The 72089-nt window shown below is 37.4% G+C and overlaps 4 protein-coding genes across 4 annotated transcripts; 3 read left to right on the top strand and 1 right to left on the bottom strand.

The window, feature by feature from the left end:
* The first annotated feature begins 9060 nt into the window (after positions 1 to 9060).
* Positions 9061 to 9884, top strand: LOC114286497 (ubiquitin-ribosomal protein eS31 fusion protein). Its single transcript, XM_028229666.2, has one exon. It carries the CDS (start codon positions 9276 to 9278, stop codon positions 9744 to 9746), a length of 471 nt encoding a protein of 156 aa, XP_028085467.1. The 5' UTR covers positions 9061 to 9275; the 3' UTR covers positions 9747 to 9884.
* Positions 9885 to 26921: 17037 nt separating this feature from the next.
* On the top strand, positions 26922 to 30374 carry LOC114286498 (axial regulator YABBY 4). The gene is given in 8 exon segments (XM_028229668.2): positions 26922 to 27122; positions 27295 to 27435; positions 27835 to 27970; positions 28059 to 28107; positions 28211 to 28286; positions 28592 to 28687; positions 30056 to 30094; positions 30097 to 30374. Coding segments are annotated over 8 exon segments (654 nt in total). The 5' UTR covers positions 26922 to 27038; the 3' UTR covers positions 30130 to 30374.
* Positions 30375 to 30790: 416 nt separating this feature from the next.
* On the bottom strand, positions 30791 to 32344 carry LOC114286499 (uncharacterized). The gene is made up of 4 exons (XM_028229669.2): positions 32155 to 32344; positions 31801 to 31906; positions 31312 to 31389; positions 30791 to 31066 (listed from the first exon to the last, which is right to left on the bottom strand). Exons 1-4 carry the CDS (start codon positions 32224 to 32226, stop codon positions 31014 to 31016), a joined length of 309 nt encoding a protein of 102 aa, XP_028085470.2. The 5' UTR covers positions 32227 to 32344; the 3' UTR covers positions 30791 to 31013.
* A 6471-nt stretch (positions 32345 to 38815) lies between these two features.
* LOC114286504 (uncharacterized) lies at positions 38816 to 40121 on the top strand. Its single transcript, XM_028229674.1, has 2 exons — positions 38816 to 39897; positions 39998 to 40121. The coding sequence occupies exons 1-2, from the start codon at positions 38816 to 38818 to the stop codon at positions 40119 to 40121; spliced, it is 1206 nt and encodes a 401-aa protein (XP_028085475.1).
* The last annotated feature ends 31968 nt before the right edge of the window (positions 40122 to 72089 follow it).

Genomic DNA, 72089 nt, shown 5'->3' with positions numbered 1-72089 from the left:
ACTATAAACCACAAACCCTTCTGTACCTGACAGTGAGGCAAGGACCGGTGTTGTTGTAAGTCGTGTCTCCAATTTTTGGAAGACGGACTCCTTCTGTTCTGTCTACTCAAATGGAATACCTTTTTGAGTCAACTGGGTGAGCGGCACCGTAATCTTGGAGAAATCTTTAACAAATCTTCTGTAGTAACCTGCTAAATCCATAAAACTGCGTACTTTTATAACATTGGTAGGACCAAACTAATTCATAATAGCTTCTATCTTTTACGGATCGACGGATGCACCATCCTTATTAATTACATGCCCCAAAAACACAACTTCATTTAACCAAAATTCACATTTCTTCAATTTAGCATATAACTTCTTGTCCTTAAGTGTTTGAAGAACCAATCTCAAGTGTTTTTCATGTTCCTCCCTATTCTTCAAATGAATAAGAATGTCATCAATGAATACCACCACAAACTCATCCATGTTCGGTTCGAAAACCCGATTCATTAAATCCATAGAAGCTGCTGGTGCATTTGTAACCCCAAATGGCATGACTAAAAATTCATAATGGTCGTACTTGGTTCGGAAGGCGATCTTCTCAATATCCTCTGCTTTGACTTTCAACTGATGGTACTCGGATCTCAAGTCAATCTTTGAAAACACTTGTGCCCTCCGTAATTGGTCAAATAAATCATCAATCTGTTGTAAATGATACTTATTCTTCACCGTGACCTTATTAAGTTCTCGGTAATCAACACACAACTGAAGGGTCCTATCGTTCTTCTTCACAAACAAAATGGGTGTGCCCCATGACGATGTACTCGGTCGGATGAACCCTTTGTCAAGTAATTCTTGCAACTGTATTTTCAATTCCTTCATATCTTCCGGAGACATTCTGTACGGAGCCTTAAAAATCGATTGAGTACCCGACACAATATCAATGACAAATTCAATCTCACGATCTATCAAGTCCCTTGGAAATTCTTCGAGAAATATATCTGGACACTCACTAACAATCTGAATATTTCCAACACCCACCTTAATTGTCTTTGCATGCAAAATACTGCACAAATAACCCCTACAACCTATCTGAAGTAGTTTACAAGCTTTCATAGCTTATATCAAATAGGGTGGAGCGACCACCCCATGTTCCACAACAGTAAACTCATCTTGACCCGGTGGGCAGAAGACAACTTGCTTATATACACAATCGATGGTTGCATGATACATAGCTGAAACCGTTGCATCTGAATTGTAGACATCACCCAGAACAAGAGCAAAGACTCTCCCTCCCTTGCCTAACATTATCTCTAGAAGTAGTAGGCCTTGCAGGAGTCTTTGTTGCAGAAGTGGAACTGGCTAAACTAGCAAATGGCCTATTCCCTTTTTGTTACCCAAACATAGGACAATCTCTCATCATATGTCCCATCTTCCCACACTTAAAGCAAGCTCCTGATACTTGATGGCAAACCGCTTGATGTTTCTTCCCACATTCCAGGCAAGTTGGTGGTGAATCATGGTTAAACCCCGCAGTGTTGGAAGTTCCCAAACTTTGCTTCTTGTTTTGTGAGAACACCGACACTTTGTGCACATTAGAGCCTTGCCTTTTGCCCTTCCAATCTGAGTACTGGTTGCAGTTGGCCTGGTTACCTTTCGCTATGATGGCCCTATCCAATACATCTACATATTTCTGTACCTTCAACACATTAATCTTCTCAAGAATGGAGTCTCGGAGACCTCTCTCAAATTTCCTCGCCTTTTTGTAGTCCGTATTGACCATGTGCAGTGCGAAACGGGCTAGCTCGGTAAATTGCCCTTCATACTCCATTACAGTTTTGTTCCCTTGCTTCAAGTTTTCAAACTCTGAAACCTTCCCGTCTCGGATACTCTGTCGGAAGTACTTCTCATAAAAGATCTCCAAAAATTGAGCCCAATTCATTCCTTGATGTTCCTCTCGGATGAGCATCCACTAACGGCGTGCCTCATCTTCAAGTGTAAAAGCAGCAAGTAAAACTTTCTGGCTCTCCGTACATGGAAAGACTTCAAACAATTTCTCTATGCCAATCACCCATGCCTCTGTCTTCAATGGATCGATTCCCCATTTGAACAATGGTGGTTTCATCTTCTTAAGTTCCTTTATGAGGGCAATGGTTTGGTCATCAACTTGGTGGTCTTGCACTACAAGTGGTGGCACCGGAATTGGTGGCGGTGATGGTTGCTGTTGTTGTTGTCTAAAAGCCTCAACCATGTCCATAATCATTGCCTCCATCCTATCAAGTCATGCAGAGGTTGAATCCTCCCTATCTTCCGCTCTTGTTCTTACCATGATCTAGAGGAACATACATTATAACTTTCACAAATAGTATACACATAAGTCACATATACAAATGCACATTTTCATGTCATACTTGATTATGAATGCATTATGGAAGAAACTTAAACCTTTTCTAGACTTCTAATTGCTCACATAGACTCGTGTGTGAGATATTAATTCATGCTCTAAAACCACTCTGTCATGACCTGAACCCATCCCAAAAAGTTTGGATCATAATCGGCCAGTAATCTATAGATTACCAAAGGCCTCGAACAATCATACAGAATATTTGTACTAATGGGGCCATAAATGGAAGCATAAAATAATGAGAAGTCCATTGAGCTGTGCTAATCATGAGCAAAACTATAGAGTTAACCATGTAACACATTATACATGCCCAACAAAACTATAAGAACCATAGGAAATTTGTACATAGTGTTTACAAACCCAAGACCATAAAAGCAAAAAAACAAAATAAGATCAAGGTGTGATGTGAGTCAAGACAAAACTTCGTCTTGGAGGCATAACTCGATTGGGTCACAAAAATAGTTCCTGAAGCAAACAGTAGGGGTGTTCTCCATGCTGCTGATCATTTATATGTGCATATATAATATTGGGTGAGCGAAGCACAATGAGTAATAATACAGTAAAGCAGTGTAAGCAGATAATCATAAGGTTCTCATAATATCTATAATCATATAAACCAAGTGGCCTTAGGCCCAAGCATATAACAAGTGGCCTCGGGCCCAATCATATATCAAGTGGCCTTGAGCCCAATCATATAACAAGCGGTCTCGGGCCTGGGCCTAATCATAACAAGTGGCCTTGGGTCCAATTATATATCAAGCGACCTTGGGCCCAATCATATAGCACATGTCATATAATAATAATGAAGTTTCTTCATTTCCAATCAATTCGTAATGTTGGCACCATTTACCATTTATGGTTCAAGGTACGCAATAAAGAGCATAAATGTGCAATATTACTCCTCACAGTGTGTTTGATTTCGCGATACATAAACATTTCACACACACATTCGATAAATCATTTGTTTCAATTTGAACATTTATCTTTCATAATTCGCAGCCTTCTTTAATGAGTTTCTAATCATCATTTCACTTCTAAAAGGGTTTAAATAAGGTTAGGAATGTGTTCCGGAGGTCGGGGTACCAAAATGAGAAAACAAAGTTTCCTCCCCTGCCTGGCCGCACGTGCAGTCGGCCCAACCGCTCGAGCGGTCTGGCTCTGCTCGTGCAGAAGCTCGAGCCGCTCGAGTGCACAATGCAACCCAATTTTGGTTCAAGGCATGGGCCGCTTGTGCAAAGCTTGTGGCTGCACAAGCGGTCTAGGCTCACCCAGACAATCCGAAATTTGCTAAAAAATGAGAACATTCTCATCTCATTCCCAAGCCCAAATTCATGCAAAAACAACTCAAAAACATGGTATATAAGCATGCTACAAGTGTAATTCCACATTAAACATATCAATCTTGCATCAACAACAAATTCATGGACTCATTTCTTTCTCATATTTATACATTACATAAACAAGTTCAAAATACATAATCCATGAATAATCTTTCAACAAAACTTGTTTTTATGAATCATCTAGGGTTTGTTTCATGGATCAATCACAAGAATGAACTCAAATCAAACAATGATGAAGAGATTATGGTTCAATTTCATGCTTTTAGCTCAAGCCACCACACAACTCAAAACCCTAGCTCAAAATTTCTAATTTCTTTTTGATTTCATGACAAAGATGAGTTAGAGACAAATATTGTAAGTAAATTAACATACCTTAACTCAAATATTAGGTTTGCCCCTTGATTCTCTTCAAAAACCCTAGCTTTCTCGCTTATTCTCTCTCTAATTCATTTTTTAGATCTCCTCCAACAATGAAGAACAAAAAGAGGCCAAACATATACAACTCAACTCATAAATTTTAATTTATTCATTACGAATCGTAATTTTTCAAAACTTCACCGTAAGCTCTATAAATCATGTTAATCATAGATATGAAGTCGGTCTTTGTTTATCGTACCTCTAAGGCCTTCAATTTCAGTTCAAAATTTAAATTGCAACATATATTCCTACTTTCAACCGATATTTTTTCAAATTTACATATTTCTCATACTTAAACTTACAAATTCATATCAAATACATAATCACATGCATAATTAAGTATAGTACGGGTTGGGTTATCATATTAGTGAAATTTCATTTTATTTTTTTTGAATGAATATGTTCTTCATGAATGAATTTTTTTTTTTTGATTTGTCATTTGTGCAAAAATAAAAAATAAAAATTAAAACAATTAAAACATTTGAGATTGAGGCACCTTTTGGCAAAATACTTTAAAATAAAAAGCGAGTTTTTTTATTTTTATTTTTATTTTTATTTTTGTTTTTGTTTTTATTTTTTATATTTATGTATTTTAAAATTTTTAAATGGAAAATAGTGTGTGAAATTGCTCGAGTCAAACGCATGGTGGACAAACTTCGGATTGGGTTGAATTTGGGTTAAGCTTACACTATATATATAATAAGAGGATATGTGTCATCCCAAACTTGACTCAGTCCGAAATCTGGCCTAACCTAACCATCTTAAGAGAGGTTTTAAAAAAAAATTAAACACAAAGCCCACCAAATTAACCCAATAAATATGAAGTATTATTTTTTATATTCATTTGGAATGAATATTAAATTATTTTAAAAATTTTATTTATTATTTGAACTTGAAACATTAACAAAATTTAATGGTAAAATAAATATAATTTTTAACAAATATTTTAATTTAAAGTTTAAAAGAAAAAAATATTTTGTCTTTTATAATTTTTTTGATTTTTTTTTATAACTTAAATAATATAAAACTATAATTAATATTTTATAAATGAAACAGGTCGGGCTCGACTGAACTAGAAATATTTATCTCAAACTCAATCCAAATATTAAATGGGTATAAAATTTCAACTAAGACAAAATAATTTGAATAATGTTAGTGATCCTAAAAGTTTTATTAAATTTTTTACCAAATGTCTCATATAGGTGTAGACGCATAGCATGTGGGTCTCACACTCATATGAGACATTTGGTAAAATTTTAATAAAACTTTTGAAATCTCTAAGCATTTTCCAAACTCTAAAAATATAGCTTTGTTTAGGATGTTACTTTTGTTTTTGTTTTTTTTGGGACTAAAATAATTAATAAAGATAAAGAAATTAAAATTTATATAGTTAATAAGACAAAATGTTACAGTCTACCTATTAATCAATCACTTTTTCTCTCACAAATCATCTATTCAATTACAATTAAAATAGCTAAATTATTGCAAGCATAACTTTTTTTTTATCTCATAAAATAATTAAAAAATCAACTAAAATTATTCGCTGTGTTTGGTTTTAATTTTCTGAATTCAATATTTTGGAAATTAAATTTTTATTTTTCGTATTTTTTTTCCTTTTAGTGAATATTTTTAAATTTTTAAACAACTTTTTTACTTTTTTAGATACACCTTACTTAGATGTATCTAAAAAATAAAATATTTTGAGAAATCAATAAATATACAATAATACAAAAAATATATTGAATTCTCAAAATTTTTTTTATTTTTGTTTTTTGTATTTAGTGAATTATTTAAAGATTTTTTCACAAATATAATACTTTTACATGTATTTATATTAGATATTATCTGTACGGGGAGCAAATATTTCAGCGTGCCCGTATTCCTTTCTTCCGAGCTCCGTCGATGTCCGATCACCTGCGAGCAAGTAATGGTGAGCTACCCGGCGGTGTGTGGCCGAAAAAACCCTCCGACGGTCAAGTTAGCACACACCTTAGGATGGATAGAGAGAAGGGAGAGAGTGTTTGAGTGTAAGAAATCCTTACAGATGTGTTCGTGTCCTCGTATGGGGGGCGCAGACATGCTTATATACCTTCTGACCCCCATATCCACTCCCAGTCGTCTCCTGACACGTGGCTCTGCTATCCCATCTGTCAGCATAAACCATGCCATTCACCACCTAACCTCAACTGCCTGACTTCGCAGCTGGAGCTCGGCAGCCGAGCTGCTCTTCCTCGGCCATGTCATGCTTCATACTCATGCGCCTGGCCGGACAAACACGTGGATAACCGGGCTAGGCGGCATCTCGGCAAAGCCTAGCCCGGGCACCTCCTTTGGTTGGCCTTCCTGCCGGTCAATCAACTATCTCGGCTGACCGCGCCTTTCCGGGCGCCGGTCTCTCAGCCTGTCTGGCTTCGACCATCCTCCGACCGAGCATCCTAGTCTGACCGGTCACTTCCTGGCCGAGCAATTTCTGTACGGTCCGGGGTGGCACACACTCGGTCCAAACTCTGCCCGGCCCAAGTTTTGGCAGCCCTTCTCTGGGCGAACAGTGGATCATCTCGGCCCAATGCACTGCTGGGCTCTCAACCTGTTGGGTCGATATCTCGGCCCAACTCCAGATCATAAATCACCCTCTCATTATCTAAAAATTAAAAAATTTTATTTAAAATATTAAAAAAATTTAATAAAAATAAAAAAATAAATCCAAAAAAACCAAACCAAAAAAAATGATATTAAGTAGGTGTTTGGCATCTACTAAAAAATTTTTTTTTTTTGTTGCATATATATACTTATTTGGGTCACATCAATCAACATCTCCTCTCTACTTTTCTATCAACTTTCTCTACTTTGCTACACATATTTTTTTTATTTATAAAAAGTTAAAAAGTATATTTATTTAGAACATCCCAAACCACCCCTAAGAGCATCCACAATGGACACACTAAGTTATGTGTTAGTGTTAGGTGCCAACTTTTGGCTAGCTGAGGATATTGTTTGGTACTGCAGTGGATGGGTTAACGTGTGTGTTAGTGGTGTGTGTTAACTTGTTTGTTATCTGCAGCGATGGTTTTAGCTAGCCAAGGGGCGTGTTTTTGGTCTAACTGGTTGACCGGCCGGACGTCCGGCCGGTTGACCGGTCAACGACAATTTTTTTTTTTTTACTTGTTGGGATTTTTTTTTGGATTTAAAATTTAATTTTGGGTTTGAAATTTTTGATCAAACTAAATTATTTATTTACTTTATTTATTATGCGCGCGCGCGCGCGCGCACGCACACACACACACACACATATATATATATATATATATGTTTAACACACACCTTAACACACCCCTTAACACATTCATTGCACCACCACTCACTCTCTAAAATTAACAAACTCTTAACACATCTTAACAAACATTTTTGGGCCTCACTTCTATTACTTTTTGTCATATAACACACACCTTAATACAATTTTTTAGCCATCCCATTGTGGATGCCCTAAGAGCATCTCAAATGGATTGCTAAAACAGCTGCCAAAGCCATAATATAGTAGCTTAGGCAAAAATGGCTTCTCCAATGACATGCGATAACAGCTAGCAAATCATGTGCCAAATTTGACAACTACTTTGGCAGCTGCCAAATTTGCCAAATCACCCAAAAACCAACTGCTTTCTTCCTTCCCTCCTTTCCTTTCAGTTGAGACTTTTCCAGAATGTTTGAATATATATATATTTTTTTAAAAGCGAAATTCACCATTTTGTTTAAAACAAAATTCACCAATTACTTCAAGGTGTGTCTAAAAAAAAAAATCACAAAATTCACCTATTTGTGCCTTTCCCAGACAAATTTTGCCAATACAAAAATCACCAAATTCCAACAATACCAAATTAATCATCTTCAGCAATATCATCTTCAAATAATCAACATGAATATCAATAAACATTTTCAAATGAACAATCTCAACAAAAATACTAACAAGAATTTCTCAAATAATCTTAAATGAATTTTAGAAGAAAAATACCTGGATTTGAAAGCTGAATTTATACAAATCTCCAATATTCATCTTCTCCATTTAAAAGCCAAGTAGGGCTTCGAGGGATAGGGATAGGTGGATGATTTGGTGGTGGTTCTGAAGAGAGAAAGAGAGAGAACTTTGGATGAGAGAAAGAGAATCAGTGAGTGAGTGAGTGAGAGAAAGAAGGGAGTGGATGAGAGAAGATGAAAAGAAACATCAATTTCTCATCGATCCGAAGCTCATCAATCTGAAACCCTCTCTCTCTCTCTGATCTTCATTGATCTAAAGAGAATGATGAAGAAGCTAAGAAACAAGGGGGTTCTTGTGGAGACAGGAGGAGAGTGACGGCCAAAGTGAGAGAGAGAGTGAAGACAGTGAATGAATGTGAAGATAATGGGTTGGATGATTCTAGATAAATCATCTCAACCGTTGGTTTGTACGGTGGTGATCATTCTTGGATGTGAAAAGAGCCATTGTGTTTTGTTTGTTTATAAAAAAAAAAAAAAAAGTACAAACAAAATAACAACAGCTATATTGTTTATTTGTTTATATGTAGTTAATTGTTTTATTTTTTTTTTTTGTAGTGATATGTTTTTTGGTGAGTGAATTATATTTAAATTTTTTTTTCCAATTGTTCAATTTTTTTTTTCATTTTTTATATTTGTTTAGTCGAGAATAAAATAAATATATATATTTTTTAGAAACAGTTAAAAATAGGTCACAAAAGGTAAAAAATAAACTAAAAAAAAATACTAAAAAATCTATATCGAAACAATACTTACAAATTTAGGAGGAAAGTTAGTTGAGATTTGTCAAAATAATAAGTAACAATTGAAGAACTATTATTATAATTTGACAAAATAATACTATTCATTATCCAAATATAATAATAACAAAAATATTATAACAACAATTAGGGATTGTCTAAGTTTTCAAATCGATCCTAACTAGACAGACCATCGGACCGAGAGCCACCATAATCAAATGGCTCCTCATCTGCACCAACATCAACCCTCGTAGAGTCGCACAACCTCCACCCAAACCCTAACCCTAACCCTAGCCCAAACCCCCCATATAAATTCCTCTCTTTCTCTCCCCTGCATTTCGAAATCGGCGACCAACAACAACAACAATGCAGATCTTCGTGAAAACCCTAACAGGGAAGACCATAACCCTAGAGGTCGAGTCCTCCGACACCATAGACAATGTGAAGGCCAAGATCCAGGACAAGGAGGGCATTCCACCGGACCAACAACGACTCATCTTCGCCGGAAAACAGCTCGAAGACGGCCGAACCCTAGCCGACTACAACATCCAGAAGGAATCCACGCTTCACTTGGTTCTCCGATTGCGTGGAGGAGCGAAGAAGAGGAAGAAGAAGACATACACGAAGCCCAAGAAGATCAAGCACAAGAAGAAGAAGGTGAAGCTCGCTGTGCTTCAGTTCTACAAGGTGGATGATTCTGGGAAGGTTCAGAGGTTGAGGAAGGAGTGTCCGAATGCTGAGTGTGGTGCTGGGACTTTCATGGCGAATCATTTTGATCGTCACTATTGTGGCAAGTGTGGGTTGACTTATGTTTATCAGAAGGCTGGTGGGGATTAAGATTTGATCTCTCTCTCTCTCTCTCTCTCTAGTTATGATGTTTACATCTTTGTTTTGAATATTAAAGACAGAATTTTGATTGCTTTGGATGTTGAACATGGGATGAATTTTGCTTAAATGAACCCAATTTTAGAACTATGATGATATCTTTATATTAGCGTTTTTTGGCTTAATTGCTGGTTGATGTTAAAATTGTGAGCTTGGGAACTATTTATATGCGTTTCATCTTGGGAACTATGTTTCATCTGTATGAATATGATCTGTAAGTTGTGTGGGTTGGAATTCAATACATTTTTTGAATTATAGGGTTCTGTCAAGTTTTCCTGTTGCTGCTAGTCTAGATTCTAGAGGAGTTGGGAAGCCCAGTTTTGTTGTCTTTGAGTTGAATGAATGGGTCTTGGCCATTTCTTTAGGTGAAGTTTGTGGCTTTAGTATAGACATATTGTTGGATATTTTTTTTCCTATATGACAATGAAAAATTTGAGACATTGATAATAAGCATATTTGGTCGTGTTGGTTATTAGTAGCGACAACAATGATCTTTTGGTCTATATAGATTTGAATTATTTGTTGCATCTGTAAAATAAGAAGTGATCCAGTGGATGATGTTATTTATGTGAAAGAAATGCGGCAATATGTTCATAATATCCAGAATAGTAAAACAAAAAATGCTTGGGAGAGGAGACTTGTTTTCATTGATTGGCTAGTAGTAATCTAGCAGGAAGGTTATGTACAGCAGGATAGAGAGTGAGAGTGGGCGGGTAATGAATTTGATTGTTGATTTGTTCTGATTCAAGTTTCTGGAGGGTCAATTGATAGGTCCGCTGTTATTGTAAGTTAAGCATTGGTCTCTGGAGGTTGTGTTTCTCTCACTTTTTTCCTGTAAAACATGTAGCTTGGTTGAATGTGAAGCTATAACTAGTTTTGGAATGGTGTTGTACTTACCAAAAAAAACAAAAATATTAAATGGTGCTGCACAAGGATGTTGCAGATCTAGGAAACCCACTTGAACTCCGTCAAAATGATCAGGGTTTTCCATCAAGCCATCTGTTAAGAGAAAAGGCTTTTGCGTAGATTTGTTCCAAATCGCTGAAGTTAGTGCATGAACTAGGAAACCAAATGGAAGCTGGAAAAAGACTGACAGGAACTATAGTTGTCTGAGTTATTTGGGCTAATCAGTAAGACGTTTAGATTGATATGTTGACATTGGTCTTACTCTGTGATTGTTTTGAATTATCATTCTAACTGACACTGAATGCTTTGAGTAATTTAGTTACACTGTTAGAACTAGGAAGCATTGGATGCTGGAGGCTTTGGTGGCATTCCAGGTGCTTTAAGGGCGGAATGTGTACATGATGGAAAACCGTTATGTTATTTGATAAGTTCTTCTTCCATAACCAATGCTTTGACAAATGCACGGTCACCTTCCTTGTGGGTAGTTTTACTAGGCTGCATTGCAAACTGGGTAGTCACTTGAGCGCAGAGTTACCAGGAAACTATACTTAAGTGGGAAATTTGTTTTCCCAGAAACTCATTTTGGGAATGGAGATGAAAATCAAGAAAAACATGTCGGAATCATTTCCAAATTTTATTTTTAATCAATAAGTTTCTCTAAATATTTGGTGTTAGTATTTTGAATCATAATATATTTTTGTATACATGCTTTTCAGTTAATATAACCTAACATTTCTGATTCTCATAGTTATATTTTTTAATGCTGATTGGCATTTCCTTTTTCAATATTTCGGATTGTTTCTTCTTTCCTTGAGGGATGTGGGTGCATTCTTGTTTAAAAGATTCAATAAATAAATAAATGTTTAAAAGATTTATCAATTTTTGATAATTTTATCTTTGGAGTATAGAAATAATTTTTAAAAATTTAAAAGTATTTTTTTGACATTTTTTTTTCTGTCAAATTAGTTTATATTTTATCAAATTGACGATTTTATTCTTGAAATTAAATAATAGTATCTTCAATTGTCTTTATTTGAAACAAGATTTAAAATTTAGGATTAAATGTGTCACAATTGAAAAGTTAAGAATCAAAGTGACATGAGTCCCAAATTATAGGGACTATTAGTGTAATTCGTCCAAGATTTTACTTGTTGTGAATTATTATTAAGGGAAAATAATTGAGTGGTGCTCTAATCTAACCCTAGAAAGAATATCATTAATCCGTGTACTAATTAAAACATCTTTTTATTTGAGGTCTTAAATCACTTTACATTTGATGGAGAAATGTTAGGGATCATGAAAAAATTTTCATGAAAATGATCATGAAAAATTTGTGACCCTTAGATTATCTTGATTACTGTGTGGTGTTTTATTGTAAGTGTAATCCAAAGGTCACAAATCTTTCATGATCATTTTCATGAAAGACTTTTCATGATACCTAGCATTGCTATGAGAGCCTGGAGTTCGCTCAAGCCCCCAAATTATTGAAACTATACTTTTTTTTTTAAATAGGTGTATATGTATCATAGTACTTTTTGATATACATTATTTTTCGATTATAATTAAATCATAAATTTAGAAAAATATATGAAATATAATTCATTCACATTATTTTTTTTTTATTTTTATTTTTTTTCTAGATCCCTACCTAAATACATGCCACAAACATAATCTTAAAGAAAAATTACGTTTTGAAGAGATTATGGTCCATATATCCATTGAGTGATTTTTTAAAGAGACTATAATCTTGTTCCGCATCACTTATTTATAAATTAGATTTTATGATTATATTTTTTTAAAATTTTAACTTTAAAACAAAACTCAAAAAGAATTAAAATATGCCATAAATAAAATTTGAATTTTGATGTCCAAACCTAAACAAAAATTATGGATTAAATTTTGATAGGGGGAAGAAAGAAAGAGTATTGAATGAACGAAAAAATACATTAACAACAATGATTCATTCCCCCTTTTTCTCCCACCCCCTTTGACCCCCTCTCTCTCTCATTGGTTACATTTTCTTTTTCTTTTTCTTTTTTTTCCTGCTCCTCCAATCACCACCTGCCACGTGGCAAAGGGAGTGAGGGGGTGACCCCCAAAAGGGGGTCCCAAGCATTATTCATACATGAAAAACAAGATTCACTGTGAAGTTTGTTTAATTAATGTATTTTTTAACTTTTTATAAAAAAAATGTGTAAAAAAATAGATAAATGATATAATTCAAATAAGTGTACTTATTTAAATCATCACCCTTGAAAAAAAGTTGTATCCGAATTTTTATTGCTCAGACAATGACAAACTAGCCTCAAAGGCTAACAATCTAATTTATAATATGCATTGTTTGGCGAATGACTTATAAGCTTGCTTTTTTACTTAGGGTGAATTACGCTAATAGTCCTTATAGTTTGGGACTTGTATCATTTTGGTCTCTGCCTTTTCAATTGTGACACATTTGATCCCGAATTTTGAATCTTGTTCTAAATAAGGACAATTGAAGATACTATTTGATTTTGCAGGGCAAAACCATCAATTTAATAAATTATAACTAATTTGAAAAAAAAAAAAAATGTCAAAAAAATATTTTGGATTTTTTAAAAATTATTTCTACTCACGAAAGATAAAATTATGTAAAATTGATAAATCTTTTAGACATTTATTTATTTTACCAAATTAATTTTTATTATGTGCTTGGATGATAATCATGTAATGGGTGGTTGTTTTTGTTTTCATTAAATTAGTTTCTATTTTTTCAAAAGTCAAATATGGCAACAACTTTGATATCATTATTAAACCAATCTATTAAATAAAAAAAATACAAAACTAAAAATATTTCATATATTAAATGTATCGATTACACATTAAAAGTTTAACAACTACTCATTACATAATCATCATCTAAACATATAATAAAAATTAATTTGGTAAAATAAATAAATAAATAAATAAATGTCTAAAAGATTTATCAATTTTACATAATTTTTTCTTTGGAGTGTAGAAATAATTTTAAAAATATTTTTTTGACATTTATTTTTGTCAAATTAGTTTATATTTTATCAAATTGACAATTTTACCCCTGAAATTAAACAATGGTATCTTCAATTGTCCTTATTTGGAACAATATTCAAAATTCAGGGTCAAATGTGTTACAATTGAAAAGTCAGGGATCAAAGTGATATGAGTCCCAAACTATAGGGACTATTAGTGTAATTTGCCCTTTTACTTATTACTAAAAGATGGGCAAAAAAGTAGCTAAGCCAATGAACAGCTTATAAATCATGGGTTACTTATTCAGTAATTTCGAAGTATAGACACGGGGTATTCCATGAGATTGTGGTTGATGGAGAAAGTGGGTAGGTGGAGTATTGTATTGGATGATTGGGGAATATGAAGGGACATATTAAATGATAATTGTTTAAGGAGCACGAACACGTGATACGCTAAGAACATTCTATAATTTCCCTAAATGATGTTCCTAAATGAGCTCTAAGTCATAATCCACTCTCAAAACCAAGCTAAAATTACATAAAGTAAATGTTGGAAAATTTGGTTTTATAAGCTTATTTTGGACCAACTTTGAACCCAAAATAGAGTGGGTCCCAAATGTCTTTTGGAGTGGGTCCGAAGAGGTGGCGTGCTCCTTATCGCGTGGCAAGTCACACGGTGAAGACAGTTCGTCAAAACTATTTATGAGTGAATGTGAACTTGACGTCGTTTTCAGATTCGTGGAATGGACATTTAATGAAATAAAATGTGGGTTTCCTTGAAATGGTTATCCCATATTGAAAACTTAAGAGAAGTTATGTGTTTATATAAGTTCTAGGTGGCAACACTTGGGTTGGGCCCTAAGGGGTACCCCAAGTTTGTAGAAGATAGGAGTTATGGACAAATGGAACCTTAGCCCAAACCATCAAACACGCGCGCGCCGCCGCCGGGCGCGGATGTAGGTTTTGGGTCGAGTCGGTTCTAATATTAATTTTTTGGACAAAATTTATTTTGAATTTTTTCCAGAAATTCTTAATGAAATTAATTCAAATTTTGTGCCGAATTTGAATTTAATTTTTCTGTCCAATATTACCTCTTCTAGTCCAATTATTCCAAACAAGTAAAATAGTCCAAATAATTTTCAAATCTGTTGGAACCCGAATAGATTTAAAACTGCCAGACAGATTCAAATCTGTCCAGCAGTTACCAATAGATATGTTCAGCAGTTATCTGTTTCAAAACTGCCCAGACAGATTCAGCAGTTTCCAACAAATATAAACTGCCCAACAATTATCTGTTTGAACATGTTCTGTTTGATAAACATATTTGTTCATTCAAATACAACACCTGTTCGGACAGTTTATCTTGCCTACAAATACCAGCACAATTCCAGTAGTTGGTTATGGAAAATTCTTCATTTTTCCTTCTAGTTTTGCTCTCTTGCATGTTATAATCTTCATATCATTTTAGGAAAAAATTCAGAGAGTAAGAACACAGGTTTTTGTTCGCAGTACAAATTATTTGGAGTGCTACTACAATTTGTGAAGATCATTGTATCCTGGGAGATAGACGCCATTTTCCGTAAGCACCGTAGCGGGGTGAATCTGTCTTAAGGATAGCGTGTAATATACTCGACTTGATCTTTTTATTATTCATTCGGTCCGATAAAATAAATTCTGTAAGTTATTTATTTTATTTGTTTGATTTGGTTTCAATTTATTTATTTTACACAGAAGATTGTTCTAACAATCTTAAGACAAATTCGAATTATTCTGTTTACAGAATTTTTCGTTTGTTTCCTTTTCTCTTTCTTCTTCGTACAGAAATTATTTTATGTGGTATTACAAAATAATATTCTGGTTGGAAAGACAAATAGTAGTAATATACTGCTTGACAGATAGTAGTAATATATTGTCTATTTTCTTTGACAACTAATAATAATATATTATTTTGTATTTATGTTATTAACAATTCAGAATATTTATTTGTGAAGTTAGTCAGAAATTAATTTTTGGTTTTCAGAAATAATTTCTGGGTTTTCATTAATTAAAATTCTTTTTCAGTATTTTAATTTTTAAAGTGTTACAAAAATTTAATTTTTTGTGTGGAATTAATTTGTTTAAATAAAATTTTATTTTATTTTCAAATTAATTGAAAAATAAAAGTTACAATTCTTGTTTTTTTTTTAATTTTTTACAGAATTTAATTCTGTGGTTTTGGTTTTAATTTTCTGTGTGGTATAAAATTCTAATTCTAATTTCATTTTATAAGTTAGAATTCATGGCTACTGAAACTGGTCAAACTAATGCCCAAACAAGTACTAGTGTGGTCGCTGCAACTGCGCCAATCCCTCCTCATGTTGTGACTGTACCAGTCAATCATGGTGAAAAACCAGAGAAGTTCTTAGGAATTAATTTTTAAAAATGGCAGAAGAAAATGGTATCTAAAGGAGGGGAAACTAAGAAGTACAAATTTAATGATAAGTGTTACATTTGTGACAAAGAGGGACATTAAGCCAAAGATTTTCGTTACAAACATAAAGGCAAAGAAAGATCAAGTAAGAAGCCTGCTCAAGTCAATATAACTGAAATGGAAAAAATTTTCCAATGGTGTAGATGTCATAAATCTTGCTACAGTTGTTTCTGAGGCAAACCTTGTCGGAAATCCTAAAGAATGGTGGGCAGCCATTGGTGCTACTCGTCATATCTGTGTCGACAAAAAGATGTTCACATCTTATTCTTTAGTGGACAACAGTGAATAACTTTTTATGGGCAACTCCTCAACTTCCAAAGTTGAAAGACAATGAAAGATTATTTTGAAGATGACATCTGGAAATGAACGCACTCTCAACAATGTGCTGTATGTACCGGACATTCGCAAAAACCTTATTTCCGGATCTTTGTTGAGTAAATGGGTTTAGGCTAGTTTTTGAAAGTGAAAAGTTTGTACTTACTAAAAACGGGATGTATGTAGGAAAATGTTACATATCTGATGGCCTTTTCAAAATGAATGTAATGACTGTTGTACCCTCTGTTATTAATAAAAATACATATTCTTCTTACTTTCTTGAGTCTTTAAATTTATGGCATGGTAGACTTGGACATATTAATTATGGATCTTTGCGTAGATTAATTAATATGGAATATTTACCTAAATTTGACATTGATTTAAATCATAAATGTGAAATATGCGTTGAGGCAAAATTATCCAAAACTCATTTTCATTAAATTGAAAGAAGTATGAAACCACTTGAATTAATTTATAGTGACATTTGTGATTTTAAATCAATTCAAACTAGAGGCGGGAAAAAGTATTTTATCACTTTTATAGATGACTATACTAGATATAGTTATATTTATTTAATTCGAACCAAGGATGAAGCTTTGGAAGCTTTCATTCAATATAATAATGAAATTAAAAATCAATTTGGTAAGAAAATTAAAAAACTTAGAAGTGATAGAGGTGATGAATATGAATCACCTTTTGGTGAGTTTTGTAAAGAACACGGAATAATTCATCAAACCACCGCTCCTTACTCACCTTAGCAAAATGGATTTGTTGAAAGGAAAAATAAGACTTTGAAAGAAATGATGAATGTCATGTTAATAAGTTCTGGATTACTTCAGAACTTGTGGGGGGAAGCAATACTTTCTGCTAATTATATACTTAATAAAGTATCCCGAAAGAAAGTGAATCAAACACCTTATGAATTGTGACATGAGAGAGTATCATCCTACAAATATTTAAAAGTGTAGGGATATTTGGCTAAAGTGACTATTCCTAGTCTTAAAAAGATTAAAATAGGTTCTAAAACTGTTGATTGCATTTTCATTGGTTATGCCATGAATAGTAGTGCATATCGATTTTTGATTCATAAGTCAGAACATTCCAAAATGCATGTAAATACTATTATTGAATCTCGGAATGTGTATTTCTTTGAACATGTGTTTCCAAACAAGACTGGACAAGAGACTAGTACTAACAAAATATCTCATGATGCTATTACTAGTTAGGATTAAGAACATGATTAAGAACAAGAGCAAGAGATAAATCAAAATGAGGAAGAGGAACTTAGGCGTAGTAAACGTGCTAGAACCTCAAAATCTTTTGGTCCAGATTTTATAAATTTTTCATTAGAAAATGAACCTTTAGCTTTTAAAGAAGCTATGTCCAGTCTTGAGGCTCCTTTTTGGAAAGAAACTGTAAACAGTGAAGTTGAATCCATCTTGCAAAATCACACTTGGGAATTAGTGGACTTACCACCAGGTTGTAAACCTCTTGGGTACAAGTGGATTTTCAAAAGAAAAATAAAAGCGGATGGATCAATTGACAAATACAATGCAAGACTTGTGGTCAAAGGTTTTAGACAAAAAGAAGGTCTTGATTACTTTGACACATACTCGCCGGTTACTAGAATAATATCCATTAGAATGCTAATTGCCATTGCTTCTCTATACAATCTAGATATTCATTAAATGGATGTGAAAACTGCTTTCTTAAATGGTGAGTTAGATGAAGAAATTTACAAGGAACAACCAGAAGGATTTTCTGTTCCAGGAAAAGAAAAGAAAGTGTGTGAATTGGTTAAATCATTATATGGTTTAAAACAAGCGCCAAAGCAATAGCATGAGAAATTTGACAAGGCAATGATGTCAAATGGATTTAAAATTAATGAGTGTGACAAATGTGTTTCTATTAAAAACACAGACAAATGTTATGTTATAGTATGTCTTTATGTAGATGATATGCTCATCATAGGTAGTAATAACAACATGATTAAAACTACCAAGAAAATATTGAATAAATATTTTGACATAAAGGATATGGGCATTACTGATGTAATTCTTGGTATGAAAATTAGCAAAATATCAAAAGGTTATACATTGTCAATATCACATTACATTGAGAAAATACTTAACAAGTTTAGCAAAGATGATGATCAACTTGCTAGAATACCTGTGGATATTAATTTGTTTCTTTCTAAGAATGTACAGGAAAGTATTTCTCAATTAAAGTATGCCCAAATTATTGGAAGCTTAATGTACTTGATGAACTGCACTCGCTCAGATATAGTTTATACAATAAGTAAATTAAGTAGATATACGAGTAACCTAAGAGTAGAACATTGGAAAGCAATTATAAGGATTCTAAGATACCTCAGATTTACTCGTAACATTGGGCTTAATTATACTAGATATCCAGTAGTATTTGAAGGATACTGTAATGCAAATTGGATATCGGATATTAGAGACTCAAAATCCACCAGTGTGTATGTCTTTACTTTTGGTGGTGCGGCTGTATCTTGGAAATCTTCCAAACAGACTTGCATTGCTAGGTCTACTATGGAATCAGAATTCATAACTTTAGATAAAGCTGGGGAAAAAGCAGAATGGCTTCGCCACTTCTTTGAAGATATTCCAATGTGGCCAAAACCGATGCTTGCTATATGCATACATTGCGATAGTCAATCAGCAATTGGTAGAGCACAGAGTCATATGTATAACGGTAAGTCACGACACATTCGTTGTCAACATAACACCGTAAGACGACTACTCTCTAATGGAATTATTTCCATTGAATATATGAAGTCTAAAGACAACATAGCGGATCGACTAACCAAAGGGTTAGTAAGAGAGTTAGTTGAAAATTCATCGAGGGAAATGAGACTTAAGTCTATTAAATAAGAGTTACCACAACGATAACCCAACCTAATGGACTGGAGATCCCAAGATCTAGGTTCAGAGGGACAACTGAGTTATGTATGACTCATAATGATCACTGGGGAGTCAAACTCCTACCCATTTCTATGATGAAATAGTGATGTCTGCAGCGTTTTAGCTTAAGTAATACTTTTAATGATTCTTATATCTAGGTATACCTAGTGGAGTATAGCAGGATACTCTTCATAAGAATCACCTATATAAGTGTGAACTGGGCTGGTTCTATGAGATTTGTGAAGGACTATAATTCTCTAGAGTACTCATGAAAGACCAGGTTGTTCAGGGCCAAAATGAACACAATAGTGAGAATTAAGTTGTGTCTGATAATATACTGTGTGAGTTCTATTGTCTTGGTTTACACAAATGGCTGAATAGTTCAAAACATCATATTCACTGGTTAGCTAGTAAATCTGATAGTATCTCACAAGGGAATGTTCAAAGCCAAAGTTACCTATCATTTGCAGAATATTTTCAATTTCTGTACTCTTTGTAATTAGATTATGTTGCGTTTTTTCTCCGTCAAATTCCATTCATATGGGGGATTGTTGGAAATTTTGGTTTTACAAGCTTATATTGGGCAAACTTTGAGCCCAAAATAAAGTGGGCCCCAAACGTCTTTTGGGGTGGGTCCGAAGAGATGGCGTGTTCCTTGCCGCATGGCAAGTCACATGGTAAAGACAGTTCATCAAACCATTTATGAGTGAATGAGAACTTGACGTCGTTTTCGGGTTCGTGGAATGGACATTTAATGAAGTAAAATGTGGGTTTCCTTGAAATGGTTATCTCATATTAGAAACTTAAGAGAACTTATATGTGTATATATAAGTTTTAGGTGGTAACACTTGGATTGGGCCCCAAGGGGCACCCCAAGTTTATAGAAGTGAGGGATTATGGACAAATGAAACCTTAGCCCAAACCACCACACACGCGTGCGCCATCGCTGCCGGCCGATCAAGCCGAGCTGTGCCGGGCGCGGGTGTGGGTTGTGAACGGTTCTAATATTAATTTTTTGGACAAAATTTATTTTGAATTTTTTCCAGAAATTCTCAATGAAATTAATTCAAATTTTGTGCCGAATTTGAATTTAATTTTTCTATCAAATATTACCTCTTCTAGTCCAATTATTCCAAACAGTTTAAACAGTCCAAACAATTTTCAAATCTGTTGGAACTTGAACAGATTTAAAACTGCCAGACAGATTCAAATCTGTCCAGCAGTTACCAACAGATATGTTTGGCAATTATCTGTTTCAAAACTGCCCAAATAGATCCAGCTGTTTCCAACAGATAGAAACTGCCCAGCAGTTATCTGTTTGCACTTGTTCTATTTGAAAAACAGATCTGTTCATTTAAATACAGCACCTGTTCGGACAGTTTATCTTGCCTATAAACACCAGCATAATTCCAGCAACTGGTTATGGGAAGTTCTTCATTTTTTGTTCTAGTTTTACTCTCTCGCATGTTATAATCTTCATATCATTTTAGGAAAAAATTCAGAGAGTAAGAACACAGGTTTTTGTTCACAGTACAAATTGTTTGGAGTGCTACTACAATTTGTGAAGATTATTGTATCTTGGGAAATAGACGTCATTTTTCCATAAACACCGTAGCGGGGCGAATCTGTTTTAAGGACAGAGTGTCACACACTCGACTTGATCTTTTTCTTGTTCATTCGGTTCGGTAAAATAAATTCTGTAAGTTATTTATTTTATTTGTTTGATTTGGTTTCAATTTATTTATTTTACACAGAAGATTGTTCCAACAGTAAAAACTACTTAAAATAGTAGAGTTAAGTTCAAATTTGAAATTTTATATAATGAAATAAATTTTTTTTATAAAAAAGTTGTGATTCAAACGGATTTTTTTAAAGAAAATTGCTTCATAGCTCGAAAAATTGGAAGCTCGAGTGGTTCAAAATCCAAAACAACGTCATTTTGGCTTTTTTTTCCCCGCTCTCTTTTCTCTCTGAAACAAAAAGGCCAGAGAAGAAAGAGAGGGGGAACAGAAAGAAGAGGGAGGAAGAGAGAAGAAAAAGAAAAGAAGAGAGGGGGAACGTATCTATGTATACACACAGATCTATGTGTGTATACATACAGAGCGACTGTGATGGCGATGGGCTGTGTATACACACAAATCACCGTCAGAGACCACGACGAAGCAAGACGAGCTCCATCATCGGTTTCAAGAAAAAAAGAAAAAAGAAGGAGGTGCCAAAACGATGTCGTTTTGACACCTCGAGCTATTTGAGCCTTAGTGAATTCGAGCTACCTAGTGAGATTATAGTTTAAAACCCAAAAGGGTTTGTTTGGTTTAAGTTTTAAAAAATTATTTTTAGACGGATTTTCGTTTGTCTTTAACAATTTTTTAAAAAATATTTTAGTCATTTTTTTTTTGACTTTTTAGATACATCAAGATTAGATACATCTAAAAAATAAAAAAATTTAACTAAAATATGAAAAAATTTTGTACTAAAAATTCTAACAAAAATGCATACAGATTTTTGTTTGTTTTAAATGATATTTTAAAATATTTTAATTAATTTGTTTTAATTTTAGATATGTCTTGATTATGTGCATTTAAAAAGTATAAAAAATTAACTAAAATATAAAAAAATATTAAAAATAAGCGAAAACTCATTGTGGAACGCAAAAAGATTCTACATAAGGAATGCAAGACGAGATGATCCTTCCTTTACTCTGCAAAGAGAAACCAACTTGTTAGTGATCACTTCCGACTAGATATGGTTGGGAAAATCTTTCGACGATCAAGTCAGAAATATGATTGGCCATATGATATTTGTTTAGGAAATAAGATTTTCCTTTTGTCCTTTTTGTTGCCTCTCTTGTTTTCCCTTATTCTTGTTATTATCCTGGCCTTGACCGTTGGATTGACATTTTCATCTAAGGGCTCTGGTCACTGTCAGACTTTGGTCGGACAAGTGGCCAAGTTGCTTTGATCTTTTACTGTTGGATTATCTTGCTGTGTGCGTCTTAGATTATGCCAGGCATTTGGTAGCCAACTTGCCGATTGCTCTATCCATCCGATTAGGTTCATCGGATAGTTGTGTCATTTGCGTTGGTCAGGCTTACGCTCCTATCTCTGACAATTGTGATCCTTACAGTTGATTATGAATGAATCTAAGGGCATCCCTGTACTCTACAGATCTCCTTCTAGAGGGGTGATTTTACTCAGGTTTTGGTCACATGACACTGTCTCCTTTTTTGTTAGACCTATCAATGACTTGGGCCTTTCTTTTGATTTGAGTTGCTTAGCTGGATTTGGACTTTGGCCTTAGGCCGACATCTTTGGGTTTTGGATCAATGTTTTTACCCCTCCACACTTATCTAAAAACAAATTTTGAAAAATCAAACCAGACAGACACTTAAACATTTAAAAATCATGATTCAAAACAAATTTATTTAAATCTCAAATTTAAGAGTAAATTATACTTTGCTCCTTTTAAGTTTGGTTAGTTTCTCACTATGACCCTTAAAATTTATTTTTTCACATTTTGGCCCTCATGTGTCAAGTTTTTTTTTTTCATTTTACTCCGAAAACTAATTTCTACTCAAAATTAGATAGAAAATGCTACAATAAATGTCGCATGACATAAAAAATATATTATTATATTAGAGTTTAAGTTTTTGTTAAAGGTGCGAGTCATATATAATAAAATATTTTTATATTACATGACTATCACTGTGTCATTTGCTGTCCAATTTTTAGCAGAAATTAGTTCTTAGAGTAAAATGCGAAAAACTTGAAAGGACGAATTACACTAACGGTCCTTATAATTTGGAGGTTGTGTCACTTTGGTTCCTCACTTTTCAATTGTGACACATTTGACCATGAATTTTGAATCTTGCTCCAAATAAAGACAATTGAAGATACCATTGTTTAATTTCAAGGACAAAATCATCAATTTGATAAAATATAAACTAATTTAACAAAAATAAATGTTAAAGTTTTTTTTTGAATTTTTAAAAATTATTTCTACCCATAAAGATAAAATTATGTAAAATTGATATATCTTTTAGATATTTATTTATTTTTTTTGTTACCAAATTAATTTTTATTATATGTTTGGATAATGATTATGTAATGGGTGATTATTTTTATTTTCATTAAATTAGTTTCTATTTTTTCAAAATTCAAATATTGCGACAACTTTGATATCATTATTAAACTAAACCATTAAATCAAAAATCCAAAGCTAAAAACATTTCATATATTAAATATATCAATTACATATTAAAATCCTAACAACCACCCATTACATGATCATCATCCAAACACATATTAAAAATTAATTTGGTAAATAAATAAATGTCTAAAAGATTTATCAATGTTATATAATTTTATCTTTGGTAGATAGAAATAATTTTTAAAAATTGAAAGATATTTTTTTGATATTTATTTCTGTTAAATTAGTTTATATTTTATCAAATTGACGATTTTGCCCTTAAAATCAGGAAATAGTATCTTCAATTGTTCTGATTTGGAACAAGATTCAACATTCAAGGTCAAATGTGTCACAATTGAAAAGTTAGGAATCAAAATTATACGAGTCATAAACTATAGGGACTGTTAGCATAATTCGCCCAACTTAAAATATGAACAGTCAAATTGAAAAAAAAAAAAACTTTAATCACTAAAGTGAGAAAATAACTAAATATAAAAGGAGCAAAATATAATTTATCTCAAAATTAAAAGATTATAAATTTCTTAATATGGAAGCTTAAACATTAGAATTAACCTTCATTGTATGTCATGTCACCACAAATCAAAATCATCACTGCATTGTATGAGTGTTGTTGCCCTAAGACAGCTTTAGAAAGGGCAGTGATGGAGAGTTTTAGGTATAGAGCTCTAAATGGTGTTATATAGTATTGAAAAAAAAAAAAAAAAAATTTCAAAACATCACATCATAGATAGGTCCCACCCGTTAGAGCTCCAAAGCATCTCTAACTTAAAAAATCGAATAATGTTTGAGAATTTTAATATGGCTCTAATGATGTGGAGAGTGTAAGGTAGGGCCTACACTTCTCTTTCTACTCTCTTTTTTCCATCTCACTAAAGTTCTATTTAAAGCTCTATTATTAGAATTATGTATCATTACTGTTAGAAAATCAATAAAATGCTATTTTTCCATCATATGGTCAAATTGATTTATGAACTTACTATCAATCATCCCCTTCATCAAATTTATTTTGAATCTTAGCCCCGTTTAGGAATAGTTTGGGAATAGCATGTTTTAGTTAATTTTTGACTTTTTACAAAATGACATATAAAAAAATAAAAAGAATAATGTGATAAAGTGTTTTATCTTTTTTAACTATTTTAACAAAAAAAAAAAAAAAAAAATCACCTCAAACAGTCCTTATTTGGAATTTAAACCATACACCACAGTTTTTTGGCACTCATCTAAATAAAATTATAGACTATAATAAAGTGAGTCTATTACAAAAACAATAATATTACAAATTCATAATTTGTACTTAAAATTTTATCAAAATCAACATTGTATGACTGAGATTTATTTTATATATAGACTCCACAAAATACTAATTAAATCTTAATCACATTTGTTTTTGGAATAAATTTTTGGAAAAACTATATGCATGTGAGAGAATGGAAAAAAAATTACCAATACATGAGGGAGTGCAAGTTACACTCCCACAGTTTTTCATTTGCACTCCATCACAAACACATTTGCATCCCTATATATTGGTAATTTTTTTTCTCTTATTCCACTTACATGTAATTCTCCCTAAATTTCTTGACCCAAATTTTCGGCTAGTAGAGTTTCTCCACACAAAAAAGGGCAAAAAAATTAAGGGGGGGGAGGGGGGGTCACGTGCATGCACGTGGGTGAGTGAAGTTGGATACAGGTAAGTGGGTGTTTGGGGGGCATTTGGAGGGCTAAAAAGCATAGAAAGGGATGTCAAGTAAGAGCAAGGATCCTCTTCTTGAATTCTCTCCTTGACTCTCTTTTTATAGGGCCTTCGAATTCACTTTTAGGTTCAATTTTAATAATTCGAACCGTTCATATTTTAAGATTTATTCAGTATATCATACCTGTAAAAAGTCAAGTTAATCGGATATCAGAAAGTATGTGTTCAGAAAAATCGAACTACAAATTATATTTTAATAAATAGTTTTCCAAACAAATACTTTATGATATCCGATCAACTTGATTTTTTACAGATATGATATATTGAATAAATATTAAAATATGAACGGTTCAGATTATCAAAATTAGGCCTAAAAATAGACCCGAAAACCCTACAAGAAGGGAGTCAAGGAGAGGATTCAAAGAGAGGATCCCAATTCGTCAAGTAAACATGAATAAGAGAACACAGAAAGTAGAGTGGAGTTCTTTTCATTGTCAATTATACTTTCCTCTCTTTCAAGAAAGACAATTTCTAAGATGCCTTCCTTTCTCTCTCTTCACAGTCTTCTAGAAACTTCCCATGCCTTCAAACATAGTAAAAACTCATTGAACCTTCACTTTCATCTTCATGAATCAATCAGAGAGAGAGAGAGAGGCACAGAGAGACACAGAGGGGGATTTAATATGGAGAAAACAATACATGAAACAAACAAGCACTAGTCATTTTAGTCACTTAGAACTTTGAACCTGTGATGCCTCAAGAGTTGAAGATTGCAAGTGTTTCAATGAGAAAGTGAAATTCAATATAGTCAAAGTAACATGGGTGATAGTGTACCCGTGAATTGTTGTTTTCACCATGATAGGGTTGTATTTGTAATTTGGCTTTGAGTTTATAGCATCATGAATCCAAGCACATTGATTTCTGAATTACTCAAAAAAGAATTATTTGAAAAGTTATTAAAAAAATTTGAAATATGCGAATATATGTAAATCATATTTATTCTTAATGTAATTTATATCACACTAACACTTTATTTTTAAATAGTTTTTTAGACTATTTTGTCAAAAGATATTAATATATAAACAAAATGTTTATACAAATTGAGATAAATAACTTTTTAATACAAAATTTTCTATACACTATTTTGATTTACAATTTCAAAAAACGTTGTCAACACATTATTATGAGTGATTTTTTTAATAAAAATTTTGTATGTTAATTTTATTTTTTCAAACTCCCTAATTTTTTTTTCCCTTCCCCACAACAATTTATCAATAAAATTAGCCTATTTTTGAAAAAATAATAATAAAAAAAGCATTGCTATTCAAGACTAAATATTATATACTTATTTTCAAGTTTAATGATGTGACAATCAATTAGGATATCTGAGGCATCACTCTCACTCATATATTTCTTAATTATCAACCAATCATATCACTTACATATCATTAAATTTAAAAAATTAAATTTATAAAATAGATTCAAAAAGTTAACTTATATATTATTTCCTTAATAAAAAATAGATTCAAAAAATTAACTTATATATTATTTCCTTAATAAAAAATAAAATGCTGTAGCAATCATTAGTGACTCATTGTTTTATTTAGTGCCCACCTATCATCTAGGCTCTATGTATCTTCCCTAGCTTCCATACCCACTGTGTTTGTCTTCTTCTACTTCTTCTTCTTCTAACTCTCTCTCTCTCTCTCTCTCTCTCTCTCTCTCAGAGGGAGAAACAAAGCAATGTCTACAGCAGTGAACCATCTCTTTGACCTTCAAGAACAGATTTGCTATGTACAATGTGGTTATTGTACCACCATTTTACTGGTAATATATGCACAGTATTAGCATTGGAAGCTATATAGAGCATTAACCATTGATACCTCTCTTCATTAACACCTCTTTATGTTTTATGCATTCTATGATCTGTTTACTCTCATCTTTATCTTTTATCTTTTATCTTTTTTTGTTTGACATTATTTTTATTTTCAAAACTCAGGTAAGTGTTCCATGTAGCAGTCTGTCAATGGTGGTCACAGTCCGATGCGGCCACTGCACCAGCCTCCTCTCTGTGAACATGATGAAAGCCTCTTTTGTCCCTCTCCATCTTTTTGCTAATTCTCTCAACCAAGATGATGAGGTACTCAATCTTATCTCCGTCTTCTTCTTCTTCTACTTTTTTTTTTTTTTTTTTACACTTCTCACATAAAATTAACCCTAATAATGTTTTCAAAGTGTGGACATTTTTGGGATATGCCCTTTTGCAATGATGCATTTTCTCTTGCCTTTTTCTTTGATAAAAGCTTGTTAGTACCACCTTTCTACTCTTTGTTTTACATAAATGGATTTTGTTTTCTACTCTTTGATACTTTTTGTGTTCATCAATTTGCTTTTGATGTATCTCGTTGATTTATCAATAAAGTTTTTTCTTTTTGCGGATAAAAAAAAAAAGATCTAGTATTTTACCCATTAAAAAAAAGAAGAGAGGACATTTTTATGTCTACCGTAACCAAATTACTCTCTCTCTCTCTCTCTCCAGCCAAAAGAAGAAATTATCCCTCAAGAAGCAGAAACTCAAAAGGTTTTGGACAAGAGGAGCCCATCCCTCGTCATCTCATCGGATGATGACGAAGAAGAAGAAGATGCAGTTCTGGTGAATCATGTCGTCAATAAACGTACGCGAAGTGAAGTCATTGAATTTCTTGACGTTGAAAATTCAAAAAAATTTCGAACTTTGTTCTAATTTTGTTTGATTTTGAACAGCCCCAGAGAAGAGGCAAAGAGCTCCATCAGCTTACAACAACTTCATCAAGTAGGAAAATTCATCTTATAAAAAATTAATTGCGTGACATAAGAATAATACATATGGGGATTAAGTGTGAATTCTAGTTCTTACAAATTATTATACATAGCAGAGAAGAAATCAGAAGGCTCAAGGCCAAGTATCCCAACATGACTCACAAGGAAGCATTCAGTGCAGCTGCAAAAAATGTAAGTTTTCTAAATTCTAATGGACCAAAGATTAGGTCAGATCATGTCCCCAATCACTCTATCTTGTCTTAAAACACTTATAGTCGTTAAAACATTTGAGAATCTCAAGTGAGATCAGATTAAGTCACTCTGTTCTTTTATCTTAAAACACTTACAGTCGTTGAATCATCTATGCACAAAGATTATGAATATTTTTTTATTTATTTATTTTTGTATATAAAAAGTGACCTGGACATGAACTTGAAGAAATTGCTATATCAAGGGGAAACTAATTGAGTCTTTTGACATGTTATGAGCACTTTTAGTGGGCCCATTTCCCACCAATTCAGTACAAAAGAGATGGAGAAAGCTGTGGGCAGGGAGCTGAGAGAAAGATGCCAAGGACCTCAGATGTTGGAGAGGTAAATGATTCTTTAGGAAGCTTCTGATAGTTGGTGACTTTGATCAACAAAAGCCATTTGGCTTCTAAGCAAACTGTTTTAAACCAGATTTATGGACTGTTCTGTCATTTCGATTAGTGGCGTAATTAAGATGGTTAAATTGAGCAAACACATTGATTAAAGAGCTTCTCCAGAAATGAGATAAGGTTGAGTACATCTCATCTACAAATCCCACTTCAACATAATCATCGTGTGCTCTTTATATCGATTAGATAGACGTGAAGTGAGAGATGAGTAGGCTTGCTTATTCATCGATCAATCAACATTTAGTAGTTGTAGTCACATGGACTTGATTAAGAAATTGTACCTCCTTTCTTGGCCATAATCTGAATCTTAAACTTGTTTTTAGGTTTTTTATTATCACATGGCATTGATTATCTGACCTACAGCAGTGATTTATCAAATTTCTCAACTGCCTGATCTTAGTAGCAACTGTTTAACTGGTAACAAACAACAATATAATCACATCGATCAATGTCTCACTCACCAATCAAAAACTTGCCATCAAAAAATCACATTTAAAAAATGGGCTTGTTTGTTTTTTGTTTTCTTCCCTTTGTTTTTGTTTTTGGTATTTTCAAAAAAAAAAAAACAATGAAAAGTTCAAAAATACACATCGTTTTTATATCGTTTGATTTTTGTGCGAAGCTGGTTTTCAAGAATTTGAAAAAAAAAGTGCTTTCTATCTTTTTTTTTTTTTCTTTTCAAAAACAGTTCTCCCAACAAGGTTTTAAAACTTGACTGGCAAGTCGAATTTGACTTAAAAGGAACGAAACAAACCAAGCTAGAAAAGGGCTAACTTCTCTCCAGTTGATTTGTCTAATCCAACTTCTCTCTAGTTGATTTGGATGTCCTGTCCAAATTCTATGAAAGAAGTTATAGTCTATATCATGGTTTTAAATAACAGTATCAAGACAATAATCATATATATCTGCCGATTTTTAAAACCTTAGTCATCACAATAATGGACTCTCACTATCGGTCTCATAGGTTCTCTCACAAAAGTTAGATTAGACATCCAATCCAGCCGTAAATAAGCTAATCTATATGTTGAATTCACACTATACTAATTCAATTTTTATCACACAATCTCATTATTTGTAAAAAGTTGAAAATTTTTTCTAGGCTAATAGAATTACTGATTATAGATTTCACATATTGGATTATGAAGCCTGTCACTTTCATGGAGTTGAATGAGTAGATTGTCAAATTTATGATACACCATTTAGGGTTCTTGAACAATCAAGTTAAAAAACTCCATAATTTAACACCTAGTGTGTTTTGAGTAATTTATGCCACTAATAATGGGTGCATGGCTTTCTGGTTCAGGTCCATGTAGAAGGCAATGGTTTCCGTGAAAGAAAGGCTTCAAGGCATTCCATATGGACAAAGACACCCTTTGAGTAAAATAAAGAGAGCTCATCAATATTATGTTTCTCTTTTTAAGTTAGGTGTTTTTAGGGTTTCAATCATTTTTGCCTTTCTTAGGTAAAGATGCTCTTGAGAACGAGGTTTTCTAACTCAAGCTTTGTTGAAAAGTATGGTAGACAAAATGGGTGGTAAAAATATAATTGATGTAACTTGTCCAAACACAACACTTCTTCAGTTCTTGGTCCTATCAATTTCTAATAATTAAGCAAGTAATTTCAAGTTATATTTTTGGCATTGGGGATAGAACTAGGGTTAAGGTTAAGGGTATCATGATCGAGATTTAAATATCGACTGATACGTATTGAGATTTTAGACATTTAATATTAATATTTATTGATATATCAGTTGATATTGTTTAATATCAACTGGTATATAATTGTAGATCATGGCTATCTCAAAAACACAATTTGTGCTTTATGGGCATGCAATCTAAGGAGGATTTGTCATTTTGAAAACAATTGTTTTTTCTTTTCTTCAAAACTAATTATCTGTGTTTTTTGAAAAATAAAAATAGAAAATGAAAATACGACCAAACATGCCCTAAACATGCAAAGATGTAAACCTCATATGCATGTGAATGTAAGCGGAGAGACTGAGAGAGTGCTCAAATGATCATGCCTTTGACAATGGAGATAATAGAAAATAATATAAAAACTATACTCATTTTAGTCCCCATTTGATTGGGGTCTCCAATATAGATTCAGTTTCTAGATATAAGAACACTACCTGCAAGCTTTAGTATGAATTATAACCTCATGATATACTGTCTTAAAAGCCTAGCTAACAATACATGCACGCTACATTCTCATTCCTATTATATAAGTTCTCAGACTGGGTGGGATTTTATGATTCTCATTCACCTCCATAGTTTCCTTCTTGCAAACCTTTCTTTCTTGTGGATTTGTCTACCTGAGAATACAAATGCATACTCAAATGAGCAAACTATCTTTAAGGATACTTTTAAGACGGTCTTTGGATCTTGAATTAAAGGACATATTTATAAAGGAAAAGGAAAGGAAAAAAGTTCATTTTTCATCAACCTTTCTCTTCACTTCTCATTTTGCTCAACAAATCTAAGATTTAAACACAATCTTAGTTTTTTTTTTTTTTAATGGCTAGACAAGGAAAAGACCATGAAAAGTTCAAGGGCTTACTCATGAAAGGCCTTGGAGAAATGCCATGGAAATAAGCTTGAAAGAAGCCCTTGTTCTCTTTTAGTAGTTCTCTCCACACTGCAACAACCACCAACTTATCATTAAGTAAACCATTGAATCCACACACACCACACTCATGCACGCAGACATAAGTTAGGACTGTAAAATGAACCAAACTATTCAAACTCAAACAAATTGAACTTAAACATATTTTTGAAATTGTTAATTTTATGAGCTTAAGTCGATTAGATTCACTATAAACATCAATGCTATTCGAGTGCAGCTCAATTAAAATTGGTTTAAGATCTACTCAAAATGTAAATAAGTCAAAGTTTGAACATATTTAACTTAATTTGAAAAAGATACACAAGTGCATGAGTAAGAATCAAAATATGCCAAAATGCTATAGCTCATATGAAGATCAAACACAGTTCTAGCTGGTAGCTACATACTATTCATGAGAGAGAGAGAGAGAGAGAGAGAGTGGACCTGTAAGCGTAACAAGGGGTTGAACACTAGCATGCTCTGCAAGCGCCTTTATGCATTGATCTCGGTTCATATGAAGAAGCAAACACCTTTCTATAAGATGTTGAACCTGTAATTCACATGCCCAAGAACTAACATAAATTCAAAATCATTTGGAAACGGTTTCATAACCAATAACGACATCCAGACAAAGCAAAAAAAATTATGATTGATTCTATGTGATATTGGCTAATATATGATCGTATTACTGATATTGACACCGTTATTTAAAAGTATATGATTATCATTCAATTTCCTTTCTTTGTGTATGATGAGAGAGAGAGAGAGAGAGAGAGAGAGAGAGAGAGAGAGAGTTACCATGCGGATGTAGCTATGAGGGTGGCAATGCAAACAAGGAAAGGGATGATAGTTATGAATCGTATGAAACATCGTTTCTCAATAGAAATGGACAAAAACAGAAGGGAATGATAGAAGTTTAAAAAGAGAGAGAGAATAGAAGAGGGAAAAAGTGCAAGGGAGGGAAAGACAGATATTTGGAGGATATTTCGAGGACTATATAAAATGTGGGGAATAGAAAAGTAAATAGAGAGTGACTGTTATCCACAGATATCCAAGTGAAGGGCCAAAAAAGCACAAGTAATCCAAACTATAGATTCACCTCATCTTTTAGGAGATAAGAGAAAGTTGGGTTTTTGGTTTGAGATTGTGAAGATGAAGTTTTTGATGATGACTTGCATATACAAATCTTCGTGGCCAATCTTATAGCCACTTGAACAATCATCATTCAGATGCACCTATTTACTGCTCTTCTCTTCTGCCATGAATGATCAGTGGTCCACCATTCTTCGTACAGTGGTTATATATTGGGCCTCTCAAGTGTTGATGGATGATTAACAACCTTTAGATCATAGATAGATACCTTAGTTTTGGTTTCTGAGAATGGCCAATGTGCAACCATTAATGGTGTAACTATTGGTGAACTAATTAAGCAGCAAAAACAAAGGGTTGGTTTTGGCATCATGTTTGGTCCCATTTTTTTAAATTATTTTTTCAAAAAGTGATTTAAAAATTTTATTTTGAAAAAAGATTTTTGTTTGATTTTCAAAAAAAAAATATATTATTGCAAATTCAAATTTCCCTCCAATTTAAGGGGAGACAATTTTTTTAAAAAAAATTGTCACACCAAAAAATACTCCCATATTAGTTATATATATATATATATATATATATGTACATGCTATATATGTATAAAAACATAATTTTGATATGTATCTATTTATAGGTATATATCCTACCATTAAATGTGTAACTTTATTATAAAATTTTTACTCATTTCAACCATAGAAAATGTAATTTTTTTTACAAATTGACATAAAAAAAAAAAAAAAAAACTGTAACCAACTTACAAGTTTTGCAATAATCAAATACAAAAAATTTGGACATTTTCTTATGCCAATTTTTGACGATATTACACATTTGTGTTGATGTTACTATATTTTAAAGATAGAGTGAGTCTAATACGTAATAAATAACAAAACACATTGTAAAAGATTATTTTAAATTATTTTAAATAAATAAACACGTTGTAAAAGATGAAGTGAGTCATATAGACTGTACTGATGCTCTTCCTAGTCACGTGAGGAATAAACTCAAAAAAAGCAACTAGAAGCTAGATTTTGAAAACTTCATCCAGTTTTCAAAATGTCGAGGATACACCAGCTAGCTTAGTTGCTAGCTCAGCTAGCTTAGGTTGCAGTCGCAGCTTCAAGCTATAGCTCCAACCACAAGCTTTAACCACAGCTTTGCTGAAGTCATCAGGTTAGATATTTTGAATAGATATTTGTAGAATTAGTTAGGGGTTAGTTAAAGTGGTTGTTAGTTTGTTAGATCCATCCATTATATTGTATATAAGTATAAGTGATGTATGGACTGGTAATTGATTGAGAATGAAATAGATTTGATTACAAAACTTCTTTATGGTATCAGAGCATGCTAAGCTCTATCAAGCAACTGATCCATGACAACATCACTTTCTTCTTCTTTTCCTTCGAATCTGACTTTACTGATCTCTAATCTGTCATCCTTTGTTACAGTCAAGCTTGATGGAACAAATTTCATCATCTGGCAATCTCAGCTCTCGAATGTTCTTCGAGCCACCAATCTTCTTGGTTATGTTGATGGCTCAATCACATGTCCTTCATCTACAATCATTGATTCAATAAGGAGTTCAGTACCTAATCTCGAATTTCTTCAATGAACTACGATTGATGCACATTTGTTAAGTTGCATCACTGCAACTCTTACACCATCGATCTATGCATCTGTTCTTTAATTTCATCACTGTTCAGAGGTATGGACATCTCTGCAAAAGCGATTTACAACTTTATCTCGTTTGCATGTTCATCAATTAAAAAATAAACTAAATAGTGTTGCTAAGAAATCAGATACAATAGAAGAATATCTGCCCAAAATCAAGGTCATAGTTAGTCAATTAGCTTTGGCCAATGTTATCATTGATGATGAGGATCTGGTTCTCATTACTCTGAATGGTCTTCCTTCAGAGTATGATGCTTTTTCCACCACAATTTGTGCTCAACCAGAAGTTATTACTATGGATAATCTCTCATCCTTGCTATGTTTTGAGGCTCTTCATTTAGATTCGAAGAATAAAAAATCTATAGAATCAACTATAGCTTTTTCTACAATTAAGGGATCTGACAATTCACGAGCTCAGCCTTTTAATCAACCTCGTGGTCGATCTTATTCTAGAGGAGGAAGAGATAGTCGTACTCAGGGATCCTACAGAGGATATGGATACAGATGTTATGGAGGATCTTACAGAGGTTCTATCAAGAGTTTCTAATAAATTTTGTCAAATTTATGGAGGTTCTAGTCATTCTGCATTAGACTGCTGGCTTCGTATGGATCCACAATTCCACTCTTCATTTCAGTCTCAGTCTTCACAAACAAGTAACTTTAGTTCACAGTCACCATCAAGAGCTTTTGTTACTGCTTCTAATGCTTCTATGTCTCCATCCTCATCATCTGCCCCATGTCCATGGTTCTTAGACTTTGCAGCTACAGATCATATGACCAATGATCTTAGCCAACTCAGTTGTTATCAGCCCTATCAAGGATTAGATCAGATTACTACAGGAGATGGTAATTCTATTCCTATACAACATACTGGTAAAGGTCTTCTTCCCACTCCTCATCATCTCTTTAAGCTTAACAATGTGCTTTATACAGATTCTTTATCATCTAATTTGGTCTCTATTCGAAAATTGGCTTAAGATAACAATTGCATTATCAGTTTTGATGATACTCATTTTGTGATTCAGGACAAGGTTACAAAGAGAATTCTTCACAAAGGCTCTAATCTACATGACTTGTACCATTTCTTTTCCACTGCTGCCTCACTTACTCTCACTCCTCATTCTGCAGCAACACACACCAGTTTCACATCTCAAGTGCATTCTAGTTCTTCTTCTGCTGTTAGTACTATATGGCATAATAGGTTAGACCATCCTAGTAGTTTGAAATTCAAGCATCTTAGGTCTCATTTTCATCTTAAAAATCCTGCTTCTATTTAGGTTCATGAATGTGTTGATTATTGTGTTGCCAAGAGTCATAAATTACCTTTTTCATTGTCTAATTCCACTATCAATAAACCTCTTGCTTTAATACACAGTGATGTTTGGGGCCTCTTTTCTTCCACTTCTGGTTACAAATACTATGTTCTCTTTGTGGATGATTTTAGTAGATTTACATGGTTGTATCCATTAGCTTACAAAAGTGAAGTATATGATATGTTTCTTGAATTCAAAGCTTATGCAGAAAAATAATTTTCTACATCTCTTCAGATGTTTAGAACTGATGGTGGCATAGAGTTTTTTAATAATAAAATGAAGCAGTTCACTTTGTCTCAAGGTATTGTTCATCAACACTCATGTCCTTGTACACCATCTCAAAATGGTATGGCTGAAAGGAAGCACAAACACCTCACTGAAGTTGCAATTGCTTTACTTTATCACTCATTTGTTCCTCTTCATTACTGGTTTGATGCCATTGCTTGTGCCACTTATCTTATAAATAGACTGCCCTCTTCCAAATTGGCATACAAAACTCCTTTTGAAACTCTTTCACAGCAAACTGGATTTTTCTATTCTTAAGATGTTTGGTTGTTAGTGTTTCCCTTGGCTTAAACTTTACATTTCTACCAAATTGTACACTAAATCTATTGAGTGTTTTTTTTTAGGCTATCATCCTTTTGCTAAGGGTTACAGGTGTCTTGATCCCAAAACTAGCACCATTTATCTTTCCAAACATGTGTTGTTCAATGAACAAGTTTTTCCTTTTGCTCACTTCTCTTCTTCTTCTTCCTCTCAGTTACCTTCTCTTCAGGTTTTTTTTTCTGGGCCTCTTATTTTTCATCTTTTTTTTTCAGTTTAACATCATTCTTCTTCTTTCAGCAATCCTAATCCTTCTACTGTTTCTCTTAGTCCTTCTCCATCTCAGTCACAGTCTTCTTTACCTTTTCTTACTTCTCCTCCTTAGCCTTCTATTCCTATTACCTCTATTTCTATTCGATTACCTATACCTGCTCCTTCTTCTTCCATTCCTTCTGATCCTTCTATTTCTAACTGTCATCCTATGGTCACTACACTACAAGAAAATGCACATTTGGCGACTAATTTTGGCGACTAAAATTTAATTTTGTCGGCATTGGTTCAATATTTACCTACTAAAATATTTAGTCGATAAATATTTGTAATTGGCTACTAAATTTAAATTTAGTCGACTAAAATTTAACTTTTTAGCGACTAAATAGGATATTAGTCACTGTTAGTGTACAACTTAGGCTAAAAAAAAAGTAAATTTAATCTGTAATATTTCTTTTTCCTAACTAAAATAGAACTTAGTCGCGAAATAGGACTTATAGCGACCAAAAATTTCGTCGTTGTTCAGTGATAATTGATTCCTTTCCCGACTAAGTACGAAATTAGTCGCGATAGGTTGAAATTTCAACTCGTGCCACTTCATTAATTGATGCGCGCGCGTTGATCTATAGGTAACAGTGTATCACACACAAGTGAACAACAGTGTATCACACACACACCTCACCAAATCTCACAGAAATCAGCCCCCCTCACTATATTCTACTGTACAGGCGACATTACGACGGCCACCGCCACCAGTGCAATCATCACCGTCGCAGCTACACATCACAGGTTCTCTCTCTCTGTCTCTCTCTCCCTCGCGCTATGCTTCTCAGTCTGTCTGTACGTCCATCTCTCGCTCTCTCGCTTGAGCTCTCTCACATAGTCTATCTATCTGTTTGTCTCTGTCTATCTCTTTCTCTCTCTCTCTGTCTCCCTCTTTCTGTGTTTCCCCCATTTCTGACATTGTTGCTGTAGGGTTCATTCAAATTTGTTGTTGTAATTGATTAAAAATTTCGAACATGATGTTTAATGTGTATGAAACTAACCTTGCAATAAGGTGATGAAAACAATACTGGGTTTCATTAATTTGGGATTGCAATAGCTCATATCTGAATGGATTTGATTTTGAAAAAAGTTACTTTGTTTTTTGTTCTTTTTTTGTTTGTTTGTTTGTTTGTAGTGTTGTGAATGGATTGGATTTTGAAGCATGCCATGTTGGTTGTTTTGTTTATAGTCTTGAAGTGGATTAGATTTTACAGAAATGTTTAACATTTTTTCAAAGGATATTATAAAGGGAAAATTATCATTCAAGGGATGTTTTTGAAAATTATTACATGAGAAAAATTTTATAATTTAATTATTAATATTTATCATTTTTTTGTAATTTTTTTATACCATTTTTTTGTTTTTTTTTTCCTATTATAAATACACCTTTTGAAGTTTATTAAAAGCATAATTTTTTTCCCCCTCATGTTTGGAAAATTATATCTTAACCCTTGATGTTTCTAATCATATAGCAAATGACATTTTTCCATTAATCAACTGTTACATGAATTTTCATGGGTCCATAATTCTGTATTATATGATGATTTGGTGTTGTTCTATGTAATTGTGTGTTTTTCAAGTCTTTACACTCAAATGACATGAGTTGAATGAATTTTGCAAAGCTTACATGAATTTTTAAAAGAAAGGATTATCTAATCAAATTTAAGAATAAAAACTTGAATTTTTGAGTTGGAAGTTCTTTGCATAGTAGTTGGTATTTTGGACATATCTTCTTCATACGACATCAAATTGAGATGAATCAAGCGACATTGGAAATTTAACTCAAAGGGATACAAATCATTATCTCACAATAATTTCTCAACTCAGCCATATTGGAGGTCAAAAAAGAAGATACATTTAAGGTAAAAAATTTGAAATTCTGCACACAAGACAAATTGCATCCACCAATTTTGAAAATCTTATCTCATTCATTCAAGTCCAAACCGTACAAATCTACTGTCTAAATTGAAGCCCTAGAAGTCTAGTTTCAATTGAAACTAGATTCATGTTGAAATTCATAGCATGGAGGAGAACAAAATATCAGACATAACTCAATGTGTTCAACAATTAGCCACCAAATTGGACTTTCCAAATCTTCTATATTCAACCATTGTTAGTTGCATTTATGAGAATATCTGTATAATAAAGCAGGATGATTTTTTAATTTGTCCAATAAGACAGTTGGACGGCTCAGATCTGTTCAAACTACAAAACAATGGCTATGATATATCCTACTTTCTCACTTCTCTCTCTTGCTTTTTCTTTTTCTCACCCACCTTCCCATGATCCCATGAATAATCCTATGAATGATCTTATGATCCCACCTTCCTCCTTTTATTTTTATTTTTTCCTTTTCTCACCCCTTCTATTTTTTTATTTTTTTTATTTTCCTCCTTGTTTATTTAATTTTTTTTTCTTTTTGTTCATTTATTTTTATTTACACCGTGCCTTGAGGCACGGGTATACACCAGTCCTTAAATATTTGGAGAGGAATGACTTTGTAGGGTCTTGGCATCAGAAAAGTGAGAACCATGAATGAATGTCTTCTTCTCAAATGGTGGTGGAGATTTGGGGGTGAATCTGCTGCTCTTTGGAAACAAGTAATTCTCAGCAAATACCCACAGTTAGGTGGGTCTCGGTGGCCAGTTCAAGAGGTTAATTCCAGATGGTCTATGGTGTGGAGGGATATATTGGGGGTAGCTGTTAAGTGCCCTGAATTGCTGGAATTTTTCAAAGCTAACTCAAGGATCAGTATTGGGGATGGGAGGCTCACAAAATTTTGGATGGATCTGTGGCTTGGTAGCGATTGTTTAAAAAATCTATTTCCTCGACTATTCTCTGTGTCTATGCATAAAGGGGAATCACTAGCAGTGGTTAAGAGTAGGAGCACTGATAATGAGGATTGGGGGTTGGTTTTCAGAAGAGTTCTGTTCCAATGGGAATTGGATGACCTGAGGAGGTTAAAGGAGCTGTTGCGCACTGCCCCAGAGCTTAGGAATGGCGTGGCTGATGGGTTATTTTGGAGTGCAGATAAGTCTGGAAGTTTCACTGTTAACTCTGTCTATAAGTGGTGTGAATTATCCCCTACTCTGCCTGCAAATTTGAAGGATCTCATATGGAGGAATGCTGCCCCTCCGAAAGTGCAATTTCTGGGGTGGTTAGTATGGAAAGGGAGGATTAAGACCACTAGCTATTTGCAAAGGATTGGAGCAATCAATGCTGATTCTGATGTTAGTTGTAAATTCTGCAGAAATGAATTAGAGACTGCCACTCATGTGCTACTGTGCTGTCCGTTTAGCTGGCGAGTTTGGTCCAATATCATTGGCTGGTGGGGTGTATCTTGGGTGCAGCCGGGATCACTGACTGGTCTGTTTCAGTGGTGGTCTGGATTTAGATGTAAAAACAGACTGAAGGTACTCTGGAAGATACTACCTTTGGCTGTGTTTTGGTCTCTATGGAAGCAGAGAAATGAAATCACTTTTGGGGACTCACATGTGGATTTTAAAAAGCTATGTGAACTTATTAAAACAAGGATCGCATTGTGGTTCAGAGCGTATAGTCCTTCTTTCTGCTATTCCGTGAATGATTTGGTGTTTAACTTGCAAAGTGTCAAGTTCTGCATTATGCATTGAGGGCGAATGCTGACTGGCTGAATTGCTGGAATTTTTCCTTATTCTGAATTCTGAATTCTGTGATGCATATAATTTCTACAGTTTGATTCTTGCTGGAATTTTGCACTCTAATTCTGTTTCTGAGCTGGGCTGTGCAGAGGAGGAAGATTCAAAATTATGGTGCTATTTGTTTCAGATGCCAGCTGGGGGTTATAGTTCTAATTGAGTAATTAGGTGCATGCTGGTTCTGATATTTGATAGACACAATGGGCCTGCTGCTGTTATATACTCCAAGGAGAATCTCTTGTTTTTGGCTGCTATCCCATCAGATCTCAACAGAGATGAGTGGGTTGAAGCATTGGGTTCATATTTGAAGCATCTCATTTGGTATGCTTTGTTTGAGCTTTATTTGAGTTGTTGGAATTCATGGCAATATAGCTCAGAAAATCTGTTTCATCTGTTCAGTTGTGGCGCTTCAAATGGGTTGGTGCAGGGCCTGATCTGATTGGTGCCATTTTGAGTACTGTGTTTGTCCGTTCTGGTTTTGGTGATTTAGTGCCTAAGCTATCTGGTTTTTCTGGTTTTTTTTTTCTCTGTTGTGTTAGTTCGTTGGTTTCTCACCAACCTGGAGGTTGGAGCTTGTTTTAGCTCCAAGCTCCACTTTATTGATGTAATTTCCTTTCCATCAATAAACTTTTCCTTTTGCCGATCAAAAAAAAAAATTTCTCTATAAATAGAAAGGTTGGGTTGATTAAATGGGGAGAAGAAGTGAAGGAGAGTGTGTAGAGAAAGTTTTTTTTCCAAGGTCTCTTCCAAGAGAGTATGACAATTTCTACAATCATATGTATCTAATCTTCTTACCCTTAGGGCTTAGATGAAGCCCTACACAAGAAACATTTGAGGTTCTATAATTAATTCTATAGTTATATTATTTTTAGAAAACAATTGCATTACATTTAAGGATTTTTCTACATGTAATGTTTTATGTCACTATTTGTGTTTGATTTCTGTGATTTTAAATGCATAGTAGCACATGGCTCAAGTCTCTTTTGCAATGCTTCTTTTTTGATGATATAGATAGAATGGTCTTTTTTGATCGCTTTAGAACCAGTTCATTTCTGATTCTGAGGGGTCCATTAATTAGAGGCAGCACTAATATGGAAATAAAGATGATAAATCCAATATGTAAATGTAATCAGTCTATTCATTTCAACTTGCTAATTGTCACTTTGGCAGATTCCAAATAGGGAATACATTATATTTATAGTTATCTGTCCAAAAATATACTTATTTGTCTAAAACTTAAATATATATAAATGTCATCTATCTTAATTAAAAAGTGAAAATATACGATCATATTATTCCGTTGTTGAGTATTTTTGTTTATTTGTTGTCCCTTCCCACGTTAAAGTTTGCTTAACTTGTAGGGTTCACAAGATCGACAAGAGTTGGATGATGATAAAAGATAGGTTGAAAAGTAAAGAGTACCAACAAGGTGTTAAGTTATTTATTGACTTTGCTACGAAGGATTTAGGCCCACACGATGACATTCGTTGTTCGTGTGTCGATTGCTTTAATGACACAAAACACAGTCGACAAATTGTACGGCTGCACTTGATTCGAAGAGAAATCGTGTGTTCTTATAGAACTTGGGTGCACCACGGGGAACATGTTCCATTGTGTCATGATCAGCCTAGTGCGTCAAACATTGATGCTGAAAGATATGGAGCTGCAATTTTTGACATTTGATGATAATTTGGGTGAGTTGCCTACTATGTTGGAAGAGATTTACATGAGCGGCTTCATGGATGATCATATCGACAAAGAACCTAATAGTTCGGAGAGAGAAAATTTGGTGAAGTTCATTAGGTTATTTGATGATGCTCAACGCAAAGTGTACCCGGAGTGTGAAAAGCTTTCCGTGTTGTCCTTCGTTATTAAGATGCTTCATATTAAGGTGTACAATAAATGGAGAAACAAATCTTTCGATATGGTTATGCAAGTTTTCAAAGACATTCTCCCAAAGTGTAATGAAACAGTTCCGTGGACCCTTTATGAAGGAAAAAAATTCTTACGTGAATTGGTCTGGGATACGAGGCCATTCATACATGCAAGAATGATTGTATTTTGTTTTGGAAGGATAATGCAAAACTGGAGAATTGCTCTGCATATAAGGATTCTAGATACAAGTTCAACAATCAAAGTGGTAAAAAGATTCCTCACAAAATATTGAGGTACTTTCCTTTGACACCAAGATTGAAGAGATTGTACATGTCGAAAAAAACTGCCGCAGATATGAGATGGCACAAAGAGAAGCGTGTGGATGATTGAGTGTTAAGGCATCCAACCGATGGTCAGGCATGGAAGGACTTTGATATGCAGCATCCTACGTTTTCTGTGGAACCCCGACATGTAAGGTTAGGGCTTGCCACGGATGGTTTAAATCCGTTTGGAAATATGAGCACATCGTACAGCATGTGACCCGTACTGTTAATGCCTTACGATCTTCCTCCATGGAAGTGTATGAAAGAGCCATATCTGATGATGTCAGTGCTTATTCTCGGTCCATCTTCTCCTGGAAGAGACATTGATGTTTACTTGCAACCATTAGTGGAGGAGTTAAAGAATTTGTGGGAGCATGGTGCGCAAACATATGATGTCACAAACGGTCAAATATTTACAATGCATGCAACAGTCATGTAGACTATCAATGACTTCCCCGCATATGATACCCTCTCTGGTTGGACTACAAAAGGTTACTTCGCTTGCCCTAATTGTAACATGGATGCATCATCTCAGCGTCTGCGAAGTAAGATAGGGTATATGGGTGCCCGCCGCCACTTGCCCGACAACCATATTTAACGAAAAAGTAAGCTCTTCAATGGTTAGAATAAGCATCGGTCCAAACCTGTGGAGTTAACAGGAGAAAAAATACTGCAGCAAATTGATTTAGGGACATATAGGCCGTATGGCAAGCATCCAAACAACCGAAAAAGACAACGGAATGAAAGTCCACCTTCCAATTGGACAAAAAGAAGCATTATATTCGACCTACCCTATTGGAAAATGCTTAAGCTTCGACACAACCTTGATGTCATGCACCTAGGGAAGAATATATGTGATAATCTGGTTGGGACACTACTGAGCATTGATGGCAAAAACAAGGACACGGATAAAGCCCGCTTGGATCTAGAAGACATGCGGATTCGAAAGGAGTTACACTTGAAGAGGCGTTCCAGTGGCTCATTTGAGAAGCCTCCGACATCGTACTCATTGTCCCCGGTAGAGCGACAAGGTTTTTGTAATTTCTTGAAATCGATTAAGTACCCTGATGGCTATGCAGCAAATATATCCAACTATGTCACCGCTCATGGTGGAAAATTAGCTGGCCTCAAAACTCATGACTGTCATGTCTTTCTATAACGACTACTTCCAATTGGGATGCGTGGATACTTTTCCAAGGAGATTGTGACCACACTTTTTGAGTTGGGAAATTTTTTCAAACAATTGTGCTCAAAGAGATTGAGGGTGACTGATTTGGAGAAAATGGAGGAACAAATCGTATTTATACTTTGTAAGCTTAAGAAGATTTTTCCTCCTGCGTTTTTTGATGTCATGGTCCACTTGGCAATTCATTTGCCTCGCGAGGCTTTGCTTGGAGGGCCTGTGCAATATCGATGGATGTATCCCATTGAGAGGTAATACCACAAGTTCCCGAACATCCCTATTTACATATAGTAGATAATGTAAACATTAACATTCAAATCATATTGGCATGTAGAATGCTCGGACTTCTGAAAGGATTTGTTCGCAATAAAGCTTGACCAGAAGGTTCCATTGCGGAGGCTTACATTTCAAAAGAGTGTACGACGTTTTGTTCAATGTATTTAGACAGCGTTGAAACGGTGTTTAATTGGGAGGAAAGGAACTATGACGGGGGTGACAATGGCCCGAGGTTGGCAGTTTTCACTCAAAAAATGTTCGTCCGTTTGGTCTACTAACAAGGGAAACTGATGTGTCTATAGCCGACCGTGAAAGGGCTTATTGGTTTGTCCTACACAACAGCTTAGAAGTGGAAGATTATCTAGAGTACGAGTCGATCCTGTGCCGTACTATCTCTTTGTTGACCTATATGCTTTTTTTTAGTAATCATTCTTCAAATTACTTATGAATTACATTGTCCTACGTAGGGAACACAAGATGTTGTTGCAACAACAACATGGAAATGTATGAGACATTGCGAAGATACAATGCAATGCTAAAATTCCTTGTAGTGTAGTTTACACATCAAGTTAAGTTATGTCAAAAATAACATGACATTTTTTTTTAATGTAGATGAACCAATTGCGGCACAAAAAGTCACCCGAAGCAACCGATAAGATGTGGTCACTAGCAAATGGTCCTAATAGCTTAGTGAACACATATTCAAGATGCATTTGTAATGACGTCCGATTCCATGCTTCCGACCATGACAACTGTCGTAAAACTCAAACTAGTGGATTGGTAGTGGAAGGGGACCATGAAGGCTAATTCATAAAGTTCTACGGCTACATTTGCAAAGTTTGGGAAATGACATATTTGTTTAGGCACCGTGTTGTTTTATTCCAATGTGAATGGTATAACACCGGTAGTAATAGAACTTTGCATGTTGAACCACAATTCACTACTATTGATGTAAGAAGTCGAAGGTATAAAGATGACCCGTTTGTGTTACCAAGTCAAGTGCAACAAGTTTTCTACGTGCATGACACGAAGTTAGCTACCAATTAAAGAGTAGTAGAAAAGTTTCAACATCGAAGAATTTGGGATGTTGTAACAAGCCCGCGCGGGGGGGGGGGGACCTCGCTACAGTTCGGACTCTCGATTTGTGTCACGGTTCTAAATCTGAACCAAAGAGTCCAAATCCGGCAAATCGTTTTGAGAAACAGATTTTTGAAAAAGTAGTGCCAAACATGGACTGCTTTGCCAGATACAGAGTCGCCACCTAAATATTTTAAAATGGGAAATTTAGGAAACCCTGACTCGGTGCCGAAGGCCACATGTCCGTCATCACCGGAGTTGTCTCGGCTCGGGAGCTTGGGTACGATCGGGGAAGGTCAGCTATGAGCACCCCCTTTCGCCCGGTCCGAAGACCGGCCTCTACTAACCGTGATATCCGTTTTTGAAAACTTTATGTATTCTTATTCCGGTTATTAGCCTAGAATTACTATGTTATGCGCGCAGCAAACAAGTATAGACCAAATCGCCCAAATTGGAACAAAACATTTCATGTTTGTTTTGAAAATGGTTTGCTACTCGCAAGTAGGCTAAAATGCGGATTTTGCCGCCCTCAAGTGGGCTTTTTAGAAAAGATGATTTTGCCACTATCTAGTGGGCTTAAAACAAATATAGTTTTAACGCATTATCCCAATTTGAACCATTTGACCTCCACCCACAGGCATTCAAGCAATTCATCTCATGTAAACACTTAGCCGCATGGCAAGCATACTATTATGGCAACATTCGCACGCATGTTGGATGCTAAAGCATAACCACTTACATTGTACTCCGTGCCAAAACAATAAACTAGTTAGCAAACGTGCATGTCCTAGCTCATATTATTTTGCCTAATGCAACACATACAAGGTGCAATTTTAGTTAGGCTCGGTTAACCTAGATATGGCATACGATATGCAACCAACTGATTCATGTATTCAATTTTGGAATTTGAAAATACGAATGCGGTTAGTATGATGTACAGAGCCCGGTGCATGTTAACAGATGCATGAATGCACGCATGCATATCATAAGGTATGCTAATTTCAAAAATGCCCTAATCTACCATCATAAGCAGGTAAATAAAAGGGAAGAAAGAAATGGGGATTGGAAGACATACACACACTCACCCACACTTATTACATGTTTACCCTCACTCAGAGGGTTCGAATTAATATTACAGTCCCAAAATAATGAACAAATAAAATTATTACAAAAATTTCCTAATTAATTAAAAGAAAGGAAGCAAAAGAAAGAAGAGGGTGGCTACAGCCTCTGCCTCGGGGTGCGCAGATGATGCATGCTCGGAACTTGGCTCGCCCGAAAAACCCGTACTATACTCCTGTCGCCTCTGTTTGTACTGCCTTGTCTTTCTGAAAATTGCCAAAGTACTGGAGCAAGCTCCTTGCATCCTGCAGAGAACCACCGGCCAGACAGAATTTCCACCGGCACTTCAAAATTGCCATCGGCACTTTATTGGATTCATCGGCACTCCAGATAGTGCCGGTCGGCACTAAATTCTGCCGGTCGGCAGAAACTTCCTGCAGAAGACAATTCGACAGCAAACAGAGAATAGACAGTGCATGGCATGGAGTTTTTAGACACATGTGAGCATGGTCATACTTCTTATCATATTTTGAACTCAAAGAAGCGTGACTTTCGATCCTTGAACCATTAATGGTACATGGCGGGTCAAAGGATCGAATTTGCCATTTGATATGAAGATGTATGCAACAAACAACATGAAAACCGGGGCCTTATCAAGTTGGAGTCAAAGGTCCCGATGACCGGGAATCGAGGCACATTGCATCACTTGAAGTATGAATGGTCCTTGATTCCCACACTTAGTTTGACACCCCAAACCAAGTAAATGCAATGCATGTAATGCTCAATAAGGCTCGAATGCACCATGCCACCAAGATGTAAAGCACAACAAGCATTATACAACCAACATGACAAATGTATAATACCAAGCATACAAGGTACAAACATGATGCAAATATGGACAAAATTGACCATGGGATTGATGTGCTACAAAGCTTAATGGAACAAATATGCAACAAACATGGAGCAAGCATGCAAGAGGGCTTGAAGTGGCAAAGGGGCAGGCCCTCACCCTTCTCAAAACAGTGGCCAAAAGTGCTCAAAATGATAGACAATCCACTCATGTTAACAAGCAAACTTATGGTCCCAAAGTTAAGGCACAAAAGGAGACATTTCACCCTCATTAATATGGCCACTCATGGCATGATTAAAACAAAGCAAAAACAGAATTTGTGCATGCAAAACAGGACCCCAAAAACTCCTAATATGGCAGCTAAAATATCTCCCATGAAGCATATGCACTAAGGCTCATTCTTAGGCATAAGAGGACACACCCTCAAGGCATGAAAGAGGCTATGCATGCACACATACAAGCATGATTCTTGGACAAAAAAATAGTCCTTAGATGATATCAAATCATGAGGGTAATCACAAACATACATGCTAGAGGCCATCATGCTCAAAGCTTTTAAGCCAAAATACAAAGCAACCTTAACACACATGTCAAGCATAACTAAATGGATAACCAACAAACCTTAAGCATGGAAAAACAACACTAGAAACTTCATGGAACTAAGCCAACTTACACAAGGATCATGGCCTAACCATGAGATGTATTTCTAAGCAAGATGGAGCAATACAAAGCAAGTATTACAAGCATACAAAGAGGCCCAAATCCGACCAAAAACAGAGGTTATATATGACCTAAGATGCCTAAAAAAATGCTGAAATGAAGCCAAGAGACATCAAGCACACATGCTACCCTTTTGAGCCCAAAAAGCAAGTAAACAAACCATGAAGGGAGAGGGGTGTCCCTCCCCTATGTAAGACTTCAAACTAACTTTTTAAACACCAAAAATGAACTGGTTTTTAGTGATGAAAAGATCAAAGTGCTGAAGTGAACAAAACCTTATCAAAAAGGCACCAAAATAGACCAAACAAGGCCTATGAGGGTGAGTTTGCACTCAAACCAAAAAATGACCTTAATGAAAGTGTTAGAGCAGGAAAATTTAAGCCTTTTTCATGTTATACACAAGAGCTAAAACAATAAACAAAATAGCTAGAAAACCAATGCAAGTTTGGGGAATAAAAAGGAAGATGCTCACCCTTGAAGAACCCTTGAAGAACAAATGGTCTAACCTCCTTCTTTGGATCAAAACCAGTCCAAAACTCAAGAAACAACTCCTCCAATGGTGTGTGTAATGGTGCAAAAGTAAGGTAAAACACACCTTTTGAGCCAAGAAACACACACAAGAAGGGAGAGGGAGAGAGGTATAGATATAATATGTATCTATATCTCCAAAGGCTGGTTTTTGCTTCTGTTTTTCTAACCTAGAACCAAGAGGAAAGCCCCTCTCTTATAGGACTCCCTCTTGCAAAGCTTATTCAACAAGCTTGGCTAGAGGGAAATCCCTCCATACACGTGTATGGAGGGGAGAGGAGTTGGTGCCAGCTATCACAGCTGGCACAAAATATCTCCAAAAAGTGGATGAACAGTGGTCGGCTGCCCAAAAATGCTATTCCGGCAAAAAATAGTGCCGACCGGCAACCAATTATGCCGACCGGCAATAAAGTGTGCCGACCGGCAAACAAAAGTGCCGATGGCAGAAAATGGCCAGCCGGTGGCTTCCAGCCGCTGCCGGTGGTGTATGGGTATGTCTCACAAGGCATTCCCTGCCCCTCTAAGGCAAAACAAAAGTGTTTGGTGCAAAACCAGACACTAAACAGTCGAGTTCGGGGATCTTGAGGCAAGGCGCGCGAGCCGAGACCTCCGGGAACTCCAAACGAACACAATCATGGATGATCACCGAGTGTTCAAACGGTGACGTCCAAGTCTTGAGGAAGGTCAAAAATGGGGTGTCTGCAGTTGCCCCTCTTTGATAGAACTCGAAAGTCATAACAATGACGGGAGTGAATGTCAAAGCCCAGAGACGACCCATTTTTGACAAGGCCGAAGACTCAGACAAACATACAAGACAAATAAGGTATGCGCCCGAAGGCAGGGGCAAAATGCAAGACAATGCACGGAGCAGAGCATAACTTATGATCATGCAAAGAAAGCTGTAATGAAGCAAATATGCGACAATTTTAAGCTAGCATACCAAACTACACTACAATGCAGAAATGATGTAAGAGAATTATGGAATTCTCAATACGTCTCACTCGGGAGATACAATACCTGTGCGGCTCGTCCGGTTGCACCAGCTGCAAATGAACCGTACATACAATATCGTGTCTGAAAAGAAAACAAACTTAACAGGTGTAATATGGTTAGCAACATGCATGACAATGAAAATGTGGTGTACTCGAAATGCGTGACAGCGCAAAGCAAGTGGGGAGCATAACAATGCTGTGGAAATACAAACACGTAAGTGGAGCATGCGGTCTACGCAGTCAACGAAATTGATCATGAACATGCGGTCTACGCAGGTAACGAAACTTAATAAGCGGTCTACGCAATTTAAAACATGCGGTCTACGCAGGTATTAGAATTGACAAGCATGCGGCCTACGCAAGCAAAACATGTGGTCTACGCAGGTAATGGGATTTGAATAAGCATGCGGTCTACGCAAATCAAAACATGCGGTCTACGCAGGTAATGAAAATAACAATGCGGTCTACGCAATCAAAACATGCGATCTACGCAGGTAATGAAAATAACATGCGGTCCACGCAATCAAAACATGCGGTCTACGCAGGTAATGAGATTAAACATGCGGTCTACGCAGGTAATGAAAATTTAAACATGCGGTCTACGCAATCAAAACATGCGGTCTACGCAGGTAATGAAAATTAAACATGCGGTCTACGCAAATCAAGACATGCGGTCTACGCAAGTAATGGAATTAAGCATGCGGTCTACGCAAATCAAGACATGCGGTCTACGCAAGTAATGAAAATAACAATGCGGTTTACGCAAATACGACATGTGGTCTACGCAAGTAATGAAATTAAACATGCGGTCTACGCGAGTAAGAGATGCGGTCTACGCAAGTAATGAAGTTAAGCATGCGGTCTACGCAAATAAGACATGCGGTCTACGCAAGTAAAGAAAGGATGTACCATTACACAGCATAATTGAAACAATTCGCGGAGTTCAGAAAGCATGAAAAGGATACGGGGCGGGACATTCTTCGCACGCATCGAGCGTTGCTCGCAGAAGTTGTGGCCTGAGGTCAGCTCAAAGGTTCACGTTTTAAAGGTGTGATTTCCCGTATTGTGAGGGCGTCCAACGACGTGGCTGACCCGAACAAAGATGCGGAAGGTGCGTTAACCGCAAGGGGAGTTTCACCGGTATCAATTCTGATACTTGGCCACCCTGCCATTCTACGCTTTATTTTCCTTTTTACTAGTAGTTTAAGCACATTGCACTGCCTCAGGCAGTTTTTATTTTCTTTCTTAAAATTCGCACACTTTGCAAAACATGTGATGGAAATGAAACGAATCGTTTTATTCAAAAGATGTTGCATTTGGGGATCTTCTATGTATCGCATCGCAGGGTTTCACACCACAATGTGAACGAAATTGAACTCATTTTGGAAAGTTGCCATCGTAATAATCAGGTAGTGAACCGACTTACAACTCAATAAGCAAAACAAGGACATGACACAACCAAACAAGGGTGAATACAACTCGATAAACAAATCAAGAGCTCGGAGAGAGCGAAATACAACTCGATAAGCAAATGTTCAAAAACTCGACAAGCAGACAGGCGTGGCTCCGCAAGAGTCTATCGCCGGGGAGGGGGTTGGAGGTGGTGAAGTTCCCCAATTCTTAGCATAAACAGCTCAGGAAACCAGGGAGGAAGCCCACCGGCACGGTGTAGGAACCACCGGCTGCAAGGAGTGGCTACCGGCCGTATGTCTGTTTTGTCGGCAAACTAAAATGGCCGGTCGGCATATTTTTCTGGCCGGTCGGCACTAAACGAGGGGGACCGCCAGAATGTTGACACCTGTCCCCCACTCAACCTTATCTCCTACAAAAGATCCCAGCTTCGTAGTTTTTCTCATTTTCACACTGATTTGCTCCAATGGAAGAGTTTCTTGCCCAAAATCTCACAGCTTGGATTGCTAGCTTGGATGGCTCGGAAAAAGTGAATTTTCGGGGTTTCGGCATAAATGCACTATTCACTCTGAGTCGTACCCCGTTGCATCTCCCGTTCCTTCATGCCGCGGCAAGGTTTTGGAATCCGGTGACACATGTCTTTAGCTTCGCCGGGCAAGAGATATGTCCTACCTTCGAAGATTTCCGAGCTCTAATGGAGTCCGAGCGCGACGAGGAGCTCCTGCCCCAACTTAATTTTTGGTCATGCCCAATACTTAGGGCGCATGTGCGGACTCAGCATGCGCGATGCTCGGTCTCTGATGGGCGACGGGATGTTAGACATTCCGAGTTTGGCCAATCAATTTTCTGATGCTGGTGATCGCAGCAACCATCACTGGCAAGGCTTTCGACGGCATGCCCTCTGTTTATGCATGCTATCCCATTTTCTATTTGTCTCGGGCTCTGGAGGGGCTAGTGTCCGGCTGATTGAGGTTGCCCAAGGCTTGAGAGAGGGCAAGAGCTGTATTGCCATGGTTCTGGCCGAGACGCTAATGGGCTTAGACGCCTTTTACCGTCATGAGACGTCTAGATTGGCGGGGAGTCCACTACTACTACAGGTAATGTTTCCCACCCGATCTCGCATTTCTGTATTGCTCACATCACTCGGCCCTCGAGCTCAGTCTTTTCTCACAAAACCCCATTCTCACTCTTCTCTCCTCGTACATCTCTCTATTCTTTAATCTCTCATTTTTCAATTCCTCCCCAGGTGTGGCTGATGGATAAATTGCAGGTTGTGGACTCCTGCCCAGCATATTCAGCTCGCGGCTACTTCTTCCGGCATCGTCTAGTCAATGCTTTGGATAAGGGATGGTGGTTCGCTTGGATGTGCCACTTGTCCGCAGACCGTATTGCTTGGCGGTGCCCTTGGTTGAACCTTCCGGCAATGAGTTACAATATGCCTCGGCAGACTGGGATTCAACTGGTTGGTCTCACTCATTGTGTATTCTATTTCCCATTTCGGATTCGACGCCAATTTGGCCATGATCAGACCTGCCCGCCAGAGGGGATAGAGTATCCTGTTGCATTTCCAGCCCGAGGCACGCAGCTTGCTTGGCAGGCCACTGCGTGGAGGATGAGAGAACTCCTGGCCCCCGCTCCTACTTTTAGTTGCACTTTGTCTGACGAGTGCATAGATTGGCTTAATGAAGAAGCACAGATCGGGCCCAGCTTGGCATCAGAGACTTCGACCAGCTCTGGGAGGGGGCGCAGGAACATCTGATTTGACCATGCCCTAAATTTATTGCTTTATTAGTACTTTCAAGTTTTCTTTCCTGAATGTAAAAAAAAAAAAGCAACTTCAATTGTCTGTAAGAGCAGGAGAGCTCTGTTTTTAAATCAATGAAATTGAAAGTTCTGGTACTAAGAATTTTCCACTTTGGTCCAAAAATGGTCAATGTTGTAAAAAGATTATTTGAACAAAGTCAGCTTATATTAAAACTTTTCAAAGGTATTTTTGATGTGGATCAGAACTGGACACGCCTGAGATTTGTCACTCGAGATGCACGACCCCAGATTCCTGCAACTGGAAAGTTGCCCCTAGTCTGAAGAGCGCCGCAGCACTGCATAGCAACGGAAAGTTGCCCCTAGTCTGAGTGGCACTGCACCAGAGGTTCCAACGAATGCTGATGAACAAAGATGGCTGAGATGATCAAATGGACAAAGTTGATCGGGGAAGTGTTATGGCTGAACTTCAGGATGAAGCTGCCTACGTATCCCAAACATGGGAATCAAGCCTTACGTAGTTCCGGCTTAGGTTCGCTCGAGTATTTTCACTCTCCTTTTGCGCTCTAACTTTTGCCAAGGCCGCCCTTTGCGGGTTTTCAGCCTTGCGAGCTCAGTTTTTATATTTTCTAATTTTTTGTGCTCTAGCTTTTGCCTAGGTCGCCCTTTCGGGTTTTCGGCCTAGCGAGCCTCTCAAGGATAGTATTTCTTCAACTTGTCCATATTGATCGGTTGAGAGAATTCTAAGCCATCTAAGTCCATCAGAACCACAGCTCCGCCTGACCAGATAGCTTTGATGATGTAGGGACCAGTCCAATTGGGTCTGAACTTGCCCCTCGGGTCGTGGATGGGAGCTCGGTTGTCTTTGAGCACCAAATCCCCTTCCTTTAGATTTCTGGACTTAACCCTCTTGTTAAAAGCCCGAGCAATCCTGCGCTGATAACTCTGAACGTGGTACAGTGCTTTCAGTCTCCTTTCGTCAAAGAGCATAAGTTCCTTGAACCTGCTCTACTGCCAATCTGCCTCAGCTATCTGACACTCGGCCAATACCCGTAAAGACGGAACTTCAATTTCAATAGGAAGAACAGCCTCCATTCCATAAACTAACGAATACGGAGTTGCTCCGGTAGAAGTTCTAATTGAAGTCCTGTAGCCCCACAGAGCAAACGGCAACTTATCTGGCCAATCTCGATAGGTCTCCACCATTTTCCGCAGTATACGTTTGATGTTCTTGTTGGCGGCCTCAACTGCTCCATTGGTTTGCGGCCGATACGTAGATGACTTATGAAAAGCCACGTTATACTTTTCCAACAAGTCGACCACTTCTTTCTTAAAGTGGGATCCATTATCCGAGATGATCTCATTTGGCACCCCGTAGCGACAAATGATGTTGTTTCTGATGAACTTTGCGACGTGCGACGCTTTCAACACCGCGTATGATTGGGCCTCGACCCACTTTGTGAAATAATCTATCGCTACGAGGATATACTCATGTCCGTTCGACCCCTTCGGGGTAACAGCTCCAATCACATCGATCCCCCATACGAAAAACGGCCACGGGGAAGTCATGTTGTACAACTTGGATGGTGGGATATTCATACGGTTTGCATGGATCTGGCATTTGTGGCATCGCCGAACAAAGCCGATACAATCCTCTTCCATGGTCGACCAGTAGTAACCCTGCCTAAGGATCTTTCTGGCTAACATTACTCCATTCGTGTGTGCACCGCACTCCCCTCCATGGATGGCCTCCATTAGGCGCTTCGACTCTTCAGCTTCTACGCAGAGCTTATGCATTCCCAGATGACCCCTTTTGTACAGCTTACCTCCGCAGATGATGAACTGAACAACCATTCTTCTAATGGCCCTTTTATCCTTGGCGCTTGCCCCTAATGGATACGTCTCCTTTTCCAAGAAGTTCCAAATATCGTAATACCAGGGGTTGTCGTCTTGGGCCTTATCTATGGCGGAAATTGACTCGTATGCTGGCGCAAACTTCTGATCAATGATGACTGGACGCATCCGGACTCCCGACGGGATGTCTATCATGGAAGATAGAGTTGCTAACGAATCTGCAAACCTGTTGTTCTCTCTTACGAGGTGGGTGAAATTTAGTTTCTCGAACCGAGGAATTAACAAATCCAAGGTTTGGTGGTAAATTATCATCCTTTCCTCCTTGACCTTCCAGTCTCCTTTTGCTTGAGACACAACAAGATTCGAGTCCCCAATGACGTCCAACCGTCTTACCCCTAGCTCTAGGGCTGCTTCCAGACCAGCAATACATGCCTCATACTCTGCCTCATTGTTCGAGACTCTGAACTGGAGCTTGAATGCTAAAGGGATACGGGAATCGTCAGGCGCTATCAGCAACACTCCTATCCCATACCCATACTGGTTCGACGCTCCGTCAAAGTACATCGTCCAAGTTTCATCCTCGATATGCAGAATGGTTTCATCTGGGAATAGGTACTCAACCGCTTCATCCCCCTCAACCGGGTGGTCGGCAAGGAACTCCGCTACCGCTCTCCCTTTCACCGACTTGCGTGTTACATACTTCAAGTCAAATTCGGAAAGCAATAGCAACCAACGAGCTAGCCTACCCGTAAGTGCTGGTTTCTCGAAAAGATATTTGATGGGATCCAAACGTGAAACCAACATTACAGAGTGAGCTAACAGGTAGTGCCGCAGCTTCCTGGTAGCCTATACCAAGGCCAAACAAGCCTTCTCCAGTGGTGTATAGCGGGTCTCGTAATCCAGCATCTTCTTGCTCAGATAGTAGATAGCCCTTTCCACTTTATCTTCTGACTCCTGTGCGAGCATGCAGCCCATGGTGGTCTCAGTTACCGAAAGATACAATATCAACGGTCTCCCCGGTTCTGGCGGTGACAATACAGGCGGGTTCTGTAGATATTCTTTGATCTGTTCAAAAGCTGCTTGACATCGGCCGTCCCATTGGAATTTCTTTCCTTTCTTCAGGAGGCCAAAAAGTGGTTCACAAGTCAAGGTTAATTTAGAGATAAACCGCCTTATGAATTGCACTTTACCTAGAAAGCCTCGCACCTCCTTTTCAGTCCTCGGTGGTGGCATTTCTAAGATGGCCTTGATTTTGGAAGGGTCGACCTCGATGCCCCTTTGCGTTATCAGAAACCCTAGCATCTTTCCTGCTGTAACACCAAAAGTACACTTCTGGGGATTCAGCCACAGCCGAAATTCTCTGATCCTTTGAAAAAACTTTTGTAAGGCGGTGTAGTGGCCCTCTCTTTCTTTGGACTTGACAATCATGTCGTCCACATACACCTCGACCTCTTTATGGATCATATCATGCAATATTGTAGTTGCTGCCCGTTGATAGGTAGCTCCCACGTTTTTCAGCCCAAATGGCATCACTCGATAACAATATGTACCCCACGGGGTAGTGAATGCAGTCTTCTCCCGGTCCTCGGGCGCCATTACTATCTGATTATAGCCTGAGAAACCATCCATGAACGGAAGCAAGGCATGTCCTGCCGTGAAATCTATCAGTTCATCAATGTGCGGCAATGGAAAGTCGTCCTTCGGACTGGCCCTGTTCAAATCTCTGAAGTCTACACAGACCCGAATTCTGCCATCTTTCTTCGGCACCGGAACAATGTTGGCCAGCCAAGTCGGATACTCAGACACCAACAGGAAGCCTGCATCAATTTGCTTGGTGACCTCTTCCTTGATCTTAATGGCCCAATCAGGGCGGATCCTTCTGAGCTTCTGTTTGACAGGTCGGGCCTCGGGATCAAGAGGGATCCGGTGCTGTACAATCTCAGGATCGATTCCAGGCATGTCTTCGTAGGACCACGCGAAAACATCTTTGAAATCTTTTAACAAAGCGACTAAGCGCTCGCGTTCCTCAGAAGACAACGTGGACCCGATCTGGACCAGCCGCGGGTCCTTCTCAGTACCAACATTCACAGTAGTGATTTCATCCATTAAAGGTTTAACAAATCTTTCCTGCTCTTGATCAATTAACCGTTGCAAAACCGGAGGAATTTCTTCCTCGTCGTTTTCATCAAAATTTTGAAAATCCTGATTTAAGCAATAAATCAAAGGCACAGAAAAATACTCTGAAACCACATCCACGTCGTTCTCATTAAATACTTCCGAGCCGTCGGATTCTTCCGTTACAACAGACTCAAAAGAAAATGAAAAAAGACGACCTAGACAGGACTGTGGCATCCGGGTTATCACCCCCGGGAATACCGGACTCAGACTCAGTTGAGCTGGAATCTGATTCCGACGTACAAGATTCGGTAGAATCAGATTCCGGCTCACTACCTGACCCGGTGCTGCTTGATAGAAAGCCTTCTTCATATTGCCAGATGAGAGAAGGTGCGATGAATGCATCCAAAATAGCTAATGGTAGGCCCGCAGCCGCTTCATTCCCAATCACATATATCGAGGAGCTATCCCCCAAGCACCTCTGTTCGATCGGAGGATCTGACAGCAGACACACCAGCGCTGCCCCTATTTCATTTTCAGCGTCCTCGGACTGTACCTCCTTATTTTGCTCAGCCTCAGCCGATAGATCTGCCTGCCCTTCGGCGATGTCATCCTCAGGTAACTATAAATCAAAGAAAATCTCAAATCCCGGTACGCGCTTCTTCTCCGCGTTGAGCCACGGCTCTGGGAAGCCACAGAACGGAAAGTCCTCCCCCTCCCGGACGAAACGTCCGTTCAGGGTCCCCCGAATGGGCTGGTGCATTAAGTCAAAGGGCTTTCCCATCTGTTTCGCCCTGGCCCTTCCGGCCATTTCCTTTCCTTTCCTTATCCAATCCTCTTTGGTGGGTAGGTAGCCCAAACCAAAGGTATGGGGGTTATGTGGCACTTCGGTCGATGCTGCGGCACCTTTCCTACCGCTCTTGCCTAATTCCATCCCGGGGATGTGCTGGAGTTTGTTCATGAGATAGACTGCTTGGGCGCTGACATACACCCCTTCGTTAGCTGCCATGATGTTCTGTACGACCCGAGCCTCGGCCAAGGTAAAACCTGATATGAACACATCTTCTATACCGTGCTCAATTTCTAGAACAGGCGTAGATACCTCTGGGGGTGGATGAATTGATGAGTTTCCAAAAACAATGGCTACTCCCTTCCCATAGGGGTATTTCACCACTTGATGTAAGGTAGAGGAGACCGCCTTTACCTGATGCAGCCACGGCCGTCCCAAAAACAAGTTGAACGTTGCAGGAACCTCCAAGACATGGAAATCTATCTCGTGCTGTCCTGGCCCAACTTTTGTTTGAATCTTAACGGTCCCCATTACTTCCCGGCTTGTGTTGTCATACGCCCGAATCACCTGGGCCGTTGGCACAAAATCCGCGACTTTCAAACCAATCGCATAAGCTGTCCTTGCCGGGCAGACGTTGATGGCGGACCCCGTGTCGACAAGTACCACAGGTATCCATTTATCTCTGCACTCGACAGAGATGTAGAGCGGTTTGTTATGGTTCGCACCCTCGGGTGGCAGCTCTTTGTCAGAAAAACTCAATGCTGGGGAACTTCCTCCCGAAAAGACTAAGCCCACCAGCTGTTCGGGCGTGATATCTATGGAAAGTTTGGCCTTATCCATGGCTGACAGGACAGCCTACCTATGTACTCGAGAAGCCATAAGCAGTCCCCAGATGGAGATGTCTGCTTGTATCTTTTTCAATTGTCTCAATACGGCCTCATCTTCGAGTTGCTTCTCCTTTTGTTTCTCTGCTTCATTATCTTTTCCAGACGCCTCTGGTTGATCTAGGTGTGGAGGCTTGAAATACCGTCCACTCCTAGTCATGTGATCGACTTCGCCGATATACCAGGTATCATCTGGTTGGTTACCTTTCCAATCCTCGTCCGTGTGGGCAAGACATAGATCGTCGTCTTCCCACCACATACCATCTGCGACTGACAAGCATCTGTCTAGTTCTGGCACGACTATCCCGATACTCGCAGTACCTTTTATCCCTATGCTTGTAGCATCCTTCGTTTCCATGACGGTTTCGACCCCCACGTGGCCTTTTGCTTTCCTGATCCTCTCAGAATCCTCGAATCTCTCTTGTTCTGACTGTGTCAATGCAGTAGATTGCTCACTGATCCCTGTACTCAAAATGCTCCATTCCCGAGCGAAACTCTCGACACCAGCGCTCTCCGGCGATGTATTCTGCTCTTCGACACTCCCGGCCGTCGTTGACATTCCTACCCCTGCCGGGCCTTGTTCTGACTGGAACCCCTCTATTACATCCGGTTGATCGTCTAACCACCCCGTGGCTTCTGCTGAGTCTTCATAATCGAACCAGTTGATGGCTGAGTCTTGGTCATCGTGAAACTGGAACTTGACAAAATCCCCTTCCATGGCTGCCAAATCATCTGTTCCCTGTCTTGGACTGTTCCCTCTAATTACACACAGCTCTCCCCCGACTGGAAATTCGACATTTGGTCTATTCTGGCCCACTGGTGAAATGTAGTCACTCGGACTGTAAGCATTCCCAACATCATTCTCAGACTCCGCAGACTTCGGTTTGACAACCTCTTTCCTGTTCCTGATGGTCACCACCACTGACTTGGGTTGGGTTATGGAGACGTCCATCATGCACAAATCGGTGCAATCAGGGAGGAAAACTCTAGGTTTAGGCAGGTAGGAGGGTGTGATGTAGATACTAGGATCGTAGGATGCGACCCCAGTGTAGATGAAATTGATTCTTTTGGGTGGTGGAACTTGGTTATGTGTGGGGAGAGGATTTGTGGTAACATTGGGTTTCTCAGGAGGTAAAATCACCCCATTATCAATGAGATCTTGAATCTCATGACGTAAACGAAAGCATAGGTCGGTGTCATGACCATGCTGCTGGTGGAACGCACAATATTTGGCTGGGTTGTGGGTGGCGGGTAGTCTTTCGGGTAAGGGCCGCGGCTCTAGGGGCTTCAGATGCCCTTTTCTGATCAAAACCTCCAAAGCTTTGGACAGGGGCATATAAAGTGGAACGAAGGTTCTGGTGTTTCTGGGAGGGTATTTGGCTGTTTGTGAGTTGCGTCCGGACGCACCGGAGAATGGCGCGGCCGCCGTATTTCTTGGGGAAGGGTTAGTGGTGACCATACTCACTTCGGAGGTCCTTGTAGTCGCAGCGCCGCTCGGGCCTGCATTAGCATTACGGTTGAAATTTCTGCGGGGTTGCTCCCGGTCATTATCGATCCACCCTTGTCTCAAGGCGTCCTCGATCTGCACCCCCATTTCATGCAGATCAGCAAAGGTGGGAAAGGGGACTACAATCATCTTTTGCATTAGCTTCGGCTGAAGATTGCGCACAATCATCCGAATCTGGTCTTTGTCTGTGGGTCTCAAGGTCATCATTGAAGCCTTAGCCCGCCATCTAGTTACAAACTCTGAGAAGCTTTCCTTGGGTTCTTGCCTCGTTGTCTCGAGATCCCAGGTCGTGATCTCGATTTGTGTGTTATACGAGTACTGCAGAATGAAGGCCTCAGCCATCTCGTCCCAATTTTTCTTGACGTCATCCTCCAACTTGGCATACCATGCGGACGCCACACCCGACAAGGTCCGGCCGAATAAAGAAAGCTTCTGTAATCTGGTGAGACCCATTGGCCTTAGGACGTCTGAAAACAGTCGCAGGTGTACCATGGGATCCTCAGACCCGTCAAAACGATCAATTTGGGGCATCTTAAATCGATCTGGCAGTGTCACAGCTGTGTCGATGTACCCATCTCCAATGTCCGGAATGGACTTCGCACCTTGAGATTTCTTGAACAGTTTTTCAAGCTTGTGCATTTTTAACGTCATGGGGTCTACCTCAAACTCAAAGGGAGAATCCGATACATTAACGGGAGTGGGTGCCTTGGATTGTTGAGGCGGAATCGGGGGTGGAGCCGGCCCCGTTGGGATGTCTGCATCTTCTTGGACATTCTGGGCGTTTGGTGTCTCTTCAGGTATTGGAACCCTTAATGGAGGAGGGATTTGCTGCGAAGGTGATGCCCCAGTTTGCTGTTGCAATCTCCCAATTAAATCCGCTTGCTCACTCATAACTGTAGCCTGTTGCCTGGCGAATTCTGCCTGTTAGGCAGCATCCTGCTGCATCATTTTCATACTTTCCTGAAGTTGGCGCACCATCTCCTCTAAGCTAGCCATACTGTTCTGCTCCGGTTGAATTGCTGGTATGCGTTCCCTCTCTGTGGGTGAAACGGGATCCTGATCTCTACTGTACACAGGTGGGGTAGACGAAGCCCTCTGTACTGACTGTTGAACCGATATCCTCTGCCTAGTTGCTTTCCGTTTAGTAACCGGGGGTAGAGAATGGTACACTGGTTGTCCTTCTATCAGATCCTCAGATCGATGGAGCCTGCGACCTCTGATCCAAAGTGCTTGGGGAATGTCTACTGGGTTGGACGCAATGATGCTAAACTACCTAGCAAAAAGATAAATAAAGCAATAAATAAACCAACAACTGGACAGCACAACGGCATAGAATAAACAAATAATATATAGTTGGAACCACCGGCCAGACAGAATTTCCACCGGCACTTCAAAATTGCCATCGGCACTTTATTGGATTCATCGGCACTCCAGATAGTGCCGGTCAGCACTAAATTCTGCCGGTCGGCAGAAACTTCCTGCAGAAAACAATTCGACAGCAAACAGAGATCAGACAGTGCATGGCATGGAGTTTTTAGACACATGTGAGCATGGTCATACTTCTTATCATATTTTGAACTCAAAGAAGCGTGACTTTCGATCCTTGAACCATCAATGGTACATGGCGGGTCAAAGGATCGAATTTGCCATTTGATATGAAGATGTATGCAACAAACAACATGAAAACCGGGGCCTTATCAAGTTGGAGTCAAAGGTCCCGATGACCGAGAATCGAGGCACATTGCATCACTTGAAGTATGAATGGTCCTTGATTCCCACACTTAGTTTGACACCCCAAACCAAGTAAATGCAATGTATGTTATGCTCAATAAGGCTCGAATGCACCATGCCACCAAGATGTAAAGCACAACAAGCATTATACAACCAACATGACAAATGTATAATACCAAGCATACAAGGTACAAACATGATGCAAATATGGACAAAATTGACCATGGGATTGATGTGCTACAAAGCTTAATGGAACAAATATGCAACAAACATGGAGCAAGCATGCAAGAGGGCTTGAAGTGGCAAAGGGGCAGGCCCTCACCCTTCTCAAAACAGTGGCCAAAAGTGCTCAAAATGATAGACAATCCACTCATGTTAACAAGCAAACTTATGGTCCCAAAGTTAAGGCACAAAAGGAGACATTTCACCCTCATTAATATGGCCACTCATGGCATGATTAAAACAAAGCAAAAACAGAATTTGTGCATGCAAAACAGGACCCCAAAAACTCCTAATATGGCAGCTAAAATATCTCTCATGAAGCATATGAACTAAGGCTCATTCTTAGGCATAAGAGGACACACCCTCAAGGCATGAAAGAGGCTATGCATGCACACATACAAGCATGATTCTTGGACAAAAAAATAGTCCTTAGATGATATCAAATCATGAGGGTAATCACAAACATACATGCTAGAGGCCATCATGCTCAAAGCTTTTAAGCCAAAATACAAAGCAACCTTAACACACATGTCAAGCATAACTAAATGGATAACCAACAAACCTTAAGTATGGAAAAACAACACTAGAAACTTCATGGAACTAAGCCAACTTACACAAGGATCATGGCCTAACCATGAGATGTATTTCTAAGCAAGATGGAGCAATACAAAGCAAGTATTACAAGCATACAAAGAGGCCCAAATCTGACCAAAAACAGAGGTTATATATGACCTAAGATGCCTAAAAAAATGCTGAAATGAAGCCAAGAGACATCAAGCACACATGCTACCCTTTTGAGCCCAAAAAGTAAGTAAACAAACCATGAAGGGAGAGGGGTGTCCCTCCCCTATGTAAGACTTCAAACTAACTTTTTAAACACCAAAAATGAACTGGTTTTTAGTGATGAAAAGATCAAAGTGCTGAAGTGAACAAAACCTTATCAAAAAGGCACCAAAATAGACCAAACAAGGCCTATGAGGGTGAGTTTGCACTCAAACCACAAAATGACCTTAATGAAAGTGTTAGAGCAGGAAAATTTAAGCCTTTTTCATGTTATACACAAGAGCTAAAACAATAAACAAAATAGGTAGAAAACCAATGCAAGTTTGGGGAATAAAAAGGAAGATGCTCACCCTTGAAGAACCCTTGAAGAACAAATGGTCTAACCTCCTTCTTTGGATCAAAACCAGTCCAAAACTCAAGAAACAACTCATCCAAGTCCCTCAATCTCGGAGTAAGGTGTAATGGTGTGTGTAATGGTGCAAAAGTAAGGTAAAACACACCTTTTGAGCCAAGAAACACACACAAGAAGGGAGAGGGAGAGAGGTATAGATATAATATGTGTCTATATCTCCAAAGGCTGGTTTTTGCTTCTGTTTTTCTAACCTAGAACCAAGAGGAAAGCCCCTCTCTTATAGGACTCCTTCTTGCAAAGCTTATTCAACAAGCTTGGCTAGAGGGAAATCCCTCCATACACGTGTATGGAGGGGAGAGGAGTTGGTGCCAGCTATCACAGCTGGCACAAAATATCTCCAAAAAGTGGATGAACAGTGGTCGGCTGCCCAAAAATGCTATTCCGGCAAAAAACAGTGCCGACCGGCAACCAATTATGCCGACCGGCAATAAAGTGTGCCGACCGGCAAACAAAAGTGCCGATGGCAGAAAATGGCCAGCCGGTGGCTTCCAGCCGCTGCCGGTGGTGTATGGGTATGTCTCACAAGGCATTCCCTGCCCCTCTAAGGCAAAACAAAAGTGTTTGGTGCAAAACCAGACACTAAACAGTCGAGTTCGGGGATCCTGAGGCAAGGCGCGCGAGCCGAGACCTCCGGGAACTCCAAACGAACAAAATCATGGATGATCACCGAGTGTTCAAACGGTGACGTCCAAGTCTTGAGGACGGTCAAAAATGGGGTGTCTACAGATGTGCCCGAGGTCGATGTGCTAGACCCTGATGATGTGTTCCAACAAGATGAAAGAACTGATGTTGTACCAACTGAGCCTATGGATGACGATGTGGTGTTGCGTCGAGATGATATTGACACTAAAATTATTCCAATGGAAGTTTTGAAGTCTGATAACTGTGTACAACCCTTGGTTGGTATGGACGATGACTTCATATGTGATGATGAAGATGAACCGACAATGGAAGGTGACAATGAAGAAGAAGATGAGCTTGACAGTGATTTTGATTTAGATATGGACATGGAGTGTTGATGTATGGGTTCTAAATTTTGATGTGTGTTCTTGGTAGTTGTTTTGTCTTTTTGTCGTTTTGTTGATGTAATGGGGAAAGGGATGAAGGAGATTGTTGTTCTTTATATGTTATGTACTTAGATAAGAGTTTGGTCCTTTTGTTTATATTGTTCTTCATGTCATCATGTTGAGCTATATTGTAAACTTTTTCGCAATGTTGAACTTGTTAAATTGATGAACCTCATCATTTGACATTTATGCTTACCATTGGTTTATGTACATCACTTTTATTTGACAATCATTATATATTATTTTCCTATTGTTGTGTTGTTGTAATTTTGTGAATACTTTAGCTTCTGTAAACAATCCATATTGGTCATAATATCGATGATGCATGTGATGTGTTTACTTAATATATCATGTTTGCAGCTACTTTGCAGGTACTAGCATGGTTCCTGGGATGAAGACAAGATGGCGTAAGAAAATAGCAACTGGCCCCATAGCAACACCCTCAGGAACATCTGCACATGTTTTTGTCACACCACAGACTTTATCCGATGAGACACAACCGTCGGATGACACACAAACATTTGTGGAAGAGACACAGATGCACGACGTAGGTAAGACCATTGTACGTTTTTGTTGCATCTTCAGGGTTGACTGACTGCGGACTACAATGTTTATTCTTCTTTTTAGTAGTTTTGTAGGTGTGTTTCGGTCCCTAAAGATTACTTTACTTGACTTAAGCAAATGATTTTTCTTCATCTAGAAGGATAATTTCTTGCATGTATAAAAAAATTATAATCCCTTACAAAATTTGCTTGGATGATTGTTAAATGTAATATTAATTATTGTCGATTATATGTTTGGGGCACTAATTGCATGTGAAGGCCTTACACTTGTTGCCCCTTCTTGACCAGGGAAAAGTACGTCAACTCGTGTACGCAGTTCTACAGTTGGAAAAGGAGTGCAAAAAAGGCTTGCGAGAAAAAAATAGGAGAAACTACATGTATATGTCAATCGCATGCTGAATGCACTCACTGGCGGGAATGCAACGCCTACAACAAATGAGTTAGGCTTGCAGATAAGGCTGTTGTGCCCCCTAAAGAGAGTGAAGTCATGGAAGAAAATTGATCAGAGTATCAAAGATGCTGTAGTACAAGCTGTGCTAGTAATTTCGAACCTTAAACTAAATGTCTTCATTATGTAAAGTTGCAATTTCTGCATTCCATTACTGTAATATGTCACACACTTATACTTGCAGGACACGTTTGAAATTGGTGAGGATTTTCATACTGATCAACAAGTTCAAGAGATCGTTGATATGAAGGCGTATCTCTTGTACACGGATTGGAGGTACACCCTGAAACAACACTACGAAAAACTTGTACAAGAGGGTGCTGATGACCCATATAGTCATCCACCTAAAGGAGTTTGCTTGGATGATTGGAAACACACGATGTGGCTTGGAAGGATGAATCTTATTTGGTAACAAACAAATATAAACAACTCTCTTTCTTTATTTGTGTATTATGCATTGATATGTACTAATTCTTGAATAATTCTTTTTTTTTAGAAACGCTCTAAAACTGGTAAAGCAAACCGAAGTTTGCTACCATACAATCACACCAGTGGATCTCGTTCCTTTCCAATAGCAATGTCGCTCATGGTAAGTTAGATACATTTGGAACATATTTCTCATCACTTATATATGTAAGATGAAAGTCATGGTTACTATTGTGACGAATTAATTTTGTTATTTGAAACTAACAAGTAAATGAAAATGGGGAGTTGGATTTTTCAAAATTTTATTCCAAATCACACAAATCGAAGAAAACAAATGAATGGATTGATCCCAAATGTGGTGAGCTACATGTAAGGAGTAAACTTTTTTGGCCAATTGTATTTAATATTAATGCCTATCTTAGCACAAAATTGCATGTGATTTTTTGTGCCTTTGTTAAATAGTCTACTTTTTTTTAGTAATGACAGGATGCGATGGTGAATCTACAAGCGACAGCCACAGATGCGGGGATCCCATTGACACATGAGGAACTCTCACGGCAAGTGCTTAGACAGAGAAAGAATTACTTGCATGGATTTGGGTAGGCCCACGACCCTATCCGCTATCTGATAGTGCGGCACAATCTCGTGACAAACAAAGGGAGACAATGCGATCTGAGATTAACGTTCTTCAAGAAAATTTGATGAAGGAGAAAGAAGAGCGCCAGAGAGATCGTGAAGAGATGATGAGGGAGAGAGAGGAGTTGATGAAAGAAGTAGAAGAAGGAAAAAAAGCAAGGGAGGCGCAACAAGAACAACTGAATCATTTGAACTCTGTGGTTTTACGACTCTCAACACTGTTGGAGGGTTCAGACGGGCATCGTCATATTTGGTAAGAAGAATTTCATTTGTATCATACTAACACTTACACAAACTTAGATTTACTTATTCACTAAACAATACTATCTCTTTGTTGTTACGCATGAGGGTAAGAAAAAATCATGCAATTGAAGAATTAAAATATGTGTAGGTAGAGAGGGCCTATCATAGTACCCGTTATGCGATTTTGACCTTGAATGCTTCTATCACTGATCTTTTAGAGCTAGACTAATCTCATTAGAGTTATGGTCAATTTTTTTTTTATTATTATTTTTCATTTTGTCAATAGGTTGAAATTTTGATCTTTCAGATAAGGCTTATTGTCCAGGAATTGTTGGATGTTAATTTCGGTTGTTGAGTCTGATAATTTGTTACACAAAAAAGAAGAAATGAAAAATCTTAGTGAAGACTCAAGTAATGTTGTTGGACTCAAGTAACAGTTTTTAATCTCTAAATTGGTTCGACATGTTATATTACACAGTGGAGGGAAGTCATTTGCAGTGTTTATATTTATGATCACTAAATTGGTTGCTAATTGTAACTGTATGGAGACATCAGACATGTAAATTGTAATATAGTGACAATACAAATTTAATGTGCCAAATATTATTGAGTATGGCCACTTTCTAGCTGGAACAATAGACAAATAGAGATTCTTTTGTTTGGCACCAATAACACCAATGATGTGCTATTATATTGTTGTACTACTATCTATTATCTGCATATCCATTGAGATCACTATCAGGATAAGTCATACAAAATTCTCTTAAAAAGGGCGTTTCGGGGCAAAAATTGAAAATAGCCCTTGAACGACCGTGTGGCTGACACGGACAGTTTTCCCATGTCAAATAGGACTTGTGACAATTGATGGAACATAATTCGGACCCATAGATAGAGAGTTAGAGCCGAATCCGCCCAAAACTTAGTTGGAAAAGGGCGTTTCGGGGGCGAAAATTCAAAACAGCCCCCCAACGACCGTGTGACTCTCACGGACAGTTTGCCCATGACAAATAGGACTTGTGACAACTGATAGAATGTCATTCGGACCCTTAGGTAGAGAGTTAGAGCCGAATCCGCCCAAAACTTACTCGAAAAATAGCTTTCCGGGAGCGAAAATTCATAACAGCCCCCGAAGTTATGAATTGTGTGTTTAAGATTTGTGTGTTTATTGTCCAATAGTTATGTCTATCTCTACAAACTTATAGAAGAAATTTGAAATTTACTTTAGTTGTTTGGAAGTCCTGTGAATTTGAAATTGTTTCCTAGTATTTGATATTCTTTCATGTTGAATGATTCTCTTTCTCTCTCTGTCTCACCCAAATTCTCCCTCAATGAGCATTGAGACATTCATGAGTGTGGATAATTTTAAATTGACTGAAAAAGGGTCATCCAAGTCACCCTTATACAGATCTCTTGATGTCTCTATATAATAGGTCACAACTTTTCCAAAGTTTAGAATCTTCTGCAGAGTAATAAGATACAAGGGGTTCCAACAATATTGTGGTGCAGTGTGATCATCCCATCGGCCATCATATTGTTGTATGCCTCAAGGGCAAAGCCAGGGGGGACCAGCAGGGGCCCTTTTAAGTTACTAAAACTTATAGATGTTTACTAAAAAAACTTGGAAATACCAAGCAGATTCCTCATAACCACTCTTAAAATGTTGAATCTTTTTATTGAATAGCTTCTTTTTCGAATTCACAAATTTAACCCCTTTTGACAACTATAAGGTCACCACCATCTTATTATTACATAACACCATTTGTAAATTTCAAATCATTTTGATTAAATAAGAGGACAATTTTGTACAACAAATGTTAGTGATACAATATGTACCTACTTTATGTACTCAACAGATTCACTTCTCCTGAAACCTCATTTGTTTAGGAATCAAGCTAATGACTCTGCTACTGGTCTCATCACCCCAACAGAAAACACTATTGTTTTGAGAAAACAATCCACAATTGAACTCTGAACCAGCTGAGATAGACTTCACAGGTCCATCATCAAACACATGGTTTGCAATCATGTTATAGCCCCAACAATCAACAATGGAAGTAGTACTAGTGTTTGTGATTGCATTTCTTAGCTTTCCGATAAAGGGTTTTCTCAAACCACACAAATGGTGGTCTTTAGCGCTGATTTCAGAGTATTCAGACCCATTAACCATAGGTTGAGGAACCCCCATTTGAATAAAGGCACTGCTTCCTCAACAATATGGTTGGTTTGAACCCTTTAGAAGCCCACAGACAAAGTCATTGCCAGCGGTTAGACCGGCAAATGGGAAATGAAATGGGGTTGCGAAGATTATAGCTGAATTTGATCCATAGAAGTCCACAAGATGAGTTCTATCTGGTTTAAGACCACAGAAAACAGGGCCATTCTCACCATAAGAAATGGCAATGAAGGACATTGAGCCTAGGCCTAAAACCAACCTCCCTAAATCTGAAATCAACACAAAAAAAGCAAGAAATCTAGCCCCTGAACCACTGTGTGAATCTCACGGGCAGCTTCCCCATGACAAATATGACTTGTGACAACTAACGGAATGTTATTCGGACTCGTAGGTTAGGAGTTAGAGCCGAATACGCCCAAAACTTAGTCGAAAAATGGCGTTTTGGGGGTGAAAATTCAAAACAACCCCCGAACCACCGTGTGACTCTCATGAGCAGCTTCCCTATGACAAATATGACTTGTGACAACTGACGGAATGTTATTCGGACCCGTAGGTTGGGAGTTAGACCCGAATAAGCCCAAAACTTTGTCGAAAAAGGGCGTTTCAGGGGCAAAAATTCAAAACAGCCCCTGAACCACTGTGTGACTCTCACGAAAAGCTTCCCCATGACAAATAGGACTTGTGACAACTGACAGAATATTATTCAGACCCGTAGGTTGGGAGTTAGAGCCGAATACGCCCAAAACTTTGTCAAAAATGGACATTTCGGGGGTGAAAATTCAAAACAGTCCTCGAACCACCATGTGACTCTCACGGGCAGCTTCCTCATGACAAATAAGACTTGTGACAACTAACAGAATGTTATTCGAACTCGTAGGTTGGGAGTTAGAGTCGAATACACCCAAAACTTACTCGGAAAAGGGCGTTTCGGGGGCGAAAATTCAAAACAGCCCCCGAACCTTCGTCTGACTCTCACGGGAAACTTCCCCCTAACAAATATGACTTGTGACAACTGACAGAATGTTATTCGGACCCGTAGGTTGGGAGTTAGAGCCGAATACGCCCAAAACTTTGTCGAAAAAGGGCATTTTAGGGGGCAAAAATTCAAAATAGCCCTCGAACCACCGTGTGACTCTCACGGGCAGCTTCCCCATGACAAATATGACTTGTGACAACTGACGGAATGTTATTCGGACCCGTAGGTTAGGAGTTAGAGCCAAATACGCCCAAAACTTAGTCGAAAAATGGCGTTTCGGGGGCAAAAATTCAAAACAGCCCCCGAACCACCGTGTGACTCTCACAGGTAGCTTCCCCATGACAAATAGGACTTGTAACAACTAACGGAATGTAATCCGGACCCGTAGGTTGGGAGTTAGAGCTGAATACGCCCAAAACTTAGTCGAAAAATGACATTTCGGGGGCGAAAATTCGAAACAGCTGAATACGCCTTGTTATATTATATTAATTTCTTGAACGTACACAAGTGTGTTATATTATATTTAAGCTTTCATAAAAGTATCAAACTCTGAATGCTGTTTCTGAGGCCATGTGCTTCATGAGATATCCGGTATTCTTTCTTTGATGAACCATTTATAGGTGTCTCAACATACATTTCTATATATTTCCTTTTGTGATTGAACTTTATTTTTGTTATTATTTTTCTCACATGTTCTAATATCTTGAATGAAATGGCACTGTCAGACTTAATAAGTAGGGATAGTTTTATATCCAATCTAATGATTCAAGTACCTTTTGCAAACAATTAATGAGGAAGTTGGTAAAAAGAATACTTTCTATTCACATTAGGCATTGATATTGGTTTAGCCACAGAATTTGGATGCATGTTGCATACAAATAGAAAATTGTTACATTAGCTTTATGTTAGTAATGACAGATTTAGTAATGATTGTTCTGCATTTAACAATGTTCCTTATAACAAAAGACTTTAGAAAGACTGATAATTGATTCATCATGGAAGGTTACTTCTTTGATATGTTATTTGTCACTTGTTGCCAAATTCATTCATGAAGTTGGGCATTTTTGGGTCCAATTCTAATGTTTTTTTTTTTTTTTCGTAGATGACTTTATTGCGTGGACTTTCAGAGTAATATTTTGGTATATGGAGAAGAAATTTCACTTTTGTATAGAACTAATATAATACTTTTGTCATTTTCGGCTTTTGTGCAATTCCCTATTACTGATACAGAAAACTTTTGGTAGCCAATAGATAATTACTGGCATGGTACATAGATCACCTTTTGTCGTCGTACATGTATATGATTTTTTGTCGTGGTACATAGATGTGCTTTTTGTCTTGGTACATACATCACCTTTTGTCGTGGTACAGATTATGATGGTAATTTGTACCATGCCAAATGGTCATTTCACATGGTAGTAAATGCAATTTTTGTATATGGAGGGCTTTGATTTTTGTATGATTCTATATTTTGTATGGAATTATTATTTTAGTTTGGACAATAGTTGATTTGTATGTAATTTGACAGTTAAAGTTATTTATTTTTTGTATATGGATCCAGATTGTGAAATGATTGATAGTTTAAGTATAATTTTATTTATATATGTATTACAGGTTGCATGGAATACAGACAAGTTATGGACAAACTATAATATTTGCAATAAAACATAACATCATGTTTTTGGCGACTAAAAGTTTTGTAGCAAAAAAAAAAATCAAACATTTGGTGACTAAACGTTTTGTAGCCAAAAGAAAATCAAACATTTGGCGACTGAAAGTTTTGTAGCCAAAAGAAAATCAAACATTTGGTGAATAAAAGTTTTGTAGCCAAAAGAAAATCAAACATTTGGCGACTAAGATATTTCGTAACTAAAAACAAAAGATGAAGAATAAAAACACTTTTGCCGACTAAAATTTTAGTAGCCAAAAATGTGGGAGTTTAGGTGACTAAATTTTTAGTAGCCAAAACAAAAATTTTTTACCAACTAAAATTTTAGTAGCCAAAACAAAAACTATTTGCCGACTAAAATTTTAGTAGCCAAAAAAATTTGACTTTAGGCGACTAAAATTTTAGTACCCAAAACACTAGTATTTACTTTAGGCGACTAATATATTTAGTAGCTAAAAACATTTTCCGTGACTAAATCTTTGGTCATTAACAATATTAAGGCTTTTGGCGACAAAAAAATTGGTCGCCGAAAATGTTTATTTAATTTTTTTCCAACCTTTGGCGACTAAATATTTAGTCGGCAAATAAATATATTTCGCGACTAAAATAAGTTTAGTCGCCAATTAGCTTTCCCGACTACTCTTCGGTTACTAATTCTGCGACCAAAAAATTTAGTCGCTAAAGCCTTTCGGCGACTAAAAACTGACTTTTGGCGACTAAAAATCTAATCGCCAAAAGTGAAAATTCTTGTAGTGATAGATCCAAAGCTGCCTTGTCTACTGTTCAGACTCCTGCATCTTTTTCTTATACTGATATTGAGCCTCCTACTCATAAGGAAGCCTTACTTGCCCTTATTTGGAAACAAGCTATGCTTGAGGAGTTCCAAGCTTTGCAAAACCAACACACCTGGTCTTTGGTTTCTCTTCTTCAAGGCAAGACTGCCATAGGTTGCAAGTGGGTGGTCAAAATCAAACGCAATTTAGAAGGGACAGTGGCTAGGCATAAAGCTAGATTAGTTGCTAAAGGTTATCTTCAACAGGAGGGGATTGATTTTTGGGAAACGTTTAGCCCAATTGCTAAATTACCAACAATTCGAGTTCTGCTATGTCTTGTTCTTCATCACAATTGGCCTATTAAGCAATTAGATATCTCTAATGTTTTTCTTCATGGGATCTTAGAAGAGAAGGTTTACATGCTGCAACCACCAGGGTTTGAAGTTCAATCTCCTAATCAACCTCCTCATTCTCAGATTGTTTGCAAACTCCATAAGGCCTTGTATGGTCTTAAACAAGCCCCAAGAGCTTGGTACTCCACATTCTCCTCTTTTTTGCTGTCTCAAGGGTTCAAGAACAATAAATGTGACTCTTCTTTGTTTATTAAAAAGGTTGGTTCTGTCTTTCTTGCCTTACTTGTTTATGTTGATGATATATTGATCACTGGTAATGCTAATACACATATTCAAGCTCTTATTACTCAGATGTATCAAGCTTTCTCTATAAAGGAGCTTGGTTCTATTTCCTATTTTCTTCGCATCTTAGTTGATACCTCTGGTTCCACCACTGTCCTATCTCA

This window comes from Camellia sinensis, chromosome 10 (assembly GCF_055761805.1).
Source record: "Camellia sinensis isolate YWXY chromosome 10, ASM5576180v1, whole genome shotgun sequence".
Lineage (NCBI taxonomy): Eukaryota > Viridiplantae > Streptophyta > Magnoliopsida > Ericales > Theaceae > Camellia > Camellia sinensis.
Note: the sequence above shows the minus strand (reverse complement) of the source record. Positions and strands in the feature narration are given on the sequence as shown.

Bases quoted from the DNA above. Each gene is read 5' to 3' on its own strand.
- LOC114286497 (XM_028229666.2), top strand. From the start codon at position 9,276: ATGCAGATCTTCGTGAAAACCCTAACAGGGAAGACCATAACCCTAGAG.
- LOC114286499 (XM_028229669.2), bottom strand. From the start codon at position 32,226: ATGTTTCATACGATTCATAACTATCATCCCTTTCCTTGTTTGCATTGC. The intron at 31,390-31,800 runs GTCCACTCTCTC...TGGTTGTTGCAG, and splicing joins ACCCCTTGTTACGCTTACAG to TGTGGAGAGAACTACTAAAA. The intron at 31,067-31,311 runs GTAAGCCCTTGA...TTGTATTCTCAG, and splicing joins TTCTCCAAGGCCTTTCATGA to GTAGACAAATCCACAAGAAA.
- LOC114286504 (XM_028229674.1), top strand. From the start codon at position 38,816: ATGAATGAATGTCTTCTTCTCAAATGGTGGTGGAGATTTGGGGGTGAA. The intron at 39,898-39,997 runs GTTCTGCATTAT...TAATTTCTACAG, and splicing joins TTTAACTTGCAAAGTGTCAA to TTTGATTCTTGCTGGAATTT.